Source organism: Gobio gobio (genome assembly GCF_949357685.1).
Source record: "Gobio gobio genome assembly, chromosome: 7".
Classification (NCBI taxonomy): domain Eukaryota; kingdom Metazoa; phylum Chordata; class Actinopteri; order Cypriniformes; family Gobionidae; genus Gobio; species Gobio gobio.
Window position 1 is genome coordinate 20,319,747 of NC_137103.1, and position 72,089 is coordinate 20,391,835.

The 72,089-nt window shown below is 37.6% G+C and overlaps 3 protein-coding genes across 5 annotated transcripts; 1 reads left to right on the plus strand and 2 right to left on the minus strand.

The window, feature by feature from the left end:
• Positions 1 to 272: 272 nt before the first annotated feature.
• Positions 273 to 6,307, minus strand: vgll3 (vestigial-like family member 3). Of its 3 annotated transcripts, none has more exons than XM_079821542.1 (4): positions 5,954 to 6,307; positions 5,008 to 5,335; positions 3,510 to 4,013; positions 273 to 989 (listed from the first exon to the last, which is right to left on the minus strand). In XM_079821542.1, exons 2-4 carry the CDS (start codon positions 5,309 to 5,311, stop codon positions 949 to 951), a joined length of 849 nt encoding a protein of 282 aa, XP_079677668.1. In that variant the 5' UTR covers positions 5,312 to 5,335; positions 5,954 to 6,307; the 3' UTR covers positions 273 to 948. The 3 variants fall into 3 exon arrangements, with proteins under 3 accessions (XP_079677668.1, XP_079677666.1, XP_079677667.1); XM_079821540.1 differs by having other exon boundaries at positions 280 to 989; positions 5,008 to 5,338; positions 5,941 to 6,307; XM_079821541.1 differs by having other exon boundaries at positions 280 to 989; positions 5,941 to 6,232.
• A 16,741-nt stretch (positions 6,308 to 23,048) lies between these two features.
• chmp2ba (charged multivesicular body protein 2Ba) lies at positions 23,049 to 42,159 on the plus strand. The gene is made up of 6 exons (XM_079821468.1): positions 23,049 to 23,243; positions 26,739 to 26,830; positions 35,007 to 35,201; positions 37,697 to 37,799; positions 38,630 to 38,736; positions 39,148 to 42,159. The coding sequence occupies exons 1-6, from the start codon at positions 23,210 to 23,212 to the stop codon at positions 39,265 to 39,267; spliced, it is 651 nt and encodes a 216-aa protein (XP_079677594.1). The 5' UTR covers positions 23,049 to 23,209; the 3' UTR covers positions 39,268 to 42,159.
• Positions 42,160 to 44,420: 2,261 nt separating this feature from the next.
• pou1f1 (POU class 1 homeobox 1) lies at positions 44,421 to 59,015 on the minus strand (the record flags this gene model as incomplete). The annotated part of the gene is made up of 7 exons (XM_079820658.1): positions 44,421 to 44,631; positions 44,721 to 44,781; positions 44,900 to 45,064; positions 47,386 to 47,631; positions 53,230 to 53,328; positions 53,474 to 53,623; positions 58,880 to 59,015. 7 exons carry the CDS (start codon positions 59,013 to 59,015, stop codon positions 44,421 to 44,423), a joined length of 1,068 nt encoding a protein of 355 aa, XP_079676784.1.
• Between the last annotated feature and the right edge of the window lie 13,074 nt (positions 59,016 to 72,089).

Consider the following 72,089-nt stretch of genomic DNA (forward strand, 5'->3'; position numbering starts at 1 on the left):
CATTTAAGAGCATTCACATAAACTTTTTTTTCCCGCAAAATAACACAGTTTATGACACGTCCCAGATTCTGTGGCTTTGCGAGAGATGAAGCTAAATGTGAATGGAATGATACTATCCCTTCTGGGACTTCGTGCTCTCCGTATTTCGTTCCCAAAATTGGTCAAGAGTTATTCTGCAGCACAACCAGTGTGTTTTGGTGCCACTGACCTCTCAAATGCCTTGCATCCTATTGACGAGGAACAGTAAAAAAGATAAAAGCACTACCACTGACAACATTTAAAGGGACAGTAACCACTGTAATGATTTAATAAATCCATCCAAACAAAACAGGTAGTTTGCCAATAAAACTTAGCAGTTCGTGTAAGGCAGTGAAACGAATTCCTCAAAAGCAAGACGATTTGACATCAAAAATAATCTATTAACACATATTACAAACAGAAAACACCAATCAGTAAAGTCACAAGACTATTTTAGACAAATATATTAAAGTAAATAAAGATTTTCCCAGACATTCACACATTTCTGCCTTTTACTGTACTAATATAATCAGTTCTTTCAACAGAACCTGTGTAAGTACACAAAATGCAGTTCTAAAGCATCAACCATGTCGAGAAAACCTCCTTTGTGTGAAGCAAGAGGGAGATACACCTCTTCTTAAACCTCATTCGGGGCGTGTGGCATCCTTTACGGCAGAGCTCTTTACAGGAAAAGCCCAGATGGGAGAGGAAGCGTCCTGAATTGGATCTGTGTCCATGAGCGCACAAACTCAGACAGGATGGTATGCTTTACGAAAACACAAGTTTTCCCCAAAGCTGTTTTTGTGCTTGTCTCTCTGATAGGGACTGATCTGCCCCCCTGAATAGTTCCCAAGACAGTCCTCTGAGGAAAGGCCTCGGCTGCAGAAGTGGTCCAGTCTAAGGCATGTAGTCCAGTGGATCTTCTCTGTCTCAGAACCAAACACTGGCCTTCGCTTTGTCTTGCTCTGGCGCTGTGGGTGAGGAAATAAATCCTGTTAAAACATGTTTGCTTCATCCAGCAACATAACAATAGGGTTGTGCCGCCGTATGACGGTTTGCACTGTAGGAAAGCAGAATTGTGTCAGCAGGAAGAAATGTTGTAATGTCATTTATATAGCAGAAGATATAGTAGGAATGTACCAGTATTAAAACTCTGGCTGATACGATAATATCATATAATATAATACGTATTATTTTAAGTAAATAAATGTAAAAAAAAACAATAAAATCTATGATAAAAAATATTAAAATGTATGATAATTAGGTAAATTTAGGCATCACCGCATTATAAAATATACAGAATTAATAAATGGATGTTCATTAATCTAAATATTAAATTAAAAAGTGTTATTAAAATATATTTTAAAATAAATAATAATAATATTAAATTGATTTAAAAATTAACTGGTACATTTTAGATAAAGGCAAAAGTTATCTTTATGTAAAAATATGGCGAATTATGTACAATTAAAGCATTAGTTCACTTTAAAATGAAAATTTCCTGATAATGTACTCACCCCCATGTCATCCAATGTCTTTCTTTCTTCAGTTGAAAAGAAATGAAGTTTTTTGAGGAAAACATTCCAGGATTGTTCTCCATATAATGTATTTCAATGGCAACCAAAGGGTTGAAGGTCCAAATCAATGCAGTTTCGAAGGGCTTCAGAGACTCTGCACGATCCCAGCCGAGGAATAGGGTCTTATCTAGCGAAACAATCTGTCATTCTCAAGAAAACATAAAAATTTATATACTTTTTAACCACGAATGCTCGACTTCAGTGTTGTGATTCTTCATGGCGTGTGACGTCATTACGGAAAAGTCACGGCCGTGACTTACGTGGAAGTCCCGCCCCAGTGTGAAAACGAACGTGCAAAGATCAAATCAAATGGCCTTTACAAAAATAAAGGTAAAACAACGATGTCAGACGATTCTGAAGTTGGATGAGAACATGAGATGGAGTTTTTCGGCACTGGGTCGGTACTTCCACCTACGTCACTCATGACCTTTCCGGCATGATGACTTCATTCGCCATTAGGAATCACAACACTGAAGTTGCGCATTCATGGTTAAAAAGTATATGCATTTTTATTTTTTCTTGAGAATGACCGATCGTTTCACTAGATAAGACCCTATTCCTCAGCTGGGATCTCTGGGAGTCTCTGAAGCCCTTCGAAACTGCATTGATTTGGACCTTCAACCCGTTGGTTGCCATTGAAATACATTATATGGAGAAAAATCCTGGAATGTTTTCCTCAAAAAACGTAATTTCCTTTCGACTGAAGAAAGAAAGAAATGAACATCTTGGATGAGATGGGGGTGGGTAAAATATCAGGAAATTTAAATTTTAAAGTGAACTAATCCTTTAAGTGTAGCATCCACTGACACATCTAATAATGATTAAAAATCTCTAATATTGACCAATAACTGACATGATACTGATATATCATGCATCCCTATATATACATGTGACAATCAGTGGCAATACTGCTTTACATTATTTCGATGTGAAAGCAACAAACAAAATATAGGTAATGTGAAAATAAAAGAGTCTGACATGTTTCAAACTAGTCAAGACAAGAAACAAATAGTTAAAGGGTCTTATTAGAGTGGCAACTATCCATTTTATAATATTAGATGTACTGTCCTGAGTTGTGGGATTAAAGAATCCTGATAAAAAAAGTATGTTTCCACACAACTGTTTCAACATTGATAATAATAAGTAATGTTTCTTGAGCAGCAAATAATCATGTTAGTATGATTTCTGATGGATCATGTGACACTGGAGACTGGAGTAATGATGCTGAAAATTCAGCTTTGCCACATTTTAAAATATATTAAATTAGAAAATTTGACATTTTTAAGTTGTAATAATATTTTAAAATATTACCGTTTTTACTGTATTTTCAGTATCAAATAAATGCAGACCGGGTGAGCATAAGAGACTTCTTTCAAAAGCTTTGAACGATAGTGTATGAGATAACGCTTTTGACTGTAGGGCTGTCAAACGATTAATCGTGATTAATCTCATCCAAAATATAAGTTTGTGTTTACATAACATATGTGTGTGTACTGTGTATAATTATTATGTATATTTGAATATAAACAAATACATGTATATATTTAAGAAAAATTTGCATTTATACATAAATATAACACATTTTCCTTAAAAATATAAATTAATAATAATAAATGTTATTTGTACTGCACTTTACATTATATACATAATAATAATACACAGTACACACACATATTATGTAAACATAAACATTTATTTTGTATGCGATTAATCACGATTAATCATTTGACAGTACTATAATCTATTTTACTGAATTATCCAAAAAATAGGCATTATGGTCTAGATTATTTAATATATACACCATTTTTGTTGACTTTCCAATAAAAATGACAACATCATGATGATTTACAAATGACATAACACTGCACACACATGAATGCTGTAGAAGTGTACAGATATATCATCTAGTCTCACCTGTATCATAGATGTCCACTGACCCGTGGAAAGAAACGGGCCAGTTGGGTGCTGGGATGCTACTCGGTTCCAGCTCTGTTTTGATCCCATCTGTGTATGACGTGGGGCTGCATGACGCTCTTACACCAGGTAGCAGAAGGGGGCTGAAGCGGGGGTCCAGAGCAGGGCTGTGAGCGTGATGGAGCATGCGGTGGGCGTGGGAATGCGGATGTGGGTGGCGGGGATGCATGTGAGGGTACATCTCGTGTACGTGGGGGTATCCCGCTCCACTCTGGGCTCCCAGGCCATAGTGCCAAGAGTCAGTGAGAGCAGAAGGAGGGGCCAGGCCGGTCTGCGCGAGGCTGTGGCTGCTCCAGATGCCGGTGTCTGCAGGGTGGAAGGCAGCGCTGTGGGGGAAGTCAGGGTGAGAGGAGGGGGCACATGGGCTGGTTTGAGATGGGTAACCGCTACCCCACAGGGATGACGATAAAGAGCCACACTGACCCTCGGACTGGGAGTTTCCTTCTGAAACACAACAAACAATTAGAAAAAAAAAGGTCATTCCACTTAAAAATAACATGTAAAGGCAAAAAAGTGATTGAAAAAAGCTAGCTTAGCAGTAATTGTACTGACCAATCAGAAGCCAGGACTAGAACTATCAGTATATTTCATGTTGCGGGTCAATTTAACGAACACGTCGGAAATATCTGCAAATCTATATCTAACCTGATTTTTTTTTTTTTTCATTTAGAGTAATTTAGAGAATACACCATTTATATTGAAGATTAATAAAAATTTTAAAACAGAATTTTGTTTTTTACAATATTGGGTAACACGTTATGGTTACACTTTACTTTAAAGTGTCCGTATTACAGTATAATTATAATTTTTTTATTAATTAAGTACTGTGTAATAATAATTATTAACTACATGTACTTACTATAGGGTTACGGTTAGGATTTGATTTAGGGTTAGTTGCATGTAAATATGGATAATTACTACAGTAACTACATGTAACGTCGTGTAACAAGGACACTATAAACTAAAGTATTAGCCACTTTATTGTAGTGTCTTTGTTAAAAGTTACAAGTACTCTTATTACTAAGTAATAACAGTACATTATGCATAATAACATGAAACTAACTCTAAACCAAACCCTAATCCTACCCTTTTAATAAGTACATGTTGTTAATTAATATTAATAAGTACTTAAATGTAATTACACTGTAACAAGGAAAATAAAGTGTAACCATTATGTGTTATCTTGTTTATTTATTTATTGGTAAAGTGTGAGAACTATTAATGTTAATGGTGTTATTATTGGTAAATTAAATTGAATCCAATTAGGGGGAATTTGACACAACATTAAGATTGTACCCAGATTTGTAATGTGATACAATCGATAATAATGAACAGTATATACTTTTAATTTGAATGAACTTTATCTGTTTATCAGCACAATTATTGTAGTTTAGGATTGCATATTTTGTAGATTCCCAAATAACACACTGTCTCCTACCCTTCCACGGTCCTCCAGAGTGAAGTCTGCCGGTTTTAGCGTCATTGCTGAAGGCGCTGGGCTGGCTCAAAGCACGTGAGAAATGTTCGTCCACCACGTCCCCGATGTCTCCACGGAAATAGGTGAACACCACACACCTGGCACTCAAGTACTCGGCCTCGGCGGGCTGCGCCTCCTTGCAGCGCTCTTCTTCCCCAGCGTTCTGCTCCTCCTCTCGTGGAAGCTCAGGCTCAGGACGGGGCTTCAGCGCTCCAGGCTGCTTATTCTGGCCACAGTGAGAGGGAAACTCCTCAGAATCCTGCATCCTGCTGTAGGCGCCGAACTTCTTCTGCTGAAAGACACAGATTTGTGTTCATTATGAAGAAGAACTGGTCAGGGCAGGGTTAAAAGCTGCAGCACACACATTCACCACCTGGTCTTCGACCAAAATAGATTGTTGAGGATTGTCTCTGAACTGATGGCCCGGTGCCCACGCTTGGCACATTAGTGGTACGCTGATTTACGCCCGTGAAGATTTCCGTACGAGAGACTGAATAAACACATTCAGTTGTAATTCACAGCTTGGAATTTGAAGAATTCTATATCAAATGTCATTGAAATATGTTTTCTTATTTAATAACAGTATAGCATTTCGAGAATAAATCAGTCTGGACACACCTTCTCATATCATTATTATTATTTTCCACATTTTAGAGTAACAATAAAGTCATCAGAACTACAAAAACAAAGTATGGGGATTATGTATTGACTAAAATGACTGAAAAGAAAGAACAAAAGTTAGGCATTTACTGATAGCCTATATGACTTATAGGCTAGGCTATATATATGTGTGTGTGTATATTTATACTTTGAATGCTTTTTAAATAATCTCAGCAAAAATGTCTGAAGCAGGACTTTTTCTAACTTTTCATGAGTGGTCTGTGTCAGCCCTACCTGCTGCTGCTGCTGCTGCTGCTGCTGCTGCTGCTGCTGGTGATGGTGGTGGTGGTGGTGGTAGTACGCCGCTTTGTAAGCTGCCGCTGCCGCAGCTGCTGATGTCGCAGGCAAGTAGTGATGAGCTCCATAACTCTGATGATACATAACATCCAAACAACTCATGGCAGAGGCTTAGACGATCTCAAGAGGCTCTTCAGAAACACGGCAGCTTCCTCAACCGCAGATAAATGATGTCATCATTCCCCTCTATATAAACCTGAGCCTTGACAAAAGCGCCGCAGTTTGTAAAAGAAAATATTAGCATAAAAACAAAAGTGTCCCCATCGAGGCTTCACCACCTACAGACAGGACAGCGGATCAAAACAGAGCGACAGGCGCGAGCTGCTGGTGAAAGTTACAGGAGCTGCGCTGATTGGTGGGAAGTTTGGAGCGCTACGATCTGATTGGTGGAATCAGGGCTCCGCTGAATAAACCCGGAGCCGTATAGACTGCGAATAAACCGAAATAAAGCGCTACTTTACCAGTAACCGGCTAGTAAAATATATACACATTTCTCAATGATAAGCTCAAAACTAACTTTTTTTTATTTTAACAAAACACCTGGTTAGGTGAGGTTGTCAAAAGCATATATGCATTATATTGCATTCTTGCGTTATTGCATTCTTGCTTTGCATTAGTTTTATGTTTCTGTGCCGTGTTCATTTTTACGCTGGTAATATGTTATTTGCAAGAGGGGAAATTATAATAACGGAGGTTTTGTTTGTATGTCCTGTCCTCTTAATTAGCCGCTTTAAGGTATGCATTAGGCTTGTGCTGCCACCTGCTGTAGATCAATTGACTGTCTAAAGCAGCTCTTCAAACCTTTACATGCCACGGACCCCCAAATATGAAAATCCTCCTGTGACGGACCCCCATCCTGAAATTTAAAGGACAACCGTCTTTTATAAACACCCAATTAATACACTAAAAATGAAAAGCATTAGTTTCTATAAAGTTACTTTATTATAGGCCTATATATCTTTTCTACTCACTATACTGTTAAATTTATAATGTATTTGTTCATTCAATATTGTATTAATTTATATTTATCGCTAAATTATTATATTAATATATTTTTATCACATTTCTATTAATTTATAGTCTAATTTGTTTGTTGTAATTTAAACTTTTTTATATATTTTATTAGGCCTATATTTTCATTTAACATTTATTCACTTTTAATCACTTCAATCAATTGAATCACTTTTTTATTTGCTTATTGATTGATTTTAATCTAATTTATTAATATATATATATATATGTTTATTCTAATTTATTTATTTACTTATTTTATTATTATTATTATATTCCCATTTTTATAGTTTTACTCTAGGTTTTCCCACAAATATTTATTTTAATCTAATTTATTTATTTACACTTTTTTTTTTTACACTTTCATCATATGTCAATTTAACGTTCAATAATTTATTTATTTATTTATTTATTTAAATCTAATTTATTTATTTAGTTAATTTTTTTCCTCTAGACTTTTAAGAAAATGTATGAATAAGAAATTAATTAAATTTAGCCTATACGTAAATAATAAACTAAGCAAATGTATTTATTTACTTATTTTGATTTTGTTATTTATTTTTAACATGTTTTATCATGTGTTCATTTAACATTTAATCACTTATTTATTTATTTATTTATTTATTTAGTTTAATCCTATTGATTGACTTATTTAATTTAAATGGACTTTATTTAATTATTTATTTTTCATGGTTTTCTCTTGAGTAGACACCGAACGGACCCCCTGTCACTCCTCGGACCCAGTTTGAAAACCCCTGGTCTTATGAAGGTGATTACCTTTAAGATTTTACATGAGACTTTTTAAACATTCTATCAGACAAAGAATGTATCTTTATAGCCTTAATACATTTTTGATTTAATTAATTGCATTGTGTAATTTCAAGCTAGAATTAATCATAATATTAACAATAATTTATATTAAATAATAAAATTATAGCTATATCTAAAAAAGTTAACAGGTTGATTAATGTTGATTTATCATGACACTGCAATGTGTTTCGAAAAATGTTGAGAAGGAATGTTGATGTTTCCATAAGTATACACTTTTCAATAACCAAATATTTATACAAAAATTAGGGTTGACTAAACAAATAGAGATAAAGTGATAAAAAAGAGAAGATGCTAATGAAGTTATTATGAATGACAGTTTATTTATTTGAAGGGAAATGGAGAGTAAGATAGTTGGTTAAAGGAGTCATGCATAACATGGAGACACAACATCAAGTCTTTTAAATCGACAGAATAAATACAAATACTGGCCTTTTACAGCAAAGAGAAGTTGAAATCAAGGGGTAGAGGACAGGCTAATGACCTGAGAAGAATGAGGTTATGTTTAAAATATTAAAAATAAAATAAAATTGCTGAATTTGCAGTTGTTATGAAAAATCACTACAATAACACATAACAGTTGGGTGTAAGTTAATCATAATAATGCGTTTTCATGAAGTATACAAAAGGCACATGACCCATTTTCCATTCACAAACATGGCAAGGGTGATTGTATTCCTGGTCTATTATAATGTAATGGGTCAAATTTGAGCAATTTTATCAACTGTATTATCACATCAATACACCAATAAGCACTTTCCTGACATTGAAATATCTAAGCAACATTTTGCATAAAAGTTGTACTCAGCTTGAGAACAGAATAGCAGTGTCAGAGCATTTATACATTGCAACAAAGGCAAAGCCAACCCAATGCAACGGGGAAGAGTCTAGAAAAGACAAGATGGTTATTATATTATTAATTTCCTCTGCTCAGCCCTGTTCCCAGAGCTAAACTTGTCATTGCAAATGGTTTGTTCACTTTGATGGTTAGACACAATGCAGAAGGAGATGTGAATATTTCAGTGGTGTTGTGATATAGTTTATCTAGGGCACAGTCACCGAGAAGAGACTGATGCAGTCATAACAGGGCACACACACACACACACACACACATTCGGTACAGTGCAGTGAATTCTTCTTTTGTCGATCCAAGTAAATCCTACAGGCCTAACGAAATCTCACAACAGTGATTTTCTTCTCCCTGCGTTCCACTTATTCTAGCATAACTCTATGACATCATCATTTTTTAATAAGCGTTTGAGCTGGAAACACATACAGTAGTAGTGAATTAGTTCTCTCTCTTTGCCTCACAGCTCACAAAGGATACTTCAAAGTCTAACCCTGTGGCACGGTACTTCATTAGACACTGCTATATTGTCAAATTCCACTGGCACACATTCAAATCCCCCATGTGGAGCTATTTTACTTGAGAACTAAGGAAAATTAAAGTACAATAAAAAGTGTTATAATTTGATATTTTTTTCTTTTTCCTTCTTTTTAAAGTCCAATCAAGCCATTGAGCAACACTTTTTAAATGTATACAAATACAGTTCAGTTCCTCGGTATCAATAGAGTTCAAAACATGTGATGTTTATGTATTTGTTAATTCTACACTCTTGTGATCACTCAGTGATGCCAGAAGAACCATTTTTGGTTCCTCAAAGAATCTTTCAGTGAACACTTCTTAAAATCATTTATTTTTCTTAGTGTGAAGAACGTTTGAAAAACCATAGATGTATCACGGTTGTGACTGTAGAGAAGTGCATGATGAAAGTCTTTATTTTGAAACAATATGTATTGTGAAAAGCGCTATACAAATAAATGTGAATTTAATTGAATTTAATCCACAAACTAAAATTCAGGAGATTGTGGATAACGAAACACAACCATGTTTAACTTAGGGTGTTTTCACACTTGTGTCCTCTTTAAAAGAACCAAACTCATGCTCCTTTAAATGGACCAAAAGGTGAACCAAGTGAAAAATAACCTAGTACTCTTTACTTTCTCCTACATTCTTCTTTCAGACGGATACATTCAGAGTTATAAAGCTAAGCTTTATAATGGCAGTGAATGGCTGTTTCTGTTTTGAAGTCCATAAAAGTGGATCTATCCATCATGAAAGTGATCCACAAGGCTCCGGGGGTTAATAAAGGCCTTCTGAAGCGAAGCGATGCATTTGTGTAATAAAAATATAAATTTTTAAAACTTTACAAACTGTAATCTCGGACTTCCACTTATTGTCGTTCGCACATTCACGAGAGGCTTTCCAGCATATGACGTATGACGCTCCGGTGAGAATATGCTAATTCTCACGAGAACAAAGTTTTGTTTTGCTCTATCCTCATCGCTTCTGCGTTTGTCACCAGAACTTCCGCTACATCTGTGTCCTATGTCATACGCTGGAACGGCAGTCTCTCGTGAACGCGTGTACGACAGGAGCCGTGTGGATCACTTTTATGATTGATAGTTGCACTTTTATGGACTTCAAAACAGAAACCGCCATTCACTGCCATTATAAAGCTTGGAAGAGCCAGGACATTTTTTAAATATAACTCTGATTGTATAGGTCATATACAGCTAGGATGACTTGAGGGTGAGTAAATCATGGGGTAATTTTAATTTTTGGGTGAACTATCCCTTTAAGTAGGAATGTGGTCTCAGACCTCTTTGTGTTCATACTGTTGCTTTTTGGATCTAGTCCAGTTCAGTGTTTGATGGCTGACCCCTATGGCCCATTCACTTGCATTGCATGTGCCTCACTAACCAAGATATTTGTTTGTAAAGATTATTGTTCATTTTTATTTTGTAAAACAACATTGCTACAAATGCTGTTGAATGAGCTTAACTCTAAATTGTTTCTCTTTTGTACAAAAATATAATGTTGTCTATATCACACATCCATCTTTGTAAGTAAAATTTATTTTGAATTGTTTTCCTTGAATCGTTGTTTTTTTTTTTTTTACTGCAGAAGACTGTAATTGTCAGCATAGAAAAAAACCCTAATAGGATATATACAGTATAATAAAAGAAAGATGCAAATTAAATAAACTGCTTTAAAATTTCCAGGCACATGGTATACCTAAAGACAGCATTCAAGTAAAACGGAATAATTAATGAAAAAATAAAAACTGAAAAATAAAACTGCATAATCTTCACTGTATGAATAAAACGTATGCTGATTCTTATTAGGCTGCTGTCACTTTAAGAACTACAGCAATGCACAGCAATGGATCCAATATAATGATACACACACAATTTCTTCCAGATGTTTACAGTCACTTAAAGGTGCAGTGTGTACATTTTTAGTGGCATCTAGAGGTGAGGTTATGAATTGCAATCACCCACCGCTCACCCCTCCCTTTCGAAGCACATAGAGAAGCTACGGTGGCCGACACAGGACCAAAATGTCGTCGTCGGAGAGAGCAGAACAGTTTGACCATTTAGGGCTACTATAGAAACATGGCGGCACAAAATGACGATTTCACTCTAACGGGACCTGCGGTGTATGTAGATAGAAATGGCTCAAGGCCTGTACACACCGGGACGAATATCGCGCGCGCTTATCGCCAGCGTTTTTCGTGCCGTTTTTCGGCGTGTCTTGAGTGTTCACACCCAAGCGATTTTCACTGGCGCTGCGCCGAGTGAACGTGCACATTCAGTAGATGCGCTCCCGGTACACAAGATGGTGCTGCGGCACTTTAAGCCTCTGACACTCGCTTGTCACACAGAAGGAGAAGAGAGACAGTATTTACGTGCTTGCCAAAACCATAGACATATTATGTATATGGACAAAACCATTCACACACTTTTTGCTAACTGGCAAGCAGCATTAGCAGTTCATCTTCTTCTTTGTCTACTTACTACTTCTTCGTCGTATCAATGTGTGCACGGCAAGACTGTTTTGTGCTTGAGCGCCACCAAGTCGTGTTTTACTGTCACTTCAGCAGCTCCAGGCACGTGAACAAAAGCGCCGATCTCATTGGTCGGACTGTTTTTTACGCGCCGCGTCAAAATAAAAAAACGAACCCGAGGCGTTTTTTTAAAAATGACGCTTTTACGCCTGGCGTTTTGCGCGTCGGTGTGAACACTCACATTGGCGGCCATTGTTTAGTCCCGAGGCGTTAAACGTCGGCGATAAACGCGTGCGAAAATCGTCCCGGTGTGAACAGGCCTTCATTCTAAGGTAATAAAAACATAGTTCATTATGTAAGGTCTTTATAGACCACTGAAAAAATAGTGATGATTATATTGCATTCCTGTCAATATATCTTCATAAATACTACACACTGCACCTTTAAGACAAAACCAATTGTTTATGTGAACCTTGTGTGTTTTTGACACTTTAAACGCAATAATGTGTTCAAAATCACCACCAATGCCCTCATTCACTATTTCACAGTACTCATAAAAGAGTATACAGGCAAAAAGTACCCGAATCAACTACTACTTCCGGTGAAAAAGTGTGCACGATGGACACTTTACTATCTCATGAGGCCACGGGAGAGAGGATTCATGAATGGCAGTGAAGGGACTCAACAGACGCTGGTAGGTCACATGATAATGACAACATAGCAGCAAATGTAGAACATCCAGAATACATTCATATAGAATATGCCTTTTTAGTGGTTGCAAAGTTTTACTTATTCAAAATAAGCACATACTCAAAAGAGTATGCGATTTCGGATGCAGCCTGAGTGCGCCAGAAGGGCCGCTTTTGCACTTGTGCTTGCTATATTTAATAATCATTTGAAACTTAGCAAACTGGCAGTTCCAGTAGTAATGAAAAGATTTATCTTGAACTATGTCTAGCAAACTATGTATAAACCTTATTTAAACAATTTATAATGAATTTATACATGTATTACGATGTACCCACATTGGACCAGCGGTTTGGAAAATGGATGGATGGGTGATTCAGCTGTTGGCACCATCTTCTGGCGAGATGCATGACCCTCACAGTGCATTATGGGTATTTTCTAACGTTAAGCGAACATCAGTTGTACACTCGTTATTGTGGTGCATTGTGGGATTGAAGGAGTGGACTTGATAACCTCCACTTTGTTTTCGGACACCACTACAAATGGCCCTATACTGTAGTGCGCTATTTATAGGGTAACTTCCGGGATATAACATTAAGCTTTGTATCAAAACCCCATTTGAATTATGGTACTTTCCCCCCTCATATCCCCCTGAGACGAGAGAATTATGCATTTTATTTCTGGAAAAAATTCTCCGATGACACAAATATCGTCATTTTGCATCATCTGAGGCATTTTTGGCCAGAGGCTAAAAACTACAGCCAGTAGAGGGAGCTGTTTTGCATGTTTTCAACCCGCCCATAGGGGACAGATCTCACACACAGAATGTAAATGCGCTCAGCTCAGCCTCATAACCGGAGCGCTGCAGAGCAAAGTGAGTGTTTCAACTTTTCAATGAATTCCTATGAAAGTGTAGCTTCCATATGCAATCAGAAAACGTGCCAGGGCACGCGCTGAGAATAACAGCCGCGCTTACCTCAGCTCTGCTCAGCTCTTACTTCCCTCTCGTGCTGAATGAAATCTGACTCCTGCTGCGTTTGTCCTGTGACTTTCGTTCAGCTCACTCACACTTTTTCACACAGTTTTTCACACTATAGTGTTTATTCTCTAACTGAACGAAATTATTGTATTATTATGAAGATCAAAACGAAGCTGGGGGCGGTGTAGGAAGTGGCCTAGCAGGGCAGCGAAGCAAGTGCATTCTGGGAGTTGTAGTCTTTCATCCACATGAGACAAAAATACATTTTCTGTCTTTTCTCAGTCTAGAAGGCACCAAATTCAAAGATAATTTCACATTTCTACTACATAAATGACACAGTTTAAATACACATTCATCTTCCCAGCGCTGAAGTGCCCCTTTAAGGGGGCAATTGTGGACACAGCCATGGTCAAATGATAGAGCACAAAGGTAAACAGGAACAGGGAAAAAGAAACAAAACACAATGAAACTAAACCAAAACAGAGCATATACCTTACAAGATGCCACTAAACAACATTTATTTTTTAAGCGTGTAAATGGAAACTAATGACTAGTGGTAAACAGAGGTTTTTCCAAGCCAATGCCAGTACCAGCAACCAAGGGGGCAATTTGTTTTTTCCACTTCACTATATAAATGTACCTACAGAAAAAAGTGACCTACATAAAATAACAGGAAGACTGGTCTGCATGAATTATATATTTTTTGAATTCTTATTATTATTGAAAATTCCACTATTTCACAGTTTAATCATCTCATCACTGCCATGATGCCAAGTAGTCTTTACAATCCACACTGGTGGAAACTGTCACAGGTGTGGCACAAAAGACATACAGGTTGATGTATTGTGCAATCTAAATACAATCACTCCAGCCAAGACTTTTGCATTTGAGAATTTGCCTGCAGACAAGACTTCTGTTCAGAGGAACAGCGGCATTAACCCTCAATTAAATGCAAATTAGAGTAACACTGCGACTTTGTTAGTGCTGTGTACTGAGGATGGAGATTAACCTTCATTATCAAAATCTGTTAGACACTGAAGATAAGGGCTACACCCATTCCTCTGAAATCTGACAATCTCACAGTCTGTTTGTATATACATTTGTTAATATAATATAATGAATATAATATAAATGACCCCAAGAGTCAAACTGGTGGGCAGGCTTGATATTTTATCAGTTATTTTAACAGTTTATGCCCAATTATGATCCATCAGATGAGAAGGCTGAGAGCCTCCTCAAAATATATTTATATTTCTCTCTATAGGTATGAGTGTGAGTAAGTGACAGAATTTTAATTTGTCAGGTGAAATATCCCTTGACGCTTTACAAAAAAACCCCTAAAAAATATATATTACATTCATGCATATCAAACCACTTAGTGTTTATCTTAAAGAAAGAAGTCAATTCACAAAACATTTCACAGTTCTCAGGATTTTCCAGGTGTTTAGCTCTATGGCTAAAAGAGAATAAGCCCACAAATGCACTTAAACATTTAATTAATACAATGTTTAAACCTTTAAAATAAAAGTTTTGATAACAAAAAAGGGTAACACTTTGTTTCAATGGTCTACTTAGACATTCTCCTGACTATAAGTGTCTTGTCTGTACAGCATTACTGAGCGTTTTCCCTGTTTTCCATGTTTGTTTGCTTGGACTGATTCACTGTGCTCTGACCTTTTGCCTGTTTAATGGACTACGATTTTGGATTGTGCTACAAATAAACTGCATTTGGATCTTCTTTCGTTGTCGCTCAGTGCTTGCAACAACTAACACCAGCAAAACGTAACAATAAGTAACTTTGCAACAACATGTCAAATAATTCTACTAACCTGAACCCCAAAACCCCAACCCAACCATAACCTAACAGTCGGTTACACTTTATTTTACAGTATGCGTAATTACAGTGTACTTAGAGAATCTAAGAAAGTACAAGTAATATAAGGGAACTACATGCGTTAAAGTTTAGGGGTAGGTTCCGGGTTAGTATGCTACCTAGTTATAACCCAGTTATTGTAATCTTTAAATATCAAGATCTTTGAAGCTGGGAAGATTTTGATTGGCTGTCAATGTTTTCCACGATCATCAGCTGGAGAAAAAAAAATCATTCTGAAAGTGATTCCAATGAAATTGTTCCTCTGTGTGGTTATTGTTATAACACTCCTCCAGATGGTTGTGTAGAAGCATAGCCCTCAGGAAGTGATAAATCCCAAGAGTCTCAGAAAGAAATGAGCTCTTAAATGTTTATTCTTTGCTTCTCTGCTTTGCGTTAATACTTACTGAAGCACTCCATGGGGGAGATCTTGCTGGTATCTTCGAGCGATCTGTCCGAGAAAAAAAATCATATTAGTGGGGGTATATCATATCAGTCCAGAAGGAAAAATTCCTGTTGCCATCAGTTGAGGCCTGTTCACACCAAGGACAATAACTATAAGCACTGTGTAACGATAACTATAAATTTTTAATAAGCACTCTAATTCTATGAGAATATCCTCACCAGGAACGACATCATGGGAATCACTTTCAGAGCGATTTTTCCAGCTGATGAATGAATCCACTCGACTTTAAAGAGCTTAAAGGGTCTGCTCATGGGTCAGCTCACCCAAAAATGTATTTGAATTACTTTCCCTTTATGTCAATCCAAACCCGTAAGACATCCGTTCATCTTCGGAACACAAATGAAGATATTTGTGACAAAATCAGAGAGCTTTCTGTCACTCCATTGACAGTCTACGCAACTACAACTTTAAATGAATTCAATATTCCTATATTGAATTTAGGCTTTTTACATATAAACATTCATCAATGCACACATCAGTTGTGGTAAACGGAAGATCAAGCATGTTCGCTTGACCTGTGACCAGTGAGGTTCATTCTCGTGTGTAGCGCAGCCTGTGTGAGCTTCAGCAAGAACCAATGAGGTTCATTCTCGTGTTACGCAGCACGCTTGAGCTTCTGCAAGAACCAATGAGGTTCATTCTTGTGTGTTACGCAGCACGTTTGAGCTTCCGCGAGAACCAATGAGGCTTTTCCTCGTGTTGCGCAGCCTGTGTGAGCTTCTGCAAGAACCAATGAGGTTCATTCTTGTGTGTTATGCAGCACGTTTGAGCTTCCGCGAGAACCAATGAGGCTTTTCCTCGTGTTGCGCAGCCTGTTTGAGCTTCTGCAAGAACCAATGAGGTTAATTCTTGTGTTACGCAGCACATTTGATCTTCAGCAAGAACCAATGAGGTTCATTCTTGTGTTACGCAGCACGTTTGAGCTTCTGCAAGAACCAATGATGTTAATTCTCGTGTTACGCAGCACGTTTGAGCTTCTGCAAGAACCAATGATGTTAATTCTCGTGTTACGCAGCACGTTTGAGCTTCAGCAAGAACCAATGAGGTTAATTCTCGTGTTACGCAGCACATTTGAGCTTCAGCAAGAACCAATGAGGTTCATTCTCGTGTTACGCAGCACATTTGAGCTTCAGCAAGAACCAATGATGTTAATTCTCGTGTTACGCAGCACGTTTGAGCTTCTGGAAGAACCAATGAGGTTCATTCTCGTGTTACGCAGCACGCTTGAGCTTCTGCAAGAACCAATGATGTTAATTCTTGTGTGTTACGCAGCATGTTTGAGCTTCTGCAAGAACCAATGATGTTAATTCTTGTGTGTTACGCAGCACGCTTGAGCTTCTGCAAGAACCAATGATGTTAATTCTCGTGTTACGCAGCACGTTTGAGCTTCAGCAAGAACCAATGATGTTAATTCTTGTGTGTTACGCAGCACGTTTGAGCTTCAGCAAGAACCAATGAGGTTAATTTGCGTGTGTTACGCAGCACGTTTGAGCTTCAGAAAGAACTAGTGAGGTTCATTCTTGTGTTACACAGCACATTTGAGCGTCCTCAAGAACCAATAAGGTTCATTCCCGTGTTACGCAGCATGAAAGTCTTACGGTTTTGGAACAACATGAGAGGGAGTAATTAATTTCAGAATTTTAATTTTTGGGTGAACTATCCCTTTGAGTATTTAATGTGGCAAACAACAACAGAACTGCTGCATGCGCTTATAATAAGCAGAACATTATAATGCATTTTATTTCCTGTTCCCTTGCTCTTCTGAATGTAGAAGAGCCCAGTTGAATAGTGATGTTATAGTTAATTGACACATTTTAATAATCTGGAATGATTTTTTAAATGATGGTTGAATGAAATCTTCATTTTGTTGTGTAAAGCATCTGTTTAAATTACATTCTCTTTCCCCAATTTGTAGTCTATCCACCTTATCATTATTTGACTGTCTTCTTTCCACATAATGAGCCACAAATTGCGTTGAATTAGAGAGTCATGTAAAGAATTTTGTATTCTCTAGAGTGCTGTAATTTATAAGGTTCACAAGACAGAGAACACAGAAATATCTTCAGCAGAACAAGGTAATCATGTGCATAACTGTCCCTTCATGCCCTAAGGCAGTGTTAGCAGTTATCTCTACGACATCAGTGAGGCGTAAGGTTTAATGGGGTTCAATTTGTGTCACGGGCAAAATCAAAGAACATCATTTCTTGGGGAAATTTAAAATGCTTCCCCAAGAAAAATGGTGAAATATGTCACAGAGATCTTAATGGGAATATCAACAAGCATGTCCTAGGACACAAAGATCCTCTTCACATTTTTAATTGTTCAGAAACAATCCAGCTGGTTCAGAAATCACACGGTCACACTCGCCCTGCATTAGAAATGTGAAAGTTAATTGCATACGCGACTGTTAAAAGGCAGCTCATTCCAGCTGGTGTGACCACCATGGAGCAGGTTCAGACTTAGGCTTTTCATGTTAATTGGTCACCTTCATTATTGTTCATTTAAATAAATCTCTATCAGGACCATCTTCAACACTGATTGAGATTTGCCTACAAGCAGCAGATAATTGGATGCTTAAAATATCTCCCTTTTGACAAATTTGCTCACACTGCGGTGGAAAAAAGTGATTAATTCCATGTTAAACAATTCAAAGACCTCGAAGATTGAGACAATCACACTTATCTTTGCTTCTTGAATGTCACTGAAGATATCAGATAATACCTTTGGTTTAATTGTGAATTGTAAAAAAAAAAACACTTGTTCGTCTTAAGAATACAGATCAAGTCATTCCATTAAGATAATGGGATTTCATTAAAAAACAGCTTATTAGACACATTGAATGTCCCATTTTAGGACGCATGTAACACAATGGCTTATCAAGCAACCTATTTTTGTTGCTAAACCTCACAGATTCAATCATGCTGGTTCTTTTACTCTGCTGTGCCAGCACTTTTAGTAATTAACAGAGAATGCGGTTAATTCCCATGCATCTTTGCATGGCTTTGCATGGCATGCATAATTACATGACTTGTACTGAGGTGTCCGTTAAACCATGAGCTGTGCTGGCACACAAAGTCTGTCTAGACCTTCTCATGAAGGACTGTGTTTCCCTCTATGAAGGACTCGTCCTCTCGATGCCCTTCTGCCTTTAATGATTCTAATTCCCCATGCAAATACCATTCATTTGCCTCAGTTGAATAATTCTGGCCTCAGTTTAACCCTGGGGCTGTAGTTACTACAGTGCAGAAGAAGACCTGCCATGCACTGGGACCCCATTTTTTTAAGTGCGCAGCACCTCACTTGATCATTTCAAGGGCTGAGAGTGTCATTGTGTGCCACTCTCCATACACTGAACTGATTAATGACGTGGTCTTTAACGCTGTAGTATATGACAAGCACTCATGCAGAATATGTCGCTTTACTTCTCTGTGTGTGGGGGTAAGGCAAACGCAACAGGGGTGATAATCTCTCATTACCCATAATCCCTGGTTGGCCCAGTGCAGTATGGCAAGGGACACTCTGATGTGGTATTCTTCTTCAGGGGCAGATGGAATGGAGTCAGTCACTTGATATATTAGCTCCCTGCCACCTAGTCCAGAACACTCAAGCAAAACGCATTCATCACCATGAAGATGTGGCTACTAAATCAGTGTGATGAGACCCAGATTCCCCTCTCCTTGTTTGCATACAGCTATGTGTCTGTCTTGTTAAAAGTCATGTCTTTGAACACTTACATTATATAGTGGCATAAAGATGATTTGGCAGTCTGGGTCTAGCTTATTCATTTTACAATGCATAATTTATTATATTTTGATATATATTATATATCCTTTTTATGGAATATTGCAGAATTTATTATAAATAATTAATCCATGCACAATATATTTTTTTGTGTTATAATCTTTAATCAGAATAACTTCTGCTTCTTACAGCGACATCTCGGCTGCTTCCGAAATAGCATACTTTTCTACTATATAGTAGGCGAAAAATAGTATGAGACAAAATATGTCTGAATACACAGTAAGAGTAAGCAAATAGATGACCTAGTACTTCTGGCGAGATTCTGAAGTTTGCATATGATGAAACCTTTACTATCCCATGAGGCCATGGGAGAGGATTCATGAATGTAGGTGAAGTGACGTAACTCACGCTCACATGATAATGACAACATGGCAAATTTTGTCTAGGTTACATTCATATTACACACATTCATACTATATTATAGAACATACTTTTTTAGCGGTCGTGAAGTACTTACTTGTTCAATATAAGTACCGACTCAAGAGAGTATGCAATTTCGGATGCAGCCCTCTTTTCTTCTCTGATAATGCATTTACTGACACGAGGGCCAGACATCCTTTCACTCACATGAGATCGTCCAATAGCAAACAAGAAGGATCCAACCATCCAATCAATTCCCGATAGATAAAATAAAGTTCCGCTCCACATTTTTTCACTGAGAAGCCGTTTCATTTGTGAAATTTCCTCACTACTAAATATTCCACGGACAACTGTTAGTGGTATTACAACAAAGTGGAAGCAATTGGGAACAACAGCAACTCAGCCACGAAGTGGTAGGCCACGTAAAATCACAGAGCTTTATGGAATGGGTTTCCATGGCTGAGCAGCTGCATCCAAACCTTACATCACTAAGTGCAATGCAAAGCGTCGGATGCAGTGGTGTAAAGCACACCGCCACTGGACTCTAGAGCAGTGGAGACGTGTTCTCAAGAGTGACGAATCACGCTTCTCTGTCTGGCAATCCGATGGACGAGTCTGGGTTTCGTGGTTGCCAGGAGAACGGTACTTGCCTGACTGCATTGTGCCAAGTGTAATGTTTGGTGGAGGGGGGATTATGGTGTGGGGTTGTTTTTCAGGGGTTGGGTTTTGCCCCTTAGTTCCAGTGCAAGGAACTCTTAATGCTTCAGCATTCCAAGACATTTTGGACAATTTCATGCTCCCAACTTTGTAGGAACAGTTTGGGGATGGCCCCTGTTCCAACATGACTGCGCACCAGTGCACAAAGCAAGGTCCATAAAGACATGGATGAGCGAGTTTGGTGTAGAGGAACTTGACTGGCCTGCACAGAGTCCTGACCTCAACCCGATAGAACACCTTTGGGATGAATTAGAGCGGAGACTGCGAGCCAGGCCTTCTCGTCCAACATCCGTGCCTGAACTCACAAATGCGCTTCTAGAAGAATGGTCCAAAATTCTCATAAACACACTCCTAAACATTGTGGAAAGCCTTCCCAGAAGAGCTGCAAAAGGTGGGCCAACTCCATATTAAACCCTAAGGATTAAGAACGGGGTGTCATTAAAATTCATGTGCATGTAAAAGCAGGTGTCCCAAAACTTTTGGTAGCGTAGGTCACAATAGGAAAGAAAAGACTACAACTTCCATTTCATGCCGACTTTAAATGCCAGGTATGGTTTTAAAGAGGAATTGTTACTATGCCATCTTATTGTGAAAAGTGATGTTCTGGGAAAAGCAGAATATATATAAAAAGACAAAGGTTAACTTACTATGAATAATAGTTAGGAATTTCTCTTTAGATTACTCTGTTTTCTCTTTTTCCCCTTGTTCTTTTTTATTGTTTTGTTTTATATGCAAAATTGTATTATTATTCATATCTACATTTGATCGAAAGGGTATGCTAATGTTTATTTAAAAAAAAATTGAATTCCAGATATGCTGTTATAAAGCGGCATTCTCAGAGTAAAATATATAGGCTATACTGATTTGACTGAAGTCTTTATCACAAATTTTTTATCATCGGTGCAACTTTTTTAAATCAGGGAAAAATTACTCCAAGTCCACATTTAATGTCTTAAATTTCATTCTATTCCCTACACAAAGACATTTTAGCTAAACCTCTTTTTTCGTGTTGCACTGATGAAGGAAAGTAATGACAGAATTATCATTTTCAAGTGAACTAGGCTATCTCTTTAGATACAGGGTTTTGATCGCACAACACAAAATGATTAGCAGTGGATTCTGGATCAGTACACCTCTAAACATCAACACTATAGCCTAACAGGAATAGTGAAAGTATCTAATTTCACAGATGAGATATCTTACTTTATATTAGCTACTGTCTGGAACCAGTTAGCACATTAGCATTAAACGCCTGCCAGCCCCAGGCAATTCCACGAACAGAGCAGATAGATAAATGTTTCAGAGGACTCTCTGTGGGACTTCTCCAAATGCACAGAGAAAGATTCTCTCTAATATGAAAAGGAGATTTTAATATACTTTAAAGACACCCTGTATAGCAAATAAAAGTGTAGTTTTGTCTCATTATTGCAGGGTAGAATTGGTCTGTGTGCTTGGGGCAAGATGGATCACCAGTGGGCTTATTACCATTATTAGCACATTTAGTGCTAGTCCCTGTTGCCAACCTTGCTGATTGTAGGAAAACATCTCCCTAATAACCTTAACGAGAATAATGCCCCAGGATGCGCCATGTCCTCCTTAGAGAGAGGGTATAATGTGCTGCGGGCCACACATCCTCTATCCCTCCCAAAGTCACCCGTGCTGCTCCTCCTGTCTCGCTGGCTCCGGTTTCTTTGCTGTGGGGCAGTAATCTCCTGTCTGCTCCACTTTACCATACCATGAGAATTACACCCACAAGGAACCGAGCCACAAATTGTCCAGACGGATGGAGCGTAAAATTGATAAGAATATTAAATCTGCCATAGACAACGCTATGGTATCTATAACCTGCACTAAAGTCCACTGGAGTGATGGGTACTCCAGAAGAATAAGGGTTGTTTATATTGTGTAATGATAACAATTGTAGTGCTTTGTTAACCTGTACATTTATTGGAATAAACTGGGGATATACTATTTGATAAATAGTAAAACTAAACTGTAAAATATCTAGTCTGCTAGCTGACATGTTAATCTTTTGTTTATTTGCATTTATTAAACACCATAATAATTACTAATAAGTGAAAGGTGGCCACAGTTTCAACTAATTTAAACTATCCAGCATTTTAATCACATTTTGCCGCCACTAGTTCATTTTAAATTGTCCTGCGGTCGGTGTGACGAATTAATTTTTTAGAGTACAAAAACTCAATTACCGAGTTCATAAAAACTGTATGTAACATAATTATAGAAGAATTGAAGAAAAAAATGGTATTAAATGAAATGAATTACAGCATGTTACACCTCAGGACACTGCTGAAACTGCTTGAAATTTCCTGTGACAAAAGTGGCAGAAGCTCATTTCCATCAAGTGAAGACGATGCGTTCAGGTCAGAGCATTTCGAGGAGTAAGACACCGCCCCCTACAGGACGCGCGAAGAACTGCAGCACAACTCCGTCGCCCGTGACGTCACGCCCTGCATGCCTCAATGGGATCATGTGCTGGAAAGTCAGTTGTACTGACAAACAAGGAATTCGGGACCTTTGAGTAGATCGATAGTCTGTTAGGCTGAGGCAGTTAGGCAGAGAAACTAGTTTTTATATTGAAGTAAAGAGAAAAACTAAGTCTAAGTTGAGTCATCATGGCATCTCTGTTTAAAAAGAAGACGGTCGACGGTAAGTCACTTTGTTAACTGTTTTATTATAGATTTTCACGGTCATATCCCTCTTATAATTTACACCTGCTTCCCTGATGCATCTTTTGAAACTTTATCAGCTTCTTACACCAGTTTTTATGTTGTTTACTTAGCGCAGTCACAGTGATAAAGTAATAATATATGCTAATGTTTTTGTTGTTAACGACTGTGAATGAACAGTTGGCTAACGTTACATTTATTATAATAATAACAAGTGTTTCATTTAGATTTATGACACAATTGGTTTCATGTCTGTCTGTCCGTGAACTGCTATGTCGTTTATTTACGTAAAAGTAGGCAATAATCTTAAAAGTAATGTTTTGCCACTGTACCAAGAGTGAAAAACTACATGATTTCTTCCTAAAATGACAAAAGAACACAGCCACCCATTAAGATTAGTCAGTATCATGTAACTTAAGTTTCCTAATTTTTTAGGTAAAAAATTTTTTTGCAAGCAATTTGTTTATGAAGACTATCTGCATTATTGATGTTTATTTAATCCCCACTAAAATAGACATGCACTCAATGGACAGTGCTGATGTGAAATTTATCTGAATTTGGTACAATTAACTGGTTATATTAACTGGTTAGCTGCCTCAAGACTCAACTAAGCACTGTATCATTAAAACACATCCATCTAAACCTGTGCAGGTGTCTCAAAAGATCAACATTGATGATCAACATGATTTTGGCTGTACTGACCTTTTCGTTTTAGGCAGTTTTGTCCAATTCTGCATTGTCACAATCCTAATTTGAGATCATTTATTCTATTTTATTTATTTTTGCTTTAATCAGCTATTACAGGATAATACTATATTCAAACTCATTCATATGATATAGTCTATAGAATACATGACTGATGTTTATCAGTAAAGCAGAAGAGTAGGTGGTACACTGAAAATCATTCTTTACTCACATTGTGATGCTTTTTCCTTGGTCAAGTTAAATTCCCATAATTTCCGAAGCGTTGTCCTCTTGACCTTGGTGCCAAGGTGAGTCGAGAGTCACCGTGCCAAAGTATCCTGTCAGATGGCAGAGCTGCTTTAGCTCGCCGAGTTTTGTGGACGATAACCCTCCCTCAATAGTACGTTTTCGATACGTCATCTTTTGCGTAGACTTCTACGTGTACACAAACTCTCGCATCTAGGTTAGGGATGTGCAAGTAACCAAAATTATAAAGATAATTAAGTTTTTAAAAAATCATATAAACTCTTTCATACTTTTCTGTTTTTGCACAATATTGACAAAAGTTTTTATTTCACTTTATTAATTTATTCATTCATTCTAAAATATACAACTAACTTAACTTGGTTTTTCTTTTTAGTTATGCTGTCCTTTTTAATATTTTTTATGTTTATTGAATTTTTAAAAAATATTTAGCTAACTTAATTGGGTTTTTCTTTGTATACTCTCATTTGTGTTTTTATTTTTTATTTTATTTTTTAAATATTTAACTAACTTTTTTCTTTTTAGTCATATTCTCATTTTTTCTGAATTTTTATTTAAAAAAAAGTTACAATATTTAGCTAACTTTATTTGGTTTTTCTTTTTAGTTATACTATCAATTTCTATTCTAAAAACATTTAACAATTTTTTTCCCTTTTTAGTCATTCTCATTTTTAATATTTTATTATACATTTTACAAATGTTTATTTGGTATTTCTTTTTAGTTATGTAATTTTTATTATTTATTTTATGTTTATTGCTTTCTAATAACTTTTTCAAACCATTTGCATATTCATTTGTACCTTTTTTCTGCATCTTTTGTAACTTTTTTTTTAGTTTTTCCTATAATTCATTCATTCATTCATTTACTTGACTACTACATGTCTTTGTATAATCTTATACATATCTTTTCCATATCTTTTCCCCTCTGAATTTAAATTTCACCTATTTTTTTTATATAGTTAACACTATCAATTAGCTGACAAGACTCCACTCATAACTGCTTTTGTTTTTTTGTTTTTTTACTTTTTTTACATTTAAAAAAATACGTTGTCCCGGACAGTCCCGCTAATACACCATCTGTGGCTTCTAATATTGACAGTTTAACCTCATGGGATGTTATTGCATGATTGGCATTCATGAGGGCACATGGTGGGCTGGTTGCTGTGAGTGTGTGTGTGTGTGTAGGAGAGCGTATCTTCCCTATAGGCGTTGTGGCTGCACACTCTGGCATCTAGAGGCGGGAGCATGAGGAGGAACTGATGTTCAGTGCATATGTTTAGCTTGTCCCTTAAATGCATGAAAACATGAAGGGCATGATCCTGCTGGCCTTGCCCCCAAACTAATTATTTTTTTTATTTAATTTTTCCCCCAGGCTCATAAAAGCATAATTTACTGCAATTTTCAGATCCAAAAGAGGATTTTTATTCAATCTCTGATGAATTGAGAGTCAAGCAATTATTGTTCAGCTTTTTGTCCTTTGTCCATTTAAGTCCTCTTGTTTGTAGATTTCTTTTTGGATTTTTTTTTTTCTGCAACCAGGGCATACCAGTTTCTCTTAACCACAAACACAACGACAACAAATCAAGATGAAATATGAGAACAAAAAAATCTAAATAATTCAGCTTAACCAATACTATTTATTGCGAACATGATGTGGAAGGACCATTCAAACTTTCTGTGTTTAGCATATTTGCACACTTTTGTAACGAATCATTCGAAAGTCATTTATTTACGTTTTATTTGTATCTGCCGTCAGACTAAGACGTGTTTGCTATGGGTTGTGTCTTGCTTTATTGCGGTGAGCTTCATGCTTTCTAACCTTGAATCTACTTTTCTTTTTGTTGTAATTATTCGGCTTATTGTACATATGAAATTCAAGAAGTTTATATCAGTAGTCCTTTATTCATAATTGTGACCTACCATTGTAACAGATGTCTTTTATACATACATACATACACACACACACACACACACACACACACACACACACACACACACACACACACACACACACACACACACACACACACACACACACACACACACACACACATATATATATATATATATATATATATATATATATATATATATATATATATATATATGTATTTTTATAGTTTTTATATATTTTTAGTTTCAGAATAAAATTTCTGTCAGAAGTTCTGCGTTGTGAAGCAAACGCCTCAACATTGTGTGTGTGTGTGTGTGTGTGTGTGTGTGTGTGTGTGTGTGTGTGTGTGTGTGTGTGTGTGTGTGTGTGTGTGTGTGTGTGTGTGTGTGTGTGTGTGTGTGTGTGTGTGTGTGTGTGTGTGTGTGTGTGTGTGTGTGTGTGTGTGTGTGTGTGTGTGTGTGTGTGTGTGTGTGTGTGTGTGTGTGTGTGTGTGTGTGTGTGTGTGAATAAGAGAGAGACTGAGGGAGAAGGGAAAAAAGGAGGAGAAAAAAACTCAGTTTCAGATCAGTGAACTGTATGAGGATTTTCCAGACGGTTTTATTGCATGTTTTTCTTTGCCCCATCCTGTCACAGATATCATTAAAGAGCAGGCCAAAGAGCTGAGAGGCACCCAGAGACAAATCACCAGAGACAGAGCTGCCCTGGAGAGACAGGAGAGGCAAATGGTAAGTGGAACAAAGCAGTTTCATATCTGTTAACTTCAACTCCCAACGTCCACCGTGTCCCTTCCAGCATCATGTGTCGCTGCTTAAGCAAGGTAGTTCCTCTTTGATTTCTTTTTATTGCATCAAAGAATAGAGTAAACTAATTAATTAATTTTTTGATCTTTCTGTTCATTGCTTTTAGAAACAGGTGATTTAGGTGGCCTTTAAAGCGAATTGTTCATCGCTTAATACTCACGAGGATGACTTCAGTGTTAATGTCGTCCCTTTTAAAGCTCAGAAGAATCCAACACTCCCGTTCACTCTCTCCATTTACGCTAATTGTTTCTATGTAAACATAGAAATGTGCATAATTGCCTCCCAAAAGGGGTTCGTTTTTCTTCATCTTTATTGTAATTAGACATGGTTTTGCTTTGTTATCTATTTCATTTTTTTAAATGACCTATATTGAAAGATAGCTGCAGGGCGGTCATGAGCTGCTGCTTTAATACCCCATTTACACTTACAGTGGGGTCCCGAAGTCTGAGAACACATTGAAAATCTAGGATGCAATATCCCACTTAAAACTGGAAATTCAAAGGAGTAGTTCACTTTAAAATTAAAATTACCCCATGATTTACTCACCCTCAATCCATCCTAGGTGTATATAACTTTCTTCTTTCTGAACAAAATCAGAGTTATATGGCAGAGTTATATTATATTATAGAGTTATATAATGGCAGTGAACGGGATCCATTGATTTTGAAGCTCAAAAAAGCACATCCATCCTTAATAAAAGTACTCCACACCAGTGTTGGGGAAAGTTACTTTGAAAAGTAATGCATTACAATATTGCATTACTCCCTTAAAAAGTAACTAATTGAGTTACTTAGTTACTTTTTAGGAAAAGTAATGCGTTACGTTACTTTTGCGTTACTTTTTCTCACCTGGGCTGGGCTTGCTTTTTTGTTTTGTTTTTTAATAGCAAAAAAAGTCCTTTTTTGTGCAAATGTAAAGACCTCTTCATACCAAAATTGAAATAATAGGCCTCAGGCCGAGGTATAAATGTGCTGCCATTCTGGATAATGGAAGAATAGGACGCAGGAGAAAAACGTTTTACCAATAAAAACAAAAAATCTAGTAATTTTTGCTCATGGCTTAACTGAATCATCAAAGGTCAGCAGCACGACATTGGTCAATAAAGGTAGATTAAATGCATAAAAATATTTGTTTTATTTAACATTTATATTTTTGAGGTTTGAGTACTCTGATTTTGCATTTGACTGATTTTATTCATTTTGAGGAGTACAGAATCTTTATTGTGCAAGTGAGATGAGTAAATGCTCACATTTAGTCTAGAACTACAATAACCATCCTGTTTACACAACGCCTCTCCACTTATTTTTCACAACATGGGGGCAGGAGAGCTGTCAGTCAAATAAATGTGAAAAAGTAACTTGCGTTACTTTTTTGAAAAAGTAACTCAGATATTTTGTTGTAAGTTGGAAAAGTAATGCGTTACTTTACTAGTTACTTGAAAAAGTAATATTATTACGTAACTCAAGTTACTTGTAATGCGTTACCCCCAACACTGCTCCACACGGCTCCAGGGGGTTAATAACGGCCTTCTGAAGCTAATCGATGAGGTTTTGTAAGGAAAACGTGACTTTTCTGTTACCCTTTTTTCGTAAGTTGAACATGAAGAACTACTCCTTTAAAAACTATTTTTATATGGTGAGTAAATGATAAAATTGTAGCATTTTTTTTAGCCAGGATCTGCGATCTTATCACGATTCCTTTTCTTATTGGTTTTTAAAGTTGGCATTAAATGGAAGTTGCATAATCTTTTCTTCCCCATTGTGATTTATATACGAGTGAATCGGCTTCTCGAGCGAGAAAAAATGTAGGGCGGTCCTTTATTTTGTACATCGAAAACTGATTGAATGTTTGTGGTCTGCTATTGGACGATCTCATGTGAGTGACAGGTTGTCCCGCCCTCACGTCAGTAAATACATAGTCAGAGAAGAGAAAAGATGTCTCTGATAGAACAAGGGGAAGTTATTTTGATAAAAGATTATTTTATTAATTTTTTTTGATATATTTATATATTTCATTATATCTTGGTTATTAAAAATAAGAACAAAGGTGCAAACTAAATAAGCAATACTTAATTTATTTTCAGGTACAGTCTATTTAACCGTAGCATTCATGTAAGAAATGTAATAATAATCAAATAAAATACTGTGTAGTGTTCACTGTATAAATTAAATGTTCTTCAGTCAAGAGCAGTGAGTGATTTTCAGTTTTTTTTTTCAATTGTTTGATTAACATTAATGACAGACATCAGCAGGTTAATTTGGCTGCTCTCACTTTTAGACCTAATGCAGGGATTTAATATACAATTATATATTATTATATAATTTACACACATCTGATTTTCTCCCAATATTTCAGTTTATGTTCACTTAAAACATGAATGATCATATGTGCACTGTAGCACGATACTAGCGTTCTCTATTTACAGGCAGATCATGGTGACATTTTAATATTTCACGATCTGATATCATATCGCATACCCCTAATCCTGCTCCAGATGTCATCATATCTATCAACTGCTGTGTAAATATTAGTCAACTGAATTGGGTCATACTTAGCAGTATCTGTTCTCTGAAGGTAAGGCTTTTGTTTAGCACATCAGTCTGTCACTTTTATTCTAGTTTTCCAATCCATAGTGCTGCCTAGTGGCTGACGTGACAATAAAACATCTCTAATAGCCTGATGCTTCAGCTCCATCTCACTCAGCTCTCTATACATGAATATTTATAATGATGGCATATCATTTTTATCCTGGGTCAAAATGCCCCATTCCAGTCATATTTTGATAGTGACAGGCAGGCAAACATTCTCTGAAGCTGTCACAAAATGCCATTGTGTGTTAAAGTAGGACAGTGCTGTGTGTGTGTGTGTGTGTGTGTGTGTGTGTGTGTGTGTGTGTGTGTGTGTGTGTGTGTGTGTGTGTGTGTGTGTGTGTGTGTGTGTGTGTGTGTGTGTGTGTGTGTGTGTGTGTGTGTGTGTGTGTGTGTGTGTGTGTCAGTGCAGCTAATGTGGCGGCTTGTGTTTTGCTTAGCAGGCATCATGTGAAGAGAGTGCAGCACCTGGACTAATGTGCGTCTCATTAGAGTTATTCTGTCTAATATGCCTGTTTAGCTGATCAGCATGTGTTTACCTGAGAGACTAACATTAAGAGCACACAAGAGAAAACAGGATCTGCTGAGTTAAATGTTCAAAAGAATATGCTGGGATTTATTTAATTATGGCTGTCTTAAAGGGGAAGATTTTTAAAATGTTTTTGAAATAAGACTCTTTTATTTGATCAAAAAATACAGTAAAAACAGTATGTGAAATATTATTACAATTTAAAACTTGATTTAAATTGTAATATATTTCAAATTGAAAATTATTCCTGTGATGACAAAGCAAATTACTCCAGTCTTTAGTGTCATATGATCCTTCAGATTTGATGCTTAAAGGGATAGTTCACCCAAAAATGAAAATTCTGTCATCAATTACTCACCTTCAAGTTGTTCCAAACCTGTATGAGTTTCTTTGTTCTGCGGAACACAAAAGAAGATATTTTGAAGAATGTTTGTAACCAAGCAGATCCAAGCAAGAAGCAACCATTGGCTACCATAGTATTTTTTCCCTACTATGGTAGTCAATGGTTGCTTGCGTCTGCTTGGTTACAAACATTCTTCAAAATATCTTATTTTGTGTTCAGCAGAACAAAGACACAAAGAAAGTTTTGGGTGAACTATCCCTTTAAAAAACATTTCTGATCATTATCAATGTTGAAAACAGTTGTGCTGGTTCATATTTTTGTGGAAATCTTGACACAAGGATTCTTTGATGAATAAAAATTGAATATGATTTTTTTTACTGTCCCTTTGATTCAATTTACTGTATCCTTGCTGAATAAAAGTAATAATTTCTTTAAAAAAAAAAAAAAACCTTTTGAACAGTAGTGTACACTTTCTAAAACACTTCTTCCATATCATAATATGTAATTGTGAAATGTACATGTCGAACCTCTCAAAAAGAGTTTTGGAAGTGTTTACTCTCTTTGCAACATCAACCTACTGATGGCTTAATTATAGTGAGTGTTGCCCAATCTCGCTAGAAAATTCCAGCAACCGGATCTGACAAAACATTAACTCAAAACAAAGCCTAAATGATCCCAAATACCCACTCTTATAAGCAACATTATGAAATGACAATACGTGGACATGGCCACACTGCTAATAGTCTCTATACATTTACAGGAATAGTTCACCCAAAAATGAAAATGAAATTCATAATTTACTCCCCCTCATGTCAGTACTGAGTGCTGTTATTTTTGTCATGAAATGCAAAAGGAGATATTTTGAAGAATCGCTGCTCTGTTCCATACAAAAACAATTAAGAGTGAACACAAAAGCATCATAAGGCTGTGTTCACACTTGACATGTTTTTTGACAAGAAGCGCGATCTTCACGCGATATGCGAGCTACTGTCTGAGTGTTCGTGTGTCACAATATATCAGGCATTAGTTCAACATAATACACATCTGATGGTCTAAAATCGCTTCAATGTTCAAAATGGCAGGCCTTAAAGCACATACAAATGACAAAGCTTTGAGGATGCAAGTGAAAGTGATCTGGCGCTCGTTGTCAGAGACACAGCTTGGCTCTCTGTCTCACAGAAAAAGCTCATGAGCACTGAACGGAGAAGTTTTCCATAACGTTGTTCTTGAATAGTGCACAATCGCATTAATTTTCAAACTGGCAAGCTTTTAAAGGGGTGGTAAAACACATTCTTTCGAAGGCTTGATTGTGTTCGTGGGGTGCACTGTAACATGTGTTCATGCTTCGTTTTTAAAAAAATTGCATTATTTTTCATATATTTGACCTTTATTCTACACTGCTCTGTCCCTCCTTGTAAAAACGGTCTGATGGTTTCCGGGTTGTATGAAGCCAGTCCCTCAAAAATACGCAATGGGCTCAGATTGGTTAGCTGGCCCAGTGTGTTGTGATTCGCTAACCGCCTAGTGCATGTTTGTCGGAAACGTCACGCCCCTTACCTTTACCAGTAGACTGTGCTTTGGTCAGTATTAGAAACAATGGCGTCAATAAAACCATACCAATCTGAGCCCGAAGCAGACCCAGAACATTTTAGTGATGATGATCGAGCAGAACCTGTTCAGTCCTCAAGAGTAAAGACTGTGGATCTATAGTGATCGCTACTGAATGGCACTGTTACTTTTGTATTTTTAGAACGATTATAGCCAAATATCTGTCGCAAGAACTATTAACCCAAAACGAACACTAAACATTGGCTTTACTAGTAGCCATATCAAAAACAGAACCATGTTTAGCATGCCTGTAGATAAACAATACATAAAAGCTCTAATCAAAGAATAATTTACACTAATACCAAGTTCGCTGTTTGTAACGTTAGGTGTTCGTCGGATAACGTTAAGTATGAATGAGCATTTAACAGACTGGTTTGCAGAACAGCGTTGTCATCTGTTTACTTACTTGCTACAACGTACAATTAACAATACGAACTATTACAAGAAAACACATTGACGAAAAATAAATCATACTTACAGGTTGTGGCCCGTAAACAGCTTCTGTTTTTAAATCCATCTTTCAGGACAAGCCGTTGTGCGAATCCTTCATTGAACTCGCGAAGATTGTGAAAGCTTTCCTCTGTAAAATGTGCAGCGGGAGCCGCGCGCCCGTCGTGCATCCACGCACTGGCAGTGTTTGTATCACGCAGCTGAACCGCGGCTCGTGAATTGCAAATACAGACGAATATTGTCCATTATGTCATATTTTCCAGTCTTCTCCTCCGACCCCTGTCTGTCTCTTGCTTTGATTTATGATGGGCAGCATATATCTGCTGCAAATGCGACCTGTTCCCCTCTGTCTCATACACACATGCATATAACATGCTGTATGTTAAACGCACTGCAACGCACCCCCGTCCCTAGGAAGGCTGAACAAAGGAAGTACCCCAGACCTGCAATCCGGATGAAAATAACAGTGTTTCGTCGGCATTGCGGCAACAACACTCCAGCCTACTAACCACAACAATGCAGCGATACAAAATGGCCTCACCCCCCTTATTCTCGGAGGAGGGGTCTATGTAAATATTGGGGCTGGTGATGTCAGCAACCCTGGAGGAATGTCTGTAGTCGCCTGCTGGCCGTTTGCTGTGGTCCTTAGAAATTGATTTCTTTAAAAGCAAATATCTCCCTTTGCTTTAAACTTCGAACGTTGTAACTTTGCAGATGTTGTTTATGCTCAAGCAGCAACATTACACGCTAGCTAAAGTTAGAAAAGTGAAATCGTGGTTTACCACCCCTTTAAACTCCTTTAATTGACAAACTTCATGAGGACGCAAGTGAAAGTGATCTGGCTTCAGGGCTTGCGTGCGTCGTCTCTGTGTGTGTATCAGCGCATATAACTGTGTAAAACATGCAATTACCACAGTCATTCTGAGCATCTATAAACAAAGATTTATAGATCTTTCTGTGTGCCAACTGACGTCGGTTAGAGGCTCTAAATTTCGGTTTCGATTCGTTTTCGGTTAATCGTCCAGCCCTAGGTGCAGAGATACAAAATGTCGAGGTCAACAGGGAGGAGAATGGCGGTTCACAACGACGTTTGTGGGTGCACGACATTATACGAGGAAGAAAACAGTATGGTGCTTACAATAATTTAGTCTAGGAGTCTAGGTTGGATGATGCGCGGTTTGCGGCATATTTTAGACTTAACAAAAGTCAGTTTGAAGACCTGCTACAAATCATTGCTCTGACTCAAGCACAATTAGTCAGCCTACCGGCACCTCTTGCTGCTTGCTTGTCATTGGTCAGCTGTCAAAAAGGCACTTGACGTAGGGCGTTTTCATCAGAAAAGTTGAACTTTTTTCAACTTGAAAAGATGCTCTGGGCTGCAGAAAAAGACATTGGCATTGGCGTTTATAAAAGCGCTCACAACTTTTTTGAAAACACGGATTACTCCATAGGATTATAAAGTAAAACTGACGCTGGCAGCTTCAAAAAAGACATCACGTGTGAACACGACCTAACTGTAGTTCATGTGATTTGTGCACTATATTCCAAGTATTCCGACGGCAAAGCGAAGCAGCATGATAGTCATTTCTTCCCTATTGTGACGTATATATCCAAGTGAAACAACTTTTGGAATGAGAAAAAATGTAGGACGGGACTCCTGTGGGAACTGATTGGATCATAGGAAGTTAAGTGTTGCTAACTGAATGGAGGGAGGCAGATCTGAATGCCAGTTTGCAGTCAGTTGGGGAAAAACAGATGTCGTTTGGAGGAGGGGGGGATTACGAATGCACATGAATTAAAAAAAAAGGTGCTAAATCATTTATGCTACTGTAAAATAATAAGACTTTAATGCGAGGAATAGAGCAGGTTTAAAACGTTATCCACTGACGACAGGCTGCGTAAATAATTTAAAAATAGTTCAAATAATTTTCATTTTTGAGCAGCTTCAAATGTGAATAGAAGAGAAAATTAATTATTTTTCAAAGTTATACTTTCTCATAACCAAGTTAAAAAGGATAGTTCACCCAAAAATGCAAATTATTTAATATTTTTCTTTATCTTTCTTTTTCTATCTTTAAGGTCTCCATCATGTGATTGACTACTCTCCAATAAGCTGACATTTCCAGTTACCAGATGCTTGTTAGAAAAGGATTTTTATTTGGAAAAAAAGTTTTTTATGTTTTCTACACATGATGTAGAAGGAGAGCTGTAAAATCATTAGCACATAAAGTTTGTTGGAAGGTTTTGTAAGTGCAGCGAGTCTCAATTCTGATGGGCCATCCTCACTATCACACATCATCTCTGCAGACACAGACACACACTCACAGTTTCCCACACTGCATGTAATTGCTTGAAAATCCCCAGGGCACAGAGCTGTTTTAAGAATTTTACTAATGTAAAGACACACAGACCTCTGGGTCCAAACAAGTAAACATGGCACAGGCTGTTATGGTGTGGTGCTTCACAACATCATGAACATCTCTGCAGTCTGGGTGCCTTGTTGTTCTGTCCTAGAAGTGAAAACTAAATTTTGTTCCTATTAGATATGGAAACACCCATTGTTGATGTCTTTATTCTTACCAGGAAATGGAAATCAAAAAAATGGCCAAGACTGGAAACCGAGAAGCCTGCAAGATATTAGCCAAACAGCTCGTACAGCTTAGAAAACAGAAGAACCGAACCTACGCCGTAAGCTCTAAGGTCACGTCCATGTCCACGCAGACCAAGGTCATGAACTCTCAGATGAAGATGGCTGGAGCCATGTCTACCACAGCGAAGGTAAGACCCTCACACCTCCCCATGGATCTGCATGACTACTGATTCAGTGATTCCATTGCTCTTCATGTGTGGGACTCCCTCGTCCCAACATTCCCTTCAACAGGCCCTTCAACATTCCCAATTTTCCCCCACCCCCTGATGGCGGCTCTGTATTATTCACATGTAGCCCGATGTGTTCCCGGGAAGTGCTGGGAAAAACAGAATCCCTTATGTAGCAAAGAACTTCAAAAGAATCCTTAAACAGGGTTTAATTATCATGTTGTTGAGGAGCTCCTTACTTCACTGCTCTCATTGTGACCCAGTTTTATAGTTTCTGCTCTACTTTTAGAAAGATCTCAAATTTTGCATTCTCTGTGTATTAATTCACACTGTCCTCATTATCGTTCATTTAGAGTTCTTCCCATGATGCTTGTACGAAATAATAAGAGCTATATTGTTGTTTTATGGAGCTTTAGGATGGAGCCTATCGAGCTTTCTTTTGGAAATGAATAAAGTAGCATATTTTTATCATATAGAAAGACATTGTAAATGCAATGTATATGGTCTTAAGCAAGCACGGACTTGTTTAATAAGATCTTCCCAGAAAAATCCTTGTGAATTTTATTTTATTTTTGATTTGATGAATTATTAGATCATTTAAGCAGCCCCTAATTGACATTTAAACTAAAGCTGTTAAAAGACATTATTAAATTTTTTTTTTATTTTAATTTTTTTATACAAAATAGTGTTTTGCTCTAAAAATGATTGTGATGTTTTAATTTGAAGAGATCATTTTTAAAAATAGCATCTTGATGCCAGTGTTATTTAAGTATTGAGATACTACTGTATTGTTTTTGTTTATACAAATCTGATATTATTTTAATCTTATATCTGTTAATTAACAGTTGATATAGTTCTTTAATGCTGATCTAACCAGCAGAAGACACGAGCCGGGTTTAAATCACAGTTGCGCAGGTGGGGTGCGTTGTCACACTGCGTTACAATGAGCCCCTATTAGAACTATGCCATTATATTCTGTACTTTTATGAATTCTATTGAGAAACCATGAGGAAAAGGTGAATAATGACTGAGAGTCAATGTTCAGAAATGCTTAATTATTATTATTTTTTGCACTATGTTGTTTAACTGTGTTTTGAGATGTGTTTGTTGTCAAACTCAAAAAAAAAATTTTAATTATTAAAAATGCCATTATTTTATGTGAAAAAAGTTTATAATTTTATTTTATTGACAAAATATTTTCGTTTTGCAAAAAAAAAAATTGTATTATATCATGCAACATTTTAAGCTGTCATTTGGTCATGTTACAATGTACCCCACATATGGGGCATGTTGTCACATGTCACTTCCATTCTTTCGGGGTAAATCAAGAAAAAAGTATGCGTATTAATGAAACAAAACCACATAATTCTACTAGACATGTGTGCAATTAATGTGGGAAAAAATACTCTGAACCCCAAGTGGATTTACACAAGCTGAGAAAGTCAAAAAGCTCTCCCCTATATTAGTTAAATATATAGTTATATTTCTGTTTTTGTTATTTTAGTACATTCATTTGGCAAGGCAACTAGATGAAATAATATGTTAAAGGTTTTTTTTTTAAATATTCGATTTTATTTCAAGTAATGTAGTTAATCATTAATTTATGTAATCATCTACCACCTAGCCTAATTGTTACATTTCAAATTTAGCATGAGATGGGTAAGATGTGTGCATTAGAAGTGCAGACTGTGAAATTGTCTCCTTATTCAACTAAAGTATCTCCAGAGTTAAAATAAATGAACCGATCATTTATTTTAACTCTGGAGACACTTATTTTGTTGAATAAGGAGACAATTTCACAGTCTGCACTTCTAATGCACACACTTCACACAGCACGTCTTATCTTCACCAATCACCACAGGCCATCGTATCATCACATAAAATGCCATTTCAGCCAATTAAATTCAGTCTCTGACTGCTCTATGATGATGGGCTGTTGTTTTTCTCACCCATTTGCATGCCATGTTCCTGTACTCGCACAAAAGATTAATTGTGTGTGTATCCAATCCATATTGTATGAGGAAGGAAGCTATTAATATTTCCTCACCTGACTGTATATCATGGTATTTGTAGTCAATCATAAGGAGGTAGCTGGTGTAATAGATATGAAGGCTGATAATGAGGCTGTGTGTAAATAATTCTCTGTAATCAGATTACAGATTACTCTTCCTGTGTGTCTGCCCTGCCACAATGCTAGAGACCCAGAGGGACAGTAAAACAGACTTCTCTCCATGCGACCTATTTTTATGTTCCGTGTCGTCTACTTACTGTACTCTCCCTCCTCACCAAATGGTGTGATGTCGAAATTTATGTTGAGCTGCATTCAAAATGTATTCGTCCATGGTGGATTTTTGTCAGAGCTTGTGTTATTTTTATTACCGTTTTGTGCACCGTAAGGATGCTCTATTTATTCTCCGGGAACGTGATGGATTGCTTGAACTCTTTCTGTCTCTCAGACTATGCAGACGGTCAATAAAAGAATGGACCCCAAGAAGACGCTAGAGACGATGCAGGACTTCCAAAAGGAGAACTTAAAAATGGGAATGACAGAGGACTTGCGTAAGTGTTTTTTTAAAAGTGGTTCTGAAATGATGGATATGTTCTGGTTGGTTTTTAGCAGTCCAGTCAAGTTTGGGAAAAATTATATTGTTCACTTGGTCATAGCAGTCAAATTACACCGGCGCCAATCTGTGTGACATGCCCTCGTCCTCAAAAACCATTATAAAACTGCATTAGTAAAAGAAAATATGAATTGGACAATATTACTGGCTAATTTTGCAACAATGACATGGTTTGTGCACACAGTGAGTTCTGTGCCGTGAATTGTTGGCAACAATGAAACCATTGCAATTCATTATTGTGCAATTAACAATTTTGGCACTGTTGACTTGCCACTAGTTTTGAGGAACTACACCTTATGGCAAAAGTACACATTGTAGCCAAACACTGCCAATTTAGACAGGAAGAGATGGTCTGGCCATCCTGTAAAGCGATCAAACACAATTTATTTTATTTTTATGTGCTGTTTAAGGTGGATTGTACAGAAAACACTGAAAAACAGAGGAAAATGTGTATAGATAAACAGAACAATTTCTTGGCAAAATATATAGTTCCTCAGGATATTGCATTTAAATATAAGGAGTTGAAAATTAATGAATTGTAAGTGCTTAAAACAAAACTCTTAACTTTTTCAATGATTTGATGCCTCAAACCGGGCAAACTCCGTCATATCCAGCGAGTTCATTCTCAGAAGCTCTTGTAAAACGTCTTTGTTTTCAGGTGGATTAATTGCATCTGGATCCTAAAGCAAAACCATTTGACAATCACCAGTCTAGAGATTTGGTTATTCTGTCGACTTTCACCAACTTTCTGCAAATTTCTGTCCTCAGTCAACGATACACTGGATGAGATTTTTGATGAATCGGCCGATGAGGAAGAATGCCAGGACATCATGAACCAGGTGCTGGATGAGATCGGCATAGAGATCTCAGGAAAGGTAAGACTTTAGTTTCTTTTTGTCTACACTGTTCTGGCGACAGCCCCAGCGGCTGCTTTCAGCAGATGGCTGGACTCTGGCTGTGCCTGTGATTACTCTAGGCCTTTTTTTAGATTCATGAGATGCAGAATCATCGTATCTGATTGCAGCAGATGTGTATTCCCTTGGGCCAAAATGTAATACTCATATTACCATATTCCAGAGATTCTTTGTCCTGTTTTCCCCAAATAAAGTGATCGGGCTCTGTTTTTGTAGAACATTTGGCATAAACAATGATCATATTTGATCGGTGCTACATCTATTCCCCAAAACAACAATTAAACGGAGGCTTATGCTGGTAGAGTTTTAGCACCTGCTGATCTGTGAAATCTGAAGTTTTACTGCTCTAATAAATTGTTATTGTTTCCGCAGATGGTAAGAGCCCCGTCAGCAGGAAAGATCCTCCCTGGCGCCTCCCCAGCAAAGTCTAAAGCGGCCACCATTTCAGACGCTGAGATCGAGAGACAGCTGAAGGCTCTGGGAATGGACTAAATCTCTTCACCCTCAACACCTGTGCACCCACTGCCAACAATTGACTGAGTTCATAGTGGGAACAGGGAGAGTCCAAGTAATAAATGAAGGAAAAATGTCAACGAACATTCTGTTGGAGTATCCCAATGAGTCACTGGATTGGATTCAATGGTCAGATATACTGTATAAAGCAGATGACAATATGCGCACTCAAACTGACATGCTCTTCCAATCTGCTGCACATTTGCAGGGGGTTTAAAGGCGAAGTATCTAATTTTTGTGCCACCACTGTTTTGTTTTGAGCAGCATGACTGGCACAACATCGTCTCAACCAATAGTGTGAGCTTGGGGCGAGGCTATCTGTTTAGGCAATCAATGGCGGACTGCGTCAAGTCGAACACACCTAATGGCTTCATTCAAAAACATATACTTCACCAAGTAGTAGGCGAAAAGCAGTATGCGAAAGGAGTAGTATGTCCTAAGAACTCATGAAACAGAAGCCAAAAAGTACTTCCTTTGATATTCACATCACAATTTCTGCATCCGAAATTGCATATTGTTCAATAGGTACTACATTTGGTTTGAAACCTGCTTTGTGACCATTAAAAAGTGTTTTATGTAGTATGAATGTGTGTAGTATGAATGAAATTCATAATGAATGAAATGTGACCTACGGCGTCACTTGACCGCCATTCATAAATCCTCTCCTGTGGCCTCATGGGATGTTAAAGTGTCCATCAAATGCACAGAAGTATATCGTTAGGGGACATTTAACCTAGTGATTTCCGAAGACCATGTATTTGGACATACTACTCTGTTGGCTTATTGTTTTTTGCATATTGTACTGTATTCAATTTTGGACACAGCGAATGAAGTACTTTGTAAGAACACATTTATACTACACAGAATGTACTTTTTTAATAGTCACAAAGAGTTTACTTGTTCAAAAGAAGTACCTACTCACTCAGAGAGTATGTGATTTCGGGGACCGCCATTATTTTTGCAAATCTGTTTGATGGCGCAAAAACTACACGCTTCACTTTTAACTTAAAGGGTGCTATTACTGTGATAACAAATTGTCAAGATTTTGGAACGGCATGGGATTCCCATGTGTTATAGGGCTTATCATCTCAAATATGTGTCATTTTAGTCAAAAGATGCTCATTACGTGTATTTTTATTTCTAGGTTGTGTATGACTTAAGGAAGTAAGTAATCCATGAGGTTTGGTATAAAATCAGTATTTCTTATACTTACAGTACATACAATAATATCATGCATGAGAATCTTTGTTGATATGATAATGTGATTTAAGTCTTAACAATCTTGAAACAATGCAACCTTTGAGAGCCTTCAAATGTTTGGCTAGTGATGATTTTGGTAGATAAAACTAATTGTAGTTCCAGAATGGTCACTTTAAACTTGAACGATGCGCAATCATGTCAGTGTTATGGAATTGATTGAGCAATTGTTCAGGTGTTGCAGAGAAATAATCCTGTGAGTTTTCATACTCTGTTTACAGTGTTTAATATCATTAGGGTCTACATATGTCATCGTCTGGAAGGAACAACCAATAACTTCATCTTGGACCCCATGATTGGAGGTGTCCACTAATGTCCTGTGGCAGGGATGGGCAACTTTGGTCATGGAGGGCTACACTTGAAAAATCTAAGCATATGCTGCGTCCAAAATCGATTGTAGAAGTGCTAACCATGGTGTAATTGTAGTTGATTTATGGCTGGAACACACTGCATGACTTTTGTACAGATTTGTGCCATGATTTTCAGTCTGGATGAGTGAACGCTAGTTTCTGAAAGTGAAAGCCAGTCTGCAGACGCTTGATTCTCTCCTATTGGAACACATTGGATTTTGGATTTAGTGTACAGACTCTGATGTTTTTAAGCTTGAGACTTAAATTTTAGAACACAAATTGTTTTCATTGGTTTCCAGGTGAATGTTTCTGCATAAGTTTGTTGTGTTCAAAATGAGCTAAACATCTGGTAGTATGTGATGCCCAGTTTTCTGCCCTATTTTAATGGTTTAAGCGCATAGTCTAAAGCGCACGGCGCAAGTGCACTTAATCCGAATCCACTTGGCCAAAAATGGTCGCCGCACCTGCCGCATGGTCTAAGAGGGTTGTACCTAGTCTCTTAATGGGTCATGGGTGTATTTTGGGCGTATCATGCAATAAACTAATAAGAGTCTCAGTCTCCCATTCCCTTTAAAAGCCAGTTGCACTTGCACCATGGCGGATTCGCTATTTACATGGTGGAATTTGTGAACGGAAAGACTGAACACTTCGCCAGAGAGGCCTTTTATTTTTAATATTTAAAAGTGTTTGTGTGCTGTTGCGTGTCCCTGTGTGTGTAATAAGCAGAGAGTACGTGCGTTGTGCACCCGCCTACAGGCGCATATTACTAACATGCCCTTTAAATAACACAACAAATACTGCGCTATTGACTTTAGATCAGGTTTTTGTTGGTCAATAGTGCAGTTGTTTTTAGTTGCCTCAAAATAGCAACGCGCCAACAATGCACCTGAACACACCTCGTTTTCAGACCAGCACGCCCATGGGCCAACAGATGGGCACAAATGCATTTGCTATTTAACCAACGCAGGACGTGAAAATGATAACTGCGTCTGGCTGAAACTAGCAAAAAAACACTTGTGCCTTACACTTGCGTGTATGATAGGGCCCCTAGTGTTTTGAAGTCTGTTCATATTTTAAAAGTCATAGAGTGTATTCCAGCCTTTAGGAGAACTACCGTATCATTTATCTGTTCAACTTCATCTGTATTTACTTCTCAACATGGTTTAAAACGGTTCTTTCATTCTAACCAATACAGTGTGTATATAAATGTACAGTTTATGCTTTGATTTGATTTTCTAATTAATAAAGTACCTTCATATTTGTGAATAACTGGTGTTTAACCATGCATTTCAGCATTTAACAATCGGATCATGTTTACATCAATAAGATGCCACCTAAAAACAAGAGGGTGGCCTGTACTGAACTGTTAAACGGTGGGAAACCTTTAAGCTGAGTGCTATGGACCTTACAATTGTTCTAATGGCCTTTTAGAGCATTTCATATTTCATTAAATTAGACATCATTATTCATAATCATAATGGAACATGATTTTTAAATAAGGTCTTAATGAGTTTGTAGAGTGACCTTTCTTAAATGAACCATGTGCAGTCCATTAATTTCAATGTAATTTAATGAGGTATGGATGTTCAACAGCTGCAAGCGTTTCTGAAGGGCTGGGATACATACGGACAAATCCAACATTTTATTGTTTTCGCAGTGATCATATTTATGTATGATGTATACTGAAAATATCAAACCGTGTCAGCATTATTCCAGAGGATACTGTATTTATTGCGTTATTAGATCATATCGGGTGGTTAGGGATGTGTTGCTGACAGTCAATGGCAGGAGATGATGATCACATAGATCATCACCCATATCTCTCTGCTGAGAGCGGTTGTGTGCAGGTGAGAGGCTGTGCTACCTCATTATAACACTGTCAGGAACAATGTAACACTGTAAATAATCCCTCAGCAAAACCCAGTAGGGCTCTGATGATACTGTATGCAGCAGACACCACATTAAATGAACACAAGCCACATATACACATGATAGATGCTTAATTCCCTCCCATTGGAATGATGTTTGATTATGTTTAAAAACCTGAATCACAACACACTTACCATGTTGTTACGATTCACGTGAAGCATGTAATTCACATAATGATGCCTGGATTGTTGCAGAGCAGCTAATGGCTTGCAGCATCTTAAGATAATTTGACAAACCAAGCATGACCACAATATTAGTCATTTATTTGGACAAATTCATCATTTCTATACAAACGACGTTGCAAAAAAGAAAAAGAAAAAAACCTTTGGCTGCTTCATACAAAACTCTACAGTGCAATGACACATTTCCAGGATGTTTTCAGTTATGTTTTTAGAATGTTTGCATATTTTGATAATATATTAAACTTTGATTGGAATGCATTTACATATATTAATGATGAATACATTATTTTAACAACAATAAAGAGTGTCAAGATGCTATTCTGCCCTTTTAAGAACTTTTAAATGTAGAAACCATCACAAACATCCCATTTTAGAGCAAAGACACACAAATATATATATATAAATATATATATATTAGGGCTGTCAAAAGATTAATCGCGATTAATCGCATCCAAAATAAAAGTTTGTGTTTACATAATATATGTGTGTGTACTCTGTTAATTATTATTTATATATAAATACACACACATTCATGTATATATTTAAGAAATATTTGCATGTAGTTACTGTATATACATTTATATAATCTATAATATATATAAATATAAATGTTTTATATGTAAAAAATATTTTTTTTTCTTAAATATATACATGCTTGTGTGTGTATTCATATATAAATAATAATTAACAGAGCACACACACATATATTATGTAAACACAAACTTTTATTTTGGATGCGATTAATCGCGATTAATCTTTTGACAGCCCTTATATATATATATGTGTGTGTGTGTGTTCAAATTGTTTAATGTCTTTTAACAGCTCAAGTTTAGATTTCAAAGAGGGGGCTGCTTAAATATTAAATTCTCTTATAATTAATAAAAGCAATATAAAAGTAATAAAAGGCAATAAATATTAAAATAAAATAAGTATTTTGGACACTAAAAGCACACCTAAAAATATATGAATGTCATAGCATTATATAACAATATCAAACTTTTTCGAGCAAGACATTAAACAAAAATGTGTCAAAATGTACATGATAAAAAATTGGCTATATAATATTAAGAGAAAGTAGGCTATTGTGACACACTATGTATGAAACATTAGTGGATCATCTTCATACAGTAGTTAATGCGATTCATTACACCTGTGGTTATTTAGGACACTTTCAAATGAGACCAAATGTTTCAGAGGGTCATAGTGTGTTAGCAGATTTGGTTTGATATTCTGATATCTATGAGATAGCATTCAGACATTTCAAATACTTTTTGGGGTCACTGTATTATATCCTCACTCACTCCTGCTGGTGAATCACTTCAATAAACCCACTCACTGACAAAGTTCGGGGTGGATTTTTTTTGCTTGTGGATAATAAGCACATCCCAGTACAGCATCTGGAGACTCTGCTTCTTCAAGGTCTACAGGCTGCAGTCTCTTTGGCCATGAACGAGCTGTGGTGTAGGCTGGTTTTCACCCTCTTCTCCCTCTGCCGCCGGTTACAGAACCACACACGGACCACCTCCTTCTCCAGATGGAGACCCTCTGCCATTCGCACAATCTCCTGAGATGATGGCTTGCTCTTCTCCACAAAATTTCTTTCTAAGGCTTCCTTAGCCCCAAGACTGAGAGAGGAAATTAAGACTTAATTAGGTATTAATGAGAGAGAGATGCTGATATAATGGCTTTTGTTTAGTTCAGATCCCCCATTTACCTGATGGTTGTTCTCCGTTTCCGTTTACGCTCATGCATGCCCATCTTCTCATTAAAAAGAGCTGGTGAGAGTTGCAAATTAGAGCTAAGCAATCTTAAGTTTTCTTTAAAAACTCTATAATAGCATGGTGGTGGTAAATAAATACACAAATAATCCCACTGAGGAGTGTGTTGACTCACCACCGGCTTGCTCAGCCTCCTCCAGCCACTTTGCCAGGATGGATTTGAGCTTGCAGGCGTTTTTGAAGCTGAGCTGCAAGTTCTCGAAGCGGCAGATGGTGGTTTGGCTGAATTCAGAGCCGTGCACAGCCGCCAGTGCTTCACCCACATTGGTCTGTGTGTAACCTGCCAATCAAAGTTAGGAAAAGTTTTACAAGCAAACCGTTGGGGTGATTGTGCACTTGTAGAGTACTTCAAACTTTAATAGCCTATATTTTGAACGGTACTTGCAGATAATATAGCTAATATGAATTAAATAAAAGGTCACTTAAAGGGCTAGGTCACCCAAACTAACATGAAAAACATAATTTACCACTTTATTTACAAACGTTTATCTCCAGGGTGCATTCACAAGAGCACCATGACACATGTGTGTTGCGTTGACGTGACAGCAGACTTGTTGCGAAAACGCAAGTTGGAGATTAATATTTTGTAAATAAAGTGGTAGGCTAAATTATACAAACAAAGCATTCAAGTCACTTCATAAAAGTTTCTGTGGCTTGAAAGTGGTAGCTGTGGGACAGAGATCTCTTAGACTTCATTAAAAAGATCTTAATTTCTGTTCCGAAGATGAACAAATGTCTTTCGGGACGACAAGATAGTGAGTAATTAAAGGGATAGTTCACCCAAAAATGAAAATTAGCCCATGATTTACTCACCCTCAAGTCATCCTAGGTGTATATGACATTCTTCTTTCAGACGAACACAAGCCGAGTTATATTACAAAAGTCCAGGCTAATCCAAGTATTATAACTGCAATAATAGTTGCTCTGTTTTTGAAGTCCATAAAAAATGCATCTGTCCATCAAATAACTGCTCCACGCGGCTTCTGAAGCGAATCGATGCGTTTGTGTAAGAAAAATATCCATATATAAAACTTTATCAAGTAATCTTTCGCCGACCGCCTTCTGTGGAAAAGTGTTAAAAAGTTAAAAGTGAAACTCGCGGACGTGATGTCATAACGAGCCTACCTGGTCGTGTCTTTCGATCGGCAGGGGACCTTTCAACACTTTTTCCATAAATTGAATACGGAAGGGGGTCGGCCGAAACTTTACTTTATAAAGTTTTAAATATGGATATTTTTCTTACACAAACGCATCGATTCGCTTCAGAAGGCCTTTATTAACACCCCGGAGCCGCGTGGAGCACGTTATTTGATGGGCAGATGCATTTTTTATGGACTTCAAAAACAGAGCAACTATTATTGCTATAATAACGCTTGGATTAGCCTGGACTTTTGTAATATAACTCAAAATGTCATATACACCTAGGATGACTTGAGGGTGAGTAAATCATGGGCTAATTTTCATTTTTGGGTGAACTATCCCTTTAATTATATCATTTTAATTTCTGTCAGAACCACTATCGTCAAAGATGATAGACAATTAGCATTTAGTTTAGATTGGTGGTTTGGTTCTGTTCTGGGCAAGAACTCTCTGTGCATCCATGAGGCCTAGCATGGATGAAAGCAGGGAGAGCAGTGATAAACCCCCCTAGGGTAAACAGAACAGAACCAACAATGTATTCATTAATGTCAATATTAAAATGTACGACCTAACTATCCCTTAACACTGTGGTTCTCAAACCTGTCCTGAGAAAACGGCATATTTTGTATGTCTCCCTTGTCAGACACACCCAATTCAAGTCTTGGAGTCTCTACTAATGAGATGATTATTTGAATCAGGTGTGTTAGATGAGGGAGACATGCAAAATGTGCACTTGTGGGAGGTCCCCAGGACAGGTTTGAGAAGTGCTGCTTTAACACACTTAAAGGGTCACTTCAGTGAGCATTAAGCTTTGTATCAGTAGAAACCCGGTAGTCTATTCAAATTATGGTACTTTCCCCCCTCATGTCCCCCTGAGACGAGAGAATTCTGCATTTTATTTCTGGCAAAAATCCTCCGATGACAAAAATGGCAAATATAGTCATTTTGTTCACTACTGTGTGTGTGCACTTGGATGGGTTAAATGCAGAGCACACATTTTTCGTCACTTCACTTTTTTAGTTTTGTGCACAAAAACTATTCTCGCGGATTCATAAAGTTATTTTAGAACCACTGTAGTGAGATGGACTTTGTAACGACGTCTTTAGTACCTTTTAAGGGTCTTGAGAGTGAACCGTGCATTGTGCCAATGGAGGCCTTTCAGAGCCATCAGATTTCAACTAAAATATCTTCATTTCTGTTCCGAAGATGAACGGAGGTCTGACGGGTGTCGAACGACATGAGGGTAAGTAATTAATGACAGAATTTTCATTTTTGGGTGAACTAACCCTTTAAGTAATACTTAAGTGTGCCAAAAAAGCACTCTAATATAATAGTATAATAGCTTTATAATAATAGACCATAACATAAACTAAACTGGTTTGATATAAACCAATCAAAATGTGCTAACCCAAAGTTTATATGGGAAGCGATATTCAACGCGGTCCAGCTCAAAAGACAAACCTAGTTTGATCCTCCTCAGTTTGAAGTCATTAGCAAACTTCTCCAGTTCACGGATCTGAGGTGAGTCCATATCGGGAGGCTCTTCCAGGGGCCGGCTTTTCCTGCGCAGCTCCTGCTTGATGTCACCTAGAGTGGATTCGTCCGTGAGCAGGGCCTGGGGCAGCGGCTGGAAGCTGTGGGTCAAAGCACAAGAGCCCCCACCCAAACCATGCTCAGGGAACTTATAGAGGCGTGGAGCCAGAGCTCCTGCGGGACAGGACAGAAATGAAGGCTATGGTTAGAGGGAATAATGAATAACTCTTCATTTCTGAGACAGAATATCATTTATTTCAACAACTACAAAGGAAAACCATATTGTGAATTCAGATATTTTCTAAACACCAAGTCACCTTTATTTATATAGCGCTTTACAATGCTGAAAGCATTTTCAAAGCAGCTTCTCAGTGTTAAACAGGAAAATAATGTAACAGAATTTGATTCGCTGTACAGCCGCTCTGGAGAAAACGGTGATGTTATCCAGCTCATTTCCATGATCATACAGTGACAATTCAGGCAGATCAGTAATTTATTTGAAAATGTATTTAAATATTTAGTTGAAAATTTAGTGTCCCCAACTGTGCAAGCCAAGCCAAAAGCGACAGTGGCAAGGAACCAAAACTCCATCACATATGATGGAGAAAAATAAACTTTGGGAGAAACCAGGCTCAGTCGGGGTGCCAGTTCTCCTCTGGCCATCATGTCGTGTCGGTGAGGCAATTATTAGATAGGAATATTAGAAAAATCGGAGTCATCACGCCGGAGACGGGTTTATTGAGGATGCCGTGTTGGTGAGGCAAAGCTTTATAATGTGCATGGGTAACTCCCTTGACAAATTTTTCTGTTTCAGTGAGATCTGTCAGGTATTGTGGTCATTCCTGTTATGCAGTACATTTTAAAAATAAATATGTGAAGATGATATATTAAAGTGCTGGCTTTAGGAATGTTATCGGAATATCTACTGGAAAGTGATATTAGGGACACTGATTTGACCTTTGAAATGTTTCAATTAGAGAGAGAGAAAAAAAGAAACTCCTGAAATATATCTTAATTAATAGTCAGTTTTTCATTGTATAAGTTTTAGCACCAGGGGACAAAAGTGGCAACATCCACATAACCCAAAGTAGTCTAATTATTTGAAATGTACCTCTATTCACCCTTATTTAATTGTGATATTGGGATGATTTCCATATATATATATATATATATATATGTGTGTGTGTGTGTGTGTCTGTGTATATATATATAGAACCAGTTAAAAGTTTGGACACATTACTATTTTCAATGTTTTTGAAATAAGTCTCTTATGCTCATTAAGGTTGCATTTATTTGATCAAAAGTACAGAAAAAGCAGTAATATTGTAAAATATTGTTACAATTTAAAAATAACAGTTTTCTATTTTAATATAATTAAAAATATAATTTATTCCTGTGAATTTTCAGCATCATTACTCCAGTCTTCATTTTCACATGATCCGTCAGAAATCATTCTAATATGATGATTTATTATCGATCGTTGTGCTGCTTAATATTTTTATAGCCTTTTTCAGGATTCTTTGATGAATAAATTGAAAAACAACAACAAAAAAACAGCATTTTATGTAAAATATAATTCTTTTGTAACAATATACACTAGCAGTAAAAAGGTTTGGGGTCAATATTATTATTATTATTATTTAAAGATATTAATACTTTTATTCAGCAGCTAGGGATGTGTTAAATTGTTCTTTTTTACTTTTTATTCATCAGTTAATCCTGAAAAAAAGTATCACAGTTTCCAAAAATTATTAAGCCTCATGACTGTTTCTAACATTGATAATAAATCTGCATATTAGAATGATTTCTGAAGGATCATGTGACACTGAAGACTGGAGTAATGATGCTGAAAATACAGCTTTGCCATCACAGGAATAAATTATATTTTCAAAGTATACTAAGATATTATTGTAATAATATTTCACAATATTACTGTTTGTTTCTGTATTATTGACCTATAGGCTTGATGAGCATAAGAGACATCGTTCAAAAACATTATAAATAGTGACGTGTCCAAACTTTTGACTGGTACTCCGCAATATATTAACAAAGTTATAATGGGGATATAGAGGGATAAAAGTCCTAATATGTCGGAGACTTTACATTTGCGATTATTTAAAATATTTGAAAATAAATTGATCTGCATCTCCCTCTAGTGGCGGAATATTTCCAGAATCAGTGCAATGTTCCCTTTGCCTCACATGACGAATTCAGTGACGGCCATTTCTAATTACACAGAACATGAAGAATATTCATGCTGCATAAATATGTAGAGAAGGCAAAAATGTGCACTTTTAGAGGCAATCAAATAAACTGACAGGCATTTTTAATACTAGAGGTGTAAAGTACTTTTACTTGATTATTGTACTTAACTATTATTTTGGGGGATTTTTACTTTACTTGAGTACAATTAAAAATCTATACTTTTACTTTTACTTAATTACATTTTTTAAGAAAAAAAAAGTACTTTTTACTCCTTACAATTTTATTTACAGTCAAAAAGTACTTCTTTTTTGGAGATCACTTCATTCTATTTTTCCTTGCTATTACCAAACCAATTGAATTGCGCTGATGGCCAGTTTAATTTAAATGTTTAATTTAAATGTATTTATTCTGCCAATGAGATTCATTTTCACATTCCATGAAATTGGTCAGACATGTTAATTGGTCCTTTGGAAGTGACGTCATGTCGCATCAATTACCACAATGCAGCACCTTGACCTGGGCTGCGTTTCCCAAAACCATCGTAAGCCTAAGTTGATCGTAGAGAACATTGTGGCAATTGTTCTACGATCAACTTAAGCTTACGATGGTTTTGGGAAACGCAGCCCTGGAAATTAGAGTGAGAGGCTTTTCAGCACTGCAAGATAGCTTTTCAGCCCAAAAGACGCTTGACACTCACAATTTTGAAAATCAGCTTCTGCTTAAAGGGATAGTTCGTCCAAAAATGAAAATATGATGTTTATGTGCTTACATGTAGGTGTCTTTGTTTCTTCAGTAGAACTCAAATGAAGATTTTTAACTCCAACCGTTGCAGTCTATCAGTCGTATAATGCATGTGAATGGTACATGACTACTAGCATCATCTATGAGAGTAAAAAAAACCTGCACTGACAAATCCATATTAAACTCTGCAGCTCGTGACGACACATTGATGTCCTAAGACACGAAACGATCGGTTTGTGCGAGAAACCAAACAGTATTTTTATAATATTTTTACCTCAAAAATGATCGATGTCTGACACCCGTTCAGCGCGCCATCACTTCCGGTAAGTGTGGTCAATGTACATAATTATATTAATAATAATAATTTGTTACATTTATATAGCGCTTTTTTGGGCACTCAAATCGCTTTACATAGAAGGGGGAAATCTCCTCAAACAACACAATATGCAGCACCACCAGATGATGCAACAGCAGCCATATTGCACCAGAACGCCCACCACACACCATCTTATGGTGGAGAGGAGACGGAGTGATGAAGCCAATCGGTATATGGGGATGATTAGGAGGCCATGATGGACAGAGGCCAATTGCCAGGATGCCGGGGTTACACCCCTACTCTTTTTCCGAAGGACATCCTAGGATTTTTTTTAAGACCACAGAGAGTCAGGACCTCGGTTTAACGTCTCATCTGAAGCTGGGGCGTTAGGACCCATACAGACCACTAACACATCTACCAGCAGACACCTGGTTTTCCCAGGAGGTCTCCCATCCGGGTACTGACCATGCTCAGCCCTGGTTAGCTTCAGTGGGAAACAAGTCTTGGGCAAAAGGGTGATATGGCTGCTGGCAAATGATCAGACAGAGTGCCGGAAGTGATCTCTCGCACGTATCTCTACGCCAGATTGTGTACATTGACCTCACTTACCGGAAGTGATGGCACGCTGAATGGGTGTCGGACATAGAACGTATTCGAGGTAAAAAATTTTTACAAATACTGTTCGGTTTCTCGCACAAACCAATCATTTCGTGTCTTAGGACATCAATGTGTCGTCACGAGCTGTGGGGTTTAATAAGGATTTGTCTGTGCATGCTTTTTTTTAGTTTCCATTGACATGCATTATACGACTGACAGACTGCAACTGTTGGAGTTAAAAATCTTCATTTGTGTTCTTTTGAAGAAACAAAGACACCTATCTTGGATGCCCTGGAGATAAGCAGATAAACATCCAATTTCCATTTTTGGGTGAACTATCCCTTTAAGTTAAATCCGGGGTTTTACAACTTTGAGTAGCATGTTGCATACTGGCATTAGGTAGTAGTCTTATAGTTTGATAATTAAATACCATTAAATTCAAACAGTTCTAAAGCAGGATAAAACCTTGTATGTGGTTCATTCACTTAATGTTTTCAGAGATTAAAAGCTTAAAGAAGAATCTCTAGTTTTCATTCTTGCTGCTACTTTTACTTTTTTAATACTCAAGTACAATTTTAATGTGGTACTTTTTTACTTTTACTCAAGTATGATTCTGCCCAGATACTTTTACTTTTAATTGAGTAAAAATTTTATTCAGTACTTGTACTTTCACTTGAGTAACATTTTTGAGTACTTTTTACACCTCTGTTTACAGTTTTCTCAGTCGCTTTGGTACATTTCTCGAATCATCCTCGACATTTGCAAAACAGCAAGTACATTTCTCAAAACAATTCGTACAAATAGCAAAACATCATGGATTACCTGCAAAAGCCAGTCTCTTGCTCAAAATCCTTAGTTCATCTCTCAAAAGTAAATATCTGTGTCAATGAACATGTCAGTGCCATTATAATGACAAATCCTTGTGTCATTGTGTATGAATAAGACAGTCAAATTGCTTAGTCATATTGTCAATATAACTACTCTGGAGGGATGTTCTGATGTAAATCTGGCTAAAATTTTGATGACAATTATTGTAAATTGTAGGTTACACCTTAGTGTATGTGGGAGTTTGAATGCAAGAGACTGGACAAGATTCACATTTATGCTTTTACTGTTTGTACTGTAATTTGTTGACAGACCATGTCATTGCGATACAGAAAGGAAAAGACAGCACTGCATAGCACAAAGAGAAAAAAACCCCAGAAAAACAAAAGTAGAAATGTGAACGTCTAACGGAAATGTATAGAAATATGCTTGACATTTTATGACAACTTGTTCAACCATTTTGCATGTAAAGGCTTATGCTATGAACTAATGGCTAAATGTTGCTGGGGGTGAGACTATTCAACAGAGACCCATTATAATACATTTTGATCAACATGACATAAGCAACTTATAATGTAGGAAACAGCAGAGAATTGTACATAATCATTTGCATGGATGTACACAAGCATTTGCAACTTGTTCAAAGAAATGAGAATCTGCTTTTTTGATGTGCACAAGTGACACAATGATGTGAAGATTGAACAGGTAGCTTTGAGAATTTCAATTCTGATCTGAGAAATGTACCAAAGCGACTGAGAAAAACTGTAAACTCTTCTGTGAGCAGCATTTAATAGAACTGTCATTTCATGCTACATACACTAGATGGAAGCACAAACAAAAGGAAATGACCTGGTAAACGCTCTCTCTATTAGAGGCTGAATCGCACCACATGCGCTGCAGTTGTCATGGTTAACTATTTTTATTCTGATGATAAATTATTTATTCTGACTGACTTTGAACTTTTAAAATCTTTAGGTGTGGCTGTTCTGTTTGCAAGAATTCGACAGGAGTGAGAAATGCTCCATTCGCGTATGTCGTATCATTTTTCATGAGGGTGAAGGTTTGGATTCAAGCAGCTCAGGTTGTACCTTGCAGTGAGTTGGCTCCGTTGACCATGTTGGCATGAGGCACGCTGCAGGTCTGCAGGATGCGGGTCTGGGAGATGCTGGCAGAGAGCATTTCCTGTGCTGGAGACACAGACACATACATCAGTACCACACTCACACACAGTACATCCTGTATTTCTGTGTGTGTTTATGATGCGCGATAATGCACATGCACAGAAGAGCAATACTTCTCGCAGTTGCGTAACTTGTGCGTAAGTTGACGTACCTGCCATCATGCCGTAGGTGGTCTGCTGGTTGCTATAGTGACATGGGGGCATTGGGTAGTGCAGGCTGGCTGACGCATTGCTCAAAGCAGAAGTGGACAGATGCATATGAGAGCGTTTGGATGACTGGACCAGTGGGAGACCTGAGTGAACTAAACCAGATACTAATATCAGATAGATAGATGTATTTATAAACAGACAGACAGACAGACAGACAGACAGACAGACAGACAGACCGATAGATAGATAGATAGATAGATAGATAGATAGATAGATAGATAGATAGATAGATAGATAGATAGATAGATAGATAGATAGATAGACAGACAGACAGACAGACAGACAGACAGACAGACAGACAGACAGACAGACAGACAGACAGACAGACAGACAGACAGACAGACAGACAGACAGACAGATATATAGATAGACAGACAGACAGACAGACAGACAGACAGACAGACAGACAGACAGACAGACAGACAGATAGATAGATAGATAGATAGATAGATAGATAGATAGATAGATAGATAGATAGACAGACAGACAGACAGACAGACAGACAGACAGACAGACAGACAGACAGACAGACAGACAGATATATAGATAGACAGACAGACAGACAGACAGACAGACAGACAGACAGACAGACAGACAGACAGACAGACAGACAGACAGACAGATAGATAGATAGATAGATAGATAGATAGATAGATAGATAGATAGATAGATAGATAGATAGATAGATAGATAGATAGATAGATAAAGAGACAGACAGACAGACAGACAGACAGACAGACAGACAGACAGACAGACAGACAGACAGACAGACAGACAGACAGACAGACAGACAGATAGATAGATAGATAGATAGATAGATAGATAGATAGATAGATAGATAGATAGATAGATAGATAGATAGATAGATAGATAGATAGATAGATAGATAGATAGATAGATAGATAGATAGATAGATAGATAGATAGATAAAGAGACAGACAGACAGACAGACAGACAGACAGACAGACAGACAGACAGACAGACAGACAGACAGACAGACAGACAGACAGACAGACAGACAGATAGATAGATAGATAGATAGATAGATAGACAGACAGAAAGATTGATAGACAGATAGATAGAATACAACTAATAAACTAATAATTAAAACTTTTTCTCTGATTGAAACATGCAGAGCTGTGTAAAGAGCAACTGATTACTCTAAATTTAAATTGTTAAAAGAAGCACTGCCACATTTCCTGAACCTCAAAGTCTCATCTCTGCCTAAGGTGACATTTACACAAATAATTCATTATCGCGGTAATAATGAATACCAGATTGTATAATTCCTTCCTTCATCAAATGTCTCGGAAAATAAAATTAAACTCATTTAATGAAGGAAAGCAGGTATGTAAATGCAGATAATAGTTCTTAATATGCACAGTGACCTCCGGCTGTCAGAGCTGCAGAACATTCAATTGAATTTCATTCAGATCAGAGTAAACCTGTGGGTGGTAATCAAACTCATCTCTGAGACCAACCTCCACTAACACTCAAGATGATCTCCTTATAAAGACTGCCTTTGTCCTGCAGTGCACGCACACGATTGCCATTGAAACGATGCGATCAGCTTTTTGATCGCTTACTAAACACACCGTTGGTTTATTCCATCAGGAACTGAGTGTCAGCAGTTAAATGTTCAGATACACTATAACGGCCACATTATGATAATTAGCTCTTCAAACTATCAGATAGCTGTATACTCTGACATTCCTGCAGGTGGAAGTGCGGCTGAGTTAACAGAGGTCATATGCGTATGAATAGAAATGCCAAAACATTTCATTTGAGAGTTTTGCATCTTCTGGCTCAGAGCCCAAGCTAAATGGCACAGTTGAGTAATTATGCATAAGAACAATGATTTATATGGCCAACAATGAGCAGAGAGTTTCTGACAAGACTTTCACTAATGCTCTCGCACTTGTGAGACAAAACTGGGACAAAAATAAGTACTCGATAATTTAGCAATCAACACGTCAAAGTAATAATACGTCTGCTTTGATAATTATGTACGGAGAGGTAACAGCTGCGCAAATTGAGCTGATTAGCTACGTCCACATAATTTTGATTTATTTCAACAAATTACTGTTTGTCTTGGCAGTCGCTTCTAGTGGCTGTGAGCGGTGTCGCCAAAAACCATCTGACTAAATGTACCCTTTCAAAACTTTGGGGTCAGTCATTATTTTAAAAGAAATTCCTATTTTTATCCAGCACACTCTCAGAAAAAAGGTACAAAAGCTCTCACTGAGGTGGTACCTTTTCAAAAGTACCCTCAAAGGTACAAATTGGTCCCAAAAGTGTACATATTAGTACCTAAATGGTACTCGAACCCTTTTGAAGGTACCGTCCCAGAGCCAGCTTTTGTACCTTTTTTTCAGAGAGTGCAAGGACATTTTAAATTGATCAAAAGTGACATTATACAAAATGATATTTCAAATAAATGCTGTTCTTTTGAACGTTCTATTCATCAAAGAATCCTGGGGAAAAAAATATCACAGTTGCCATAAAAATATTAAGCAGCACAACCATTTTTAACATTGATAATAATAATAAATGTTTCTTGAGCAGCAAATCATCATATTAGAATGATTTCTGAGGGATTGTGTGACACTGAAGACTGGAGTAATGATGCTGAAAATGCAGCTTTGTATCACAGGAATAAATTACATTTTAACATATACTACAATAGAAACAGTTATTTAAAAATGTAATAATAATATGCGTTTACTGTATTTTTCATTAATGGATTTTCGGGAGGAAATTGGAGCTTTAGCTTTCATTTCTACATTCCCATAGCCGTTTATTTCACACCGACATAATGAAATACATGCCGCCTTGTGAACAAAAGAGACATTGAGTGTTTCTGATATAAAAAGACATTGCTCGATGCATTATACTTTTGATTTGGTGATATTTTTTTCCAAAAACATTTCCCCTGGGAAAAAGAGATGTGATCTCAGGAAAGGTCACTTCCTCAGTGAGAGTCAGACAGATGGTGAGTGATGACAGCAGTCAGGACTGGAGATAATACCAAATCATATGAGAACTTTAGGGTCATAAATACTCGGTCAAAAGGACATTCGCTCAAAATCCAGTCTCTCTCTTTCTTTCTCTCTCTCTCTCTCTCTCTCTCTCTCTCTCTCTCTCTCTCTCTCTCTCTCTCTCTCTCTCTCTCTCTCTCTCTCTCTCTCTCTCTCTCTCTCTCTCTCTCTCTCTCTCTCTCTCTTATCACCTTGCTCTTGTTCTCTGTTTTTCCAAAAAAAAAAAAAAAATTCCTCAATGGGAAGTATTCCCACTGGACAAATGTTGTCATCTCAGATTTGAGACTGATCTATAAAATTACCAACTTTCCAACTTATTCCATACGTAACACTTGCAACTTTTTTTCATTTCTATGAGGTTTTTTTTTTTCATTTATAATGTCAACAAAATTATATTTTACTGTAAAAAATTATATAATCAATAAGTTATGACAACATATGTTTTTACATTGCTTTAACTCATCAAAATAAGTTGCATGCAGTTACATACATACTTTATTATACAAGATTCAACTCATTATTTTAAGTCAGTTTAATGTAATTTAGGTTGCAATGACTTATACATCCAAGTTGATTGGACTTGAAAATGTAAGGCAGCAACTCTTTTTTTACAGTGTTCAAATAAATGCTGTTCTTTTGAATTTTCTATTCATCAAAGAATAAAAAAAGTGTTGGTTTCCACAGAAATATTAAGCAGCATAACAAAGCTGAAAATCCAGCTATGCCATCACAGGAATAAATTATAATTTTAAATTGTACAGTGTAAAAATATAAATATATAACATAAAAATAAATATAAAAAATATATGACCAATAAGTTATGCCAACATATGTTTTACATTGCTTTAACTCGTCAAAATAAGTGAAGCAATTTTCCACTTTTTAGGTTATATAAGATTAAGCTCATTTTTAAGTCAGTTGAATGCAATTTAAGTTGAAAAGTATGTTGATTGTACTTAAAAATGTAAGGAAATAACTATTTTACAGTGTAGTAGTTTTTCACAATATTACTGTATTTTTATTGATGTTTGTCAAATAAATGCAGCCTTGGCAAACATAAGAGACTTCTTTCAACAACATAAAAAAATCTTACAGACCCCAAACTTTCAAACATTAATGTAGTTTTGTCTCAAATTCAAAAAAATCTAACATTGAAATATAATACCATGAACTGTATACGCAAAATTATTAAAATGGCAATATATTTTCCTAAAAGGAAATATTTTAATATTAATATTAAATATAAAAAGGCAAACGTATGGAACAAATACTGGACTTTGTATTTCAGGATTTCCACGGGTCTTAAAAAGGTCTTAAGTCTTAATTTGACTTTCTACAATTTAAGGCCTTAAAAATGTCTTAAATTGGAGCAGGAAGTCTTAAATTCAATATCATGGGATTAAATTAGAGCCCTATATGATTTCCACGATGTGGAAAATGGGTACAGAATCGCAGAAACCTTTCATAAAAATGGAATTTACTGTATAAAGCAGAATGTCACGGAACTTGTCATCTTTTGGATGAATAAATCAAAAGTAGGTCAGTACACTTATAAGGTATAGTTCACCCAAAAATGTAAATTATGTTATCATTTACTCATGAGTAAATAATTCACCCAAAAATGGAAAACAGAATTTGGTCAAAATAAAACGAAATTTGAGAAAAACATTTTCTAGTGTTTGGGAGCACAGCTATTAAAACTTTTAAGCTATTTATTTTGTAAAATGAATTGAAAAGTAAAGAAGATATTTTGGAAATTGTATTTTTTAAAGTCTTGCTGATACTACTCCTGTGCTTCCTAGACATTTACATTTAGAGAACATATTGACGTGTTATGATCCTTTCAATATATTCCTCACATTTTCTTTAATTGCCCTTAAAAAGGTCTTAAATTTACCTTCATAAAACCTGCAGAAACCCTGGCATTACTATTATCACCAAATGCCAGGTGTATTTGCACAAAAATACAGTACAGTCTGACACCAACAACAAAAGATATGGGAAGCATTTTCTCCTTTAAAAGTCAATAAGATTATTTGGTAACACTTTATTTTAAGTGTCCTTGTTACATATGTTACATGTACTTACCATAGTAACAACAGTAAATTATGCATAATTACATGCAACTAACCCTAAACCAAACCCTAATCCTAAAAATATATAATTACACTGTAACAATGACATCTTAAAATAAAGTGTAACCAATATTTAGCTATCCTAACACACCACCATTATATAACAGTTGCATTGCATATAGCATTGTTTTTCCCCTGCAACCCCAATGCGATTGTCCAAGAGCATCAGATTTACCTGAAGGCCCCATGTTGGCGGCATGGCTGGTGACGGGCAGACAGTCTGCGGCTCCACTGTGGTGCATGAGCAGCGGCAGAGCAGCCGGATCTCCACTCAGAGTTGTGAAGTCGGTGCTGAAGGCCTGGCAGGTCATGACTCTACTCTAGATGGTCTGTGTCCTGCGTACGCGGCATCGGCCCACCTGTGTGACACGAGCAGGGCGTGTGCAGGTATTTATGCTGAGCCCCCTCAGACCCCCTCATCCATGTTAATAAGCTCTTGCTGTTAGCACACCACGACAGCCCAGCTCAGGCAATTAGGGCAAAGAGGTGCAATCTGATACTGTCCATTTCCACTGTGTGTAGCTTCCAACAAACACCAGTGACCGCTTTGACAAACCACGGCTTATGAGACTTAAGAGTAATTAGCCATTTCAGAATGTGTTTACATTTACTTTTTAGATGCGATGAGGGAGCGAGTCTGACTGCATTATTATGGAGTTATCATCGAATATATGAAAGAAATATTTAGGATTCATCATGAGTGAATGAGTATTAAAGCTTTGGTATTACTAATTTTAGAATTAAACCACAGTCTTATCATTTTTAATTTTTTTTAAATAAAATAAAGTATTCTAAGGAGCACATCAATATTTATAAATCATTTTATATTTATATGCATTGTTGGGGAAAGTTACTTTTAAAAGTAATGCATTACAATATTGTGTTACTCCCTAAAAAGTAACTAATTGAGTTTGTTGTCTTGAGTGTTGTGAATTGTGTTACATTACTTTTTCATTACTTTTTTTTCAATCTGGGCTGGGCTGTTTGTTTGTTCTATTTCTATTTTTGGCCCTTTCATTCTGAAAGTGAAAGGAATAATCCTCAGGCTAAAGGAAATGCAAATTCACGTCTGTACAGTGTGCTTTCTCTCAACATGGGGACAGGGGAATTGTTCATTAAATGGAAGAACAAAGTAACTTGTGTTACTTATTTGAAAAAGTAATCTGATTACATAATTTGCATTACATGCATCCATGTTTTTTTTTTAATTATACATACATACATACTCAAAAAGATTGTTTTATTTTTTACTTTATTATTGTTCAATGATAATTGAATTGTTTTGTGTTTCATAATTCTTCTGCGGTTAAAATGTTGCTGAAGGCCTATAGATGTGCTGTTGATGCATGTTATCACAAAATGTCAATGTTAATCTTATTTTCTTGGAGCCAGTGGTTATTATTATTATTTCTTTATTCTTTGTTTTTAAGATTTTAGCCACAATTTTTAATGACCAAAAGCTTTCACTAGTTCTTTTTTTAAAGAAACTGGGCTATGATGGTTGTTTTTAAGTACAAATATTTCATGAAGTTTCTCAATTAATGTGAGGTCATAAAAAGTGTATATGTAAATTAATTAAAAGTCATTTTAGATTAATTAAAGCATGTCAAAATGTAATGCAAATGCAACAATTTAATGTCAACATTCAAAAACAAATGATTTTATTTCTTAAAAAAGATGTTTATCAAGGAAACTATTGTCAATGTGATATATTTATTCTCATGATATCTGAAGAACAAGTTCTCATTTAGTTTAGTGAAACTTGCCTTGGCTTGATTCCACAGGAGTGTGAATGTTTACTTGACCGGTGTGTAGCTGGCCATCTGGTCACTGGTCAATTAGTTTTTGTTGCGTTTGTGCTGGCACATCCATGTGTTTGTTAATATAAGCCACACAAGCCCTAGTCTTGAGACAGAGATGTTTGAACGTGCTTTATTTGTGATCATCTAAATCACTCTGCTTTTGCTGAGCAGGTGGGGCTCAGGTACAGCACAATAGTTTTGATCAACACAACATGGCGAGTTTTCGTGGCTTGTGTCTGAATGACAAAGTAATCGCCTGAAGACTATTTTCCCTTTGCATACTGAGGAAGATGCAGTGAATATTTCGAACAGAGTTGTAAATAGATGTACGGCAGTCTATGATTTTGTCTTTACTTTCTTCAGGCATCTCACGCACAATGTCTGATAAATCGGTACTGCAGAAATAATTTGGGTCTCAGTCGTGGATTTACATGATGAAAATATTCAATGCGGCATCCTTGTGGAGAAATGTTTTGTCTCGCATGCCCCGCCTTATGCATTCCCCAAATAATGCGGATTCCTATTGAGATGACTGCATTTAGCTCACAGAATTTTACCAAAGGTAAATATGACTGCACCCTTAGCCATGAGGATCCATGTGTTACAGTGATTTTATCATGGGTGATGTGTGTTCTAATCACTGTAATTTTATAAGATGGCATCAATATAAAAAAACTAAACTAAACAAATGTACAATCAATAAGAACATTGATATCCGAAATAAACAGTTCTTAACACTACGTAATATAGTTCCCTTTCGTTCAGTCACTCCGAGTTACGTCAGTGACTGACGAATGGGGGTTTCGCTTAGAAGCCTATCACCTTTAAGTTCTTACAAAACGAGCCAATGGCAATGAAATGCCATGGGTCTGCGGAATTTGCATAGCGTAGCTCCGCCCCACCTCGTGGGTATATAAGGAAGTACGCTGGCAATCTCGCATTATGTTTCTGCTTCGGAGCCAAGAGCATCTTTTCACTCCTGCAAGCCTGAATTCTGAGTTCTGTCTTCAGTTCTTCGAGACGAGCGGTTCTCCAGTGTGTTGGTGTGACGGCGCTTTCCAGCAATCTCAAACTGCCTGCCTGCTGATCTGTGCAGTGATCTGCAACAGCTGTGTTTGTGTTTCCCTGGGCGCTTCAACACTTCTGCAGAGCTTTCCTCTCACAAAAGAGCTTGCGCGTGGCACGTCTTTTTAAAGATGCCCGTGCACTACTGGGTGCGGTCGATCTCTGTTGCCGTCTGATGGGCACAATCACTGCTTGATGTGTTTGGGCTTACAGCACGCTCAAGCAGAGTTTGTGGATGAGTCATGTTCTCACTGCGGGAACATGACGATCACGATGTTGCGGTCGAGATTCAATGACCTCTGTAAAGGAGAGTCCCCTCTGCTACACCCCAATCTATCAATACCACCATCGACAGTGTTACAACCCAGAAACAGATCACCACATACCCAAATCAGAAGCCTTGGATGAACAGGGAAGTACGACTCCTGCTGAAGTCACGCAATACTGCCTTCAGATCAGGAGATGCACAAGCCTACAGCGCATCCAGGGCAAACCTGAAGAGGGGCATCAAAAAGGCCAAGCACTGCTACAAGCTTAAGATTGAGGGTCACTTTTCCAACTCTGACCCTCGACGCATGTGGCAGGGCATCCAGGCCATCAGTGACTACAAACCCCCCCACTTCACCCCCGCAGCCACTGATGTCAACTTCCTGAATGAGCTAAATTACTTTTATGCTCGTTTTGAAAGAGACAACAGAGAAACTGCCACCAAGCTCAAACCCTCAGCTGACCACCCACCAATCACACTCTCCACCACAGATGTCTGCAAGGCACTGAGCCGGATCAGCGCGCACAAGGCTGCTGGACCAGACAACATCCCTGGACGTGTGCTCAGGGCATGTGCGGAGCAGCTCGCTGGGGTTTTTACAGACATTTTCAACCTGTCTCTCGCCCAAGCAGCTGTACCATCATGCTTTAAACGCACTTCCATTGTGCCAGTGCCGAAACACTCCAGCCCGAGGTGCCCTAATGACTACCGCCCTGTAGCACTCACACCCATCATTATGAAGTGCTTTGAGCGGCTGGTCCTGGAACACCTAAAAGACTCTATACCATCCACATTGGACTCACACCAGTTTGCCTACCGCAGCAATAGGAGCACAGAGGATGCCGTTTCCATGGCACTGCACTCTGTGCTCACCCATCTGGACCATAAGAACACGTATGCACGCATGCTGTTTGTTGACTTCAGCTCAGCATTCAACACTGTCATCCCATCCAAGTTAATTGCCAAACTTGGAGACCTGGGCATCAACACTTCAATGTGTAACTGGATTTTGGACTTCCTAACTGACAGACCCCAGAATGTTCGATCAGGATCCACCTGCTCCACATCCATCACACTCAACACTGGTGTACCACAGGGCTGTGTGCTAAGTCCGTTTCTCTACTCCCTCTTCACCTCCGACTGCAAGCCTGTGTATGGAACTAATTCCATCGTCAAGTTTGCGGACGACACTACGGTGATTGGTCTCATCAGCAACAACGATGAGACTGCCTACAGGGAAGAGATCCAGCACCTGGCCACATGGTGCGCTGATAATAACCTGCTCCTCAACACCACCAAAACGAAGGAGCTCATCGTGGACTTCAGGAAGGAGTCAAGAGGCACACACGACACCATCCACATCAATGGAATGGCTGTTGAGCGTGTCTCCAGTTTCAAGTTCCTGGGGATCCACATCTCGGCGGACATGTCGTGGACGACCAACACCTCCAGCCTGGTCAAGAAGGCTCACCAGCGCCTCTTCTTCCTGAGGACACTGAGGAAGAATCAGCTCTCCTCGGCCATCCTGGTGAACTTCTACCGCTGCGCAATAGAAAGCATCCTGACCAACTGTGTGGCAGTGTGGTATGGGAGCTGCTCTGTTGCGGAGCGCAAGGCACTGCAGCGGGTGGTGAAAACTGCCCAGCGCATCACAGGGACTCCACTGCCTGCCATCGAACACATCCAGAGGAAACGCTGCCTGCATCGAGCTCGCAGCATCCTCAAGGACTCCTCTCACCCAGCCCACAGACTGTTTTCTCTCCTGCCCTCCGGCAGGCGTTTCAGGATCCTCCGGACCAGGACCAGCAGACTAAAGAACAGTTTTTTCCCCAGAGCTGTCTCTTTATTGAACTCAAACCCCCGTTGATCCACTTCCCTCATAAACTGATAACTCTCCTACCTCACATCTGCCTTCACTTTGTTATTTGCACTACTGACTGTTTATTACAGTAACAACTGTTTACTTATGCATTCTGCACCACCATACCGTAACTGGATAATGCTCATCTGCACTGCCGACTGTATTTACAGTAACAATGTTTACATTTGCATTTTGCACCGTACTTCTAACTGGAATATGCAACCACTTTCCACTGCACTTTTACACTTTCTTTCGGATAGCTCTGTCCATAATTTATTGTACTAACTTAATCCACTGCTATATTCCTCATATTAGCCTAACATATTACTGTATACCTCTAACTGTAAAATTCTGTTCAAGTAATAACCGTCTGTATATTTATTCATAGTACATAGTCACCTGTAAATTCTGTTTATAGTAATAGCCATCTGTATATTTATTCATAGTACATATTCACCTGTAAATTCTGTTTATAGTAATAGCCATCTGTATATTTATTCACTGTATATATTCATCTGTAAATTCAGTTCTACTTATAGTAATAACCATCTCTCTACTTATACATATTTATATATATTCAGAACATTTTTATGTCCTGCACTTACGCAACCATTGTATATATCCTGCACTTGCTGCTATTGCACTTCTGGTTAGACCTAAACTGCATTTCGTTGCCTTGTACTTGTACTTGTGTAATGACAATAAAGTTGAATCTAATCTAATCTAATCTAATCTACCGTCTCTGCGAGAGATGGTACTTTGGCTGGTGGCCAGGGTGACCTGGGGGTAACGGTGTGGCTCAGCCTGCTCCCACCCCTCCCGCCCGGCCCCAGCAGCAGCCTTCACCTGGGCCACTCTGTGGAGGTGGTCGCAGGAAGGTGCCCCAGTCCGCTCCAGCGCCGCAGCCTGCCAAACAGCAGGCGAAGCGGCGCTCCTGACGCGGACAACTCAGAGATGGGTTCCAGTTCTTTCCAGGAGATGGTAGCAGGGCCACTCCTTCTCCCGGTGGAGAATCTTTTGTTCCGCTGCTAGCCCTGAAAGAACTCATGTCCCCATCTCTCCCAGAGGTCGCGGATGGCAGTGCGTGACGCCCAAGGGCCTCGCCACTCTCGTCCCCTTCTGGCACCAGACCCCTGTCAGAGCAGACTCCAGTGGAACGCACGTTTCTTGGGAGCCTGGCTAGAGCTTCCAAACCTGTCCCGCTGGCTCACGAGAACCATCAGGCTTGGCTATGCGATTCAGTTCACACGGTCTCCTCCCCGCTTCCGGGGATTCCGCTGTACCCCTGTCATGCATACGGAGGTCACTACCTTGCTGGCGAAGAGTGAGATCGAGACTGTCCCTCCAGCTGAAATGAAGTCCGGATTCTACAGCCCTTACTTCATTGCATCCAAGAAAACCTATGGGTTACGACCACTGTTAGAGAACTGGATTGCTCATGACGTCATAAAAAATGAAGCCGCCGCACCGCCATATTAGTATTCCCTAGTAAGCTCATGCGTTCTATTGAATCAATAGGACATTATATGATTTTACTGAGAAAACATTGCCTAAGGAGACACCGTTTTTAGATCTAAAATTCATTCTTACAACACACACGTCCTAAGCATGTAAATGGTTATTCGTTTAAAGTCAGGAATTTCCCCTGCTTATTAAAAAGTCCATATTAACTATAGTAGTGAACATCAGCAAGTATGAGACACTTCAGCAAGTATTACAAACATCAAAGCATGCATTTTCAAATCGGAATAACGATTTATGCCTTGTAGGCTTGTGGGCTGCTGTTACGGCTGCTGATATTGTTGTTACTGCTGCTGCTATTGCTGTTGCTGTTACTGCTGCTGCTGTTATTGATGTTACGCTGCTGATGGCATTGCTGTTATTTATGTTACTGCTGCTGCTGTTATTGTTGTTGCTGTTATTGATGTTACGCTGCTGATGGAATTGCTGTTATTTATGTTACTGCTGCTGCTGTTATTGTTGTTGCTGTTATTGATGTTACTGCTGCTGATGTATTGATGCTGCTGTTATTTATGTTACTGCTGCTGCTGATGTTATTGCTGCTGCTGTTATTGATGTTATTGCTGTTGCTGTTACTGCTGCTGCAGAGCAAGTAAACAATAGCTTCCATGAATTACCCGTAGCAGATCTATACAGGTGGAGCTGGGGAAGGTGAAGGGTTTCTGAAAGTGCGCTGCAACTGCTACAGCAAATGCTGACCGAGTAGTTGATGGTTGAGCAGCGAGCTGATACATCAGGAACCAATCAGCTGTGCCCTATAGAGAATGATGTGATTGCAAAAAGATTGAGTTAACGACCTGTCAGCCTGTGTCATCTAGAGTTTCATGACAGAACTTTGTATTAGTATAAAAATACACTGTTGAAAAATAAATCCGTAAGATAACAGAAAAAGTAAAACGATATTATCCAGTAACCCTAAAAACAAAATTATGTTAAAGTACATTGTGCCCTATTCCTACAGATTTTTTAAGAGTTTTAATTTGTTTATATTTTTTATTCTGAATTTATTCAACGTTTTTGTAATTTTGTTGTGTTTTGTCATTTTTATTAATGTCTTTTTTTTTCAAATATTTTAGTTTTTGTTAAAGCTGCTGTCTGTAACTTTTTTTGTATTCAAGATTTACAAAAATTATATAATGAGAATGTACAACATGAATCCATTTTCCAAACCGTGTTTTGTCTTACCCTGAATCATTATGGTACACTTATAATAAGTGTTTATATTGAGACTATTTCAGACCGGTCTGGTAGGAGCCGCGGAGGAGGAGGACAGACTCACCATAGACATAAACAGAGAGAAGTAGCTCCGGCTGCAATGTTCTTCCGCAAGATGCATGCAGTTCTGTTTATTAACCACTAGAGCGCAAAAAGTTACAGACTGCAGCTTTAATTGTGTTAATTGTATTCATTATAATTTAAGTACTAGTCATTTGTCATTTACGGCTCAGGTGATTGGCTGTTGTGATTGGCTGTTGAATAAAGATAAATAAATTCTAATCATGTACTACCCAAATTACTCAAGTCATTTCCATTGAGAAGAATGCTAACACATGCTTTCTTCAGGAATTGGAAAAAAAACCTTAGTGGAAACAAACACTTTATCCTGTGAGCCACAATGGTCACAGTTTTGGGGGAAATAAACCTGAATTACCTCAAATCTGCACATTATGCAGAGAAATATATTTTAACATCAAAATAATTTTTTGATCATTAACCATTTGATTACAGAATGAATGGCTGAAATGTTAAATGAATGCAGATATTAAGTATTATTATTAAGAAAATAAATAAGAATTACGGTTAATAATTGTTAATACGTACTATTATAATAAAACAGTCTGATTTATTATTGCCGTTAAGTCTTGTAATATGTCACGTGGCGTCACCTTCCAATCCTCCAGGCTGTCAAAGGAAGTGACCAATGGAGCTGAGTGCAATACATGCACGTCCCAAGTGAGTTAGTGCCTGCTCTTAAAATAACCCCTATTGTAGCTACAAGCTTCTGTGATGGAGGGTATTGCAGACAGATAGATGGAGAGAGAGAGAGAGAGAGGACGGGAGGAAGAAAAGCAGAAAAGGGAAGAGTGGTAAAAACAGGCTTCAAGCACAGGATTAAGGGACCATGAAGAAAACCCTTTCCCATGAGAATGAACAAAGGACATGCGATTTGAAAAAGTAAGACCGTGTTCATTACGTCTCTCAGGTAAATCCCTGCACATTGAGCCCCCGTAGCCTGCCAGAGTAACCAAGCACGGACACACAAAGCCCCTAAACTTAATTAGTGCAGGGAGCATGAGCTGAGGACCCCTGCACCTGTCCTGACCGGGTCCTCGCCCCAGCCTGACATACACACACCTCACGCATTGATCCAGCACTGCAGTGGGAACACCACCATCACACACCTTCTCACAGGTATCACATCCGTCTAACCCAAGGCACACATGTACTGTACACCTTCCTAATTCTGGAATTGTATGTGTGTGTAGAACACCTTATTGATTCGACTCTGAACCGGTGGTTCATGACTGGTGGGGCGCAACCCCAAAATGGGTCACAGGTCTGTTCTGATAAGATCGCAGACAGCAAGAAAAACAATCAACTAACCTATAACAGTGCATTGTTATAATAGCAAAAATAGGAATATAAACGTTATAAAGATACAAACACATTTTCCTTTTCAAACGATTATATTATATTATCAGTCAGTACGATTTTTAAAGATTTTTGACTGATTAGACTTTACCCATTAAGGTCTCACTTTATATTAGGTGGCCTTAACTACTGTGTACTTACATGAAAAATAAGTACAATGTACTTATTGTGTTCATATTGTATTGCGAAACACTTTTGCTGATATTGTGGTGGGATACGGGTAAAGTTAGGGACAGGTGTAGTGGTATGGGTAAGTTTAAGGGTAGGGTTGTTTGTCAACAGTGTAATTATAAATGTTACTACAGAAATTAATTACAGATGTAATTTCACACAGGTAATTTTTAAAATGTGAGTGCAATGTAAAAACATGTAAGTGCATTGTATCAAATTAATTTAAATGTTAGTACATAGTAGTTAATGCCACCTAATATAAAGTGGGTCCCACAATAAAAACAGTAATATTGTGAATTATTATTACAAATTCAAATAGCTGTTTTCTATTTGATTTCAAAATATAATTTATTCCTGTCATGCAAAACTGAATTTTCAGCATCATTGCTCCAGTCTTCAGTGTCACATGATCCTTCACAAATCATTCTAATATGATGATTTGTTGCTCAATAATTTTTTTGTATTATTACCAACATTGAAAACTGTTGTGCTGCTTAATATTTTTGTGGAGACCGTGATTCTGTGATAAATACAAATTCCAAAAGAACAGTATTTATTCAATATATTATATTTCCATTTAAAATGTATAGTAAGCAAGTTTCAAATGTTCAAATAACTATTCACTGCTAGAACCATTTTTATGCATTAGGAAACATCTATAAATTCAAATCCAAAGTCAGACAGATCAGGCACGGATCCTCCGGTCAAAAGCCGTTGTTAATTACATTGCTGAACCGTCTGTACCCTTGCTTTTCACTCCCACAGTGTGTGATGAGAAAAGCTAAATTCGTAATTCTAAAGCTCTTAAAGAACGTCGTTCACCAAGTTTCTGTTCCACTCTTTAGATAGGAGCTTGTTGCTTGTGTTCGTTTCATGCACATTAAGCATCTGACTTTGGCTGTGATGAATGTCATCTGCAAGTAAACAGGCCACAGCTCTGGAGCAAAGCAAATGGCAGCTCCCATCTTTAATACCTTAATTCATTATGCAAACATGATCTATTGCCGAACCCAGTGTACTGATGAATATCAAGAGAACCTTATGTTTAAGTCCTGAAACATCTGCCGAGAGGGATCAGTCATTCAGACTGCAATGCATAAACATGCAAAACGGAGGCAATAAAGGTAATTTCATCAGTATATTCAACATCAGCCCTTATTCTGAAAGGTTAAAGAAGAAAGCCAGTGAGGCAGGGTTTGCTATAGTGACCACATCAGTCCACATGATTTTATCAGTTATTTAGCCAATGTGATTTCCACTTGTTTGCTCTACAACCTAAATTAACTTGTGTACTGCTTATTTGAAAATTGTGCATGGATTATATAAATGCATTTTCATATTACATATTGCTTGCTCTACATATACACAGTATGTAATTAAATGTAAGACCTTTTCACATCAAGATAAAATGATAAAAACCATGGGATTTTTTCAATGATATTTTTTGTTTTTATACATTGTCTCATAATTTTGCAGCTATTTTCACCTATGTATTTTTCATAATATGGTTTGGCATATTATTATGGTTCGTACAAATGTATAAACAATATCTGTGTTTTCACAATTTGGGCCTTTTACTAAATTGAGAAAAAAATCACAAAAGATAAACATACAGGCTGATTGAATTAAGTTGTGTTTTTATATGAAATAAAAAATGAAGAAAAGAAAAAATGACCTACCTTTCGAGCAGAACCTGACTTTTTTTTCTTCTCCGGATACTAAAAAGAATCCAAAATCATCCATCGGTACAATAGTCTGCTCTTCTCAACAAATTGAACTGTGCTCAACTAGCCCTAGGCATTGCATTTATCATTTCTCTAAAAACAAATTACTAAAATTACTAAAAAGTTTTAGCGTAGCTCCACCAGTATGAAACTCTCTCTCTCTCAGTCTCACATCTTTCAACAGTGAACAGGTTGTGAAGTTTTAAATGTTTTACTTATTCAGCTTCCAAATGCTTCATTCATACCTTCTCCGTTTTCATCATGCGTCCAGTCTGTGCAGTTTACAGCGATTGGCTGTAAATATTGATATTTATGAGTAAATAGTAAGTCCAGATCTCAACCTTAAATGAATTATTTTTATTTTGTGGGGTTTTTTTTGGCAATTCCCTGTAAATATTTACCTAGCTAGTGCATTTTCATCATGTGTGCTGAAGAAATAAATATTTTATATTTTTATGATAATGAGCGAAATCAGTGCATATGTAATGCAATGAATGGTGACAAGGATGAAATTCACAGCAAAATCGGTTACATCCACATCGTCCACCGACATAAGATGGAAACATTTAGAAATTGTTGGTAACTAAGCAACAGGCTGAGCGGGGAACGCTTGCTGCTGTGGATGGACGATACGCTCTGCATATCTCCCAATGAACACTGGATAGTAACCTGTCTGCGCTAAAACATCTTTTTCTTATTGTTGGAATATCTTTTTGTTTCTTTTTCGTGGATAATAATGACTGTACAATCGTTTACAGGTATTTATAATGTATCAGGTTTTTAAAGGGTAAAATTTGAAGAATCTGTCATCTAACCAGGAAAATGTCTAGTTAGGGTAGATGACCTTCAGAAACCGACAGTAGGTCAAAGTGGTTCAGTCAGAGTAATAAAGGCTTTTCCAGACAAAATGTCTACTTGTGAACCTCAAAAGGATACTTCGGCACAGAACAATGCCCTTTCATGTCCTCCGAAGATTCAGAGCACTCAACAACAGCCACGCAAAGGGTCTTCGCATGACCTCGATTCACTGACGTGTGTGTCTAGTAGTGTTGATAGATGCTGATATTTCTTCCTGTATCTAGACCTGAGGTGTCCAATCCTGCTCCTGTAGGGCCACTGTCCTGCAGAGCTCAGCTCCAACCTAAATGAAACACACCTGAAACAGCTAATCAATGTCTTACTAGGCATACTAGGAACTTCCAGGCAGGGAGTGTTGAGGCAATTTGGAGCTAAACTCTGCAGGACAGTAGTTCTCCAAGGCCGAGTTTAGACATCCCGATCTAGACCGACTTATTTTGGGTCATTTAAATGAATATACAATCTTTTATCTTCACAATAATTGCGTATTTTCGTACACAACCGTATCTATGTAGAAGACCACAATTTATTGTCTCATTAATAATTTTACTCATAAAAAATGTAGGCCTATTGCATTTAGCTCATCTAAAGTTGTAAATATTAGGGGCATCATCCACCTGACTCACCATTGGAGCTGTAGATAAGACATGATCAAAGAAAAGAACACTTTTTAATAACTTCTTCATATACTACAAGTGAGAAGTCTAGTGGGACACACTTTGTGTTGCTTGTAGTGTTCAAATCCCAAACCACACGTAAATTACATCTAACAGTTGGGGGGACAATAAACATAAATTTTCTCCAGAGCAAAATCGTACTTGTAAGGATATGTGTACCACAAAAAAACATTTCATACTTATTTGGCGTTTTGGTGCACTGAAAAAATATCTAATGTCCGTTTTTCTTTTCTCTGTCATTTTATCTGACCAACTACACAAAGAGATAGTTGTTTAAATATGAGTAAGGTTCACCACGCAGTCATATTATAATTATTCAATTATCTTGCGTCCTCAACATAGTATTTTATACTATGATATTCTGATATTTCGATATTCAACTGCAGCAAGCCCTCTGATCTGCCACTTATGATCAGAGGTTGAGTAAAACCCAACACAGATTTGACAGAGCGGCCGTGCGCACTTTCGGTTTAGAATTAGCGCCAATTCAGGGGCGGGTTGCTTGAATTTTGGGTTCATTAGCCTATTATTCTTAATGAAAAACACAGCAAGAAAACAGTACAATGACACACTCCCTTAAATAGGTGCGATCATCTTGTCTGCCAGCTATTTGCTCTCTCATGAATGAAATCTGACTCCTGCTGCGTTTGTGCTGAGACTCTCGCTCGGCTCATGCGGTATTGAGCAGACACGTTCTGTTTTTGTGTCTGTTCTCTAACTGATTGTTGTGTCTGTTCTCTATCTGAACTAAATTATTTTATTACTATAAAAATTAAATTGACGGTA

Bases quoted from the DNA above. Each gene is read 5' to 3' on its own strand.
- vgll3 (XM_079821540.1), bottom strand. From the start codon at position 6,105: ATGAGTTGTTTGGATGTTATGTATCATCAGAGTTATGGAGCTCATCAC. The intron at 5,339-5,940 runs GTAGGGCTGACA...TGTGTCTTTCAG, and splicing joins AGCAGCAGCAGCAGCAGCAG to CAGAAGAAGTTCGGCGCCTA. The intron at 990-3,509 runs GTGAGACTAGAT...CCTCACCCACAG, and splicing joins AGTGGACATCTATGATACAG to CGCCAGAGCAAGACAAAGCG.
- chmp2ba (XM_079821468.1), top strand. From the start codon at position 23,210: ATGGCATCTCTGTTTAAAAAGAAGACGGTCGACG. The intron at 23,244-26,738 runs GTAAGTCACTTT...ATCCTGTCACAG, and splicing joins TAAAAAGAAGACGGTCGACG to ATATCATTAAAGAGCAGGCC. The intron at 37,800-38,629 runs GTAAGTGTTTTT...TTCTGTCCTCAG, and splicing joins GGGAATGACAGAGGACTTGC to TCAACGATACACTGGATGAG.